The sequence below is a fragment of the Spermophilus citellus genome, assembly GCF_964194105.1.
Source record: "Spermophilus citellus genome assembly, chromosome: 18".
Classification (NCBI taxonomy): Eukaryota; Metazoa; Chordata; class Mammalia; order Rodentia; family Sciuridae; genus Spermophilus; species Spermophilus citellus.
This window is the reverse complement of record NC_138200.1, coordinates 51,117,105-51,187,856: the sequence shown is the minus strand read 5'-3', so window position 1 is coordinate 51,187,856 and position 70,752 is coordinate 51,117,105. Positions and strand designations below refer to the sequence as shown.

Below are 70,752 nucleotides of genomic sequence, written 5' to 3'. Positions count from 1 at the left end.
CTGTACCCTTTCCCCTTGGGTTGCATCTCAGCAGACTTTCTGCCAAGATGGTGGTCTTTATAGTCTGGAGAATCCCTCTGTGACGAGTGGTCTGGTGGGTGGAATCAGCAACGGGAGGGTCACAGTGCTTTTGGTGGCAAGCCAGAGAGGAGGATGCAGAGGTGCTCAGGGCTGGGACACCTGTCCACTGAATGGCTGTGGACCCTCTAACCCGGTGAGGCATGGCAGGGTGGCTGCTGATACTCTGACTGATGCTCAGGCCTGTGCACTCAGCACATGGCTGCGTTTATTGCTGCCCCCTGAGCCAGGTTGCCTGTTGCCGTGTTCCTTTGTCCAAGTCACTGCCTTGTGGTCACCGAGAGCTTTCACTTGCTGGGACTCTTGGTGGGGGGCCTTTGCTCCCTGCTCTTCTCCTGACAGCCTGCACCTTGTGTTTCCATGGCAGGAGTACCTGAGTGCTCTTCACCAGCTTTATGAGGAGTGGCTTATCACAGGACGCCTTTTCCCTGCGGCTGCCCCTGTTTTGGTAAGTCAGTCTCCCTCACAGGGCAGGAGGCTCTTCCACAAGGAATGACCCGGGGAATGTCAGCCACTTTGTAGATGGGGGAAGGGCTGGGTCCTTCAAGCTCAAGGATTTGGGAGGAGGAAGGTGGAAGGTTAGAAAAGGCTTTCTTTCTCAGTTTGCATTTTTCAATGTGAAGTGACAGACCTGAGAGACCATCTGTCCCAGTGCTCTTATAACTGGTGAATGCAGTAACATGTCACTTACCAGCACTCGCTGCAAAGAAACACCCCAGGTCCTGGGTTTGGACTTTTTGGGATGGTGGTCCCTCTGCTGTGACCTTCCTTCTTTAGTAGATGACATAGAGCTTCAGTTTATCATTGCTTGGCGACTTAAGTCATCAGAAGGAACATCAGTTGCTGTTTTGGGCTGTCACCTAGTGATGTCCTGAGGAGTCTGTGCGCCCAGACTACTACCGTTTCTGAGCTTCTGTGTTGGCTTTTCATAGTAACCCTCCTTTCTCTTGCTGACATGTGCTATTTCTAACTGACACTGACGTGTCTGCCCCTCAGTGTTTCTCACGGTTCATCCCCTGTGTTCTGATTTTCTGTTCCTGAATGTCTTCAGGCAGGCCAACAACTACGAAAGCTGCTCCACATACAGCAAGGAATCATGATCTTTCATGCGTGGCCTTAGACCACGCAGGCACTCACAGCTCTTGCAGGCATCTCCTTTGCTGCTGGCAAAGAAGAGATTATTTTGATGGATTTTTAAAGAAGTTTATGTCTTTCTCCTTTTAAAAAATTGGAATTTATAAAATGATGAGAAGAAAAAAAATTATTCTTGTTCTCACTGTACAGACAACTGTGGTAGAGTCTTAGGTGAAAGTCTAGTTCAAAGGGCAGACTGCCCCAGAGCTGGGAATGATTGACCCTCATCTTCCTTTCCTTCTCCCTGTGACCTTGGCTTCTCTACCTTTCCCTGCCACCTCCTTCTTCCTGTAAGGGAGGACAGTGTCCAGCTCAGTGCAGCCCCCTGACCTCTGTGTTTCATTTCCAGGTGATTGAGGCTGACCACAACATGGAGAAAATGCTAGAACTCTTCGAACAAAATCGGGCCCGGATATTAACTCCAGAGACTTGGAAGCATGGCCCATAGGTGGAAACGTCTGTAGGATCTCGTCAGGAAAAATTCTTACAGTAACCAAGTTAGCCATTAGGAGCAGTTTGGAAAAATCTACTCTCAGGAGGGCCTTTTATCTGGCCAGATTTATTTTCCTAATGGTCTTTTCTCCCTGGCCAGTGTCTTCATCATGGGTAAATGACAGTTGGACCAGTGGTTTGTTTTTGTCGCCTCACATCTCCCCTGAAGCCCTCAGGACAGCACTTGCTGTGTGCTGGGCTCTGTACATTCAGACCACCAGGAGAGTGAGGTAGCAGCCTTATATCCCAGCCAAGGAATCTGACGCTGAGAGGTTAAGGGGCTCCCCAGGATCACGCAGCCAACGTGCAGTAGAGTTGGCGCCATGCAGATTTTTAGCCTAGGCTGCTTTGTCCTAAGACTTATCCTCCAGAATTTACCTTTCCTTGCCACAGACCCTTGCGACTACTTTGTGGGGAGAGCTGGCAGTGAGTGGAGCTGACCTCGTCTTGTTTGACCGTCAGCAGTTCTTTACAACATTGCATTTTTTGACTTGAGCCCAGTGTTTGGTGGTTTCCCAGCATGAGGCTGTGGCCCCTCAATCCCCTTGTCATCTGGACTTCCATGACCACAGAAGAATCACCTGTCATCTCATGATCAGTGCTCAGTCTCCTCTCTGAACCGCTGCCAGTTCCATTTAGGGAAATAGCATTGGGGGCCTGGCCACTTTGCCCTGTTCCAAGCTGGGGCCAGCCCTGGCTTCAAGGCTCCGTCACTCCCTCTTGTCCTTGTTGCCCTGGGAATTACTGACCATTTGTGGTCCAGGGAGAGAGAGAGAAGTGGCCTTAAGTCTTTTTTCTTTCTTTCTTTTTTTTAAATTAGTTATACATGATAGTAGAATGCACTATATACTTTGATGTATCATACATAGATGGGATATAATTTCTCATTTTGGCCTTAAGTCTTTTTGAAGTGTTTTTCCACACAAGGGGACACCTTGGGCCATAGAGCATTAAACCATCTCCATTGGTTCAGAAAACAGCTTGGCCCAGCTGTGGCGATGCATTGAAGGCACAGCTGCCTCCTGAACTGAGTGGGAAGCAAGAGGAAGGAAGAACGTTCCCTTTGGGGCCAGTTTGGACTGGAAAATCAGGGTTAGTGGACAAAGGCTCCTGACATCTGGGAGGTGGTCAGAGAGCATTGAGGAGACTGAATGCAAACAGGGGAATGATTTTTGGGAACTCAGGAGAAGCACGGCAGCTGTTGGCCTGTGCCCCACCCCCATGATGGACACCTGAGCAAGCCTGTTCGCCTCTCAACAGGTGCCAGGTGCTCCTGGTGGTCCACGCACAGAGTGCCAAGGGGTCAAGGACACCAGTGTCTGGCCCTTCCTGTTTGGACCAATTCTTGGGTTTTATCAGCAGGATAAATGACAGCAGCCAAGGTGGGCAGTGTCCATCAGCTCCTGTAGTCTAAATGCTGGTGATTAACCAGAAAACTAGGAAAGGCAGGAACCTTAGCTACCAGGGATCCTGACAGGTTGGGGCTGTCTTTGGGAATTTGTAAATGAATAGTCCACTGTTTTCCCTTCAGCTCAATTTGAGCACCTGTTTTTGGAAGAAATGTGATTTTTCCTTTTGCTGTATGGTAACCAATAAATCCTTGACTTAGACCCTGATGTTAATTTTCAAGTGCTTCCTGTGCCAGCAACTTCACTTCCTTGTAGGATCCTTTTGCCAGCAGGATGTTTTTATTTTTTAAACACGGTGTTTCCTAATAAAGTGGTATGCATGGGTCCAGAAAGATCCTCTTGTGTCCCGTCCCCCCCCCCACGCCTTGGAGAGGAAGCTGTGTGATCTCTAGAGGGTGCAGCTGGTTGCAGAAACCTCCCAGCCTAGAGATCACACCTTAGATGAATGGAGCCAGTGTGCACAAGAGCCGCTGTCTCCTGTGGCAGGCAGGGGTCACAGAGTAGCTATAAATGCCACTACAAGCCAGGGTCGGAAAAGAGCAGATGGCTTATGGCGCAAGGGGGCCTATTTCTTAGTCCTGGGATCCCTGCCTAGACCCTTCTAGGAATAGCTCGAAGGAGCATGGCAAGGACTGTCATCCCTGAAGAGCCAGAGTGAATAGCCAGGACAGTGACATTCCAGACCTGTTGGGGTCACCCCATTCTCACTCAGGCTGGGGATCCCTGGGATGCTCCAACTCTTGTAAATATTTACTTAAATTCGTGAACAGCATATACATTTTCTTTTATTTTATTTAAAAGTATTTATTTTTTAGTTATAGGTGGACACAATGTCTTTATTTTACTTTATGTGGTGCTGAGGATCGAACCCAGTACCTCACACATGCTAGGCGCACACTCTACCTCTGAGCCACACCCCAGCCCGCTTATACATCTTCTTCCAGTTATGTTTTTAGTGAAGTAGTTCAATTTACATTTAAGCTTTTTGGTCTTAGTGTAAAAGATATAACTAGGACCATTAAATATATTTGGTTCATGTATCATGTGATTAAAAGACAATATATAAATGTTTTTCGCATACACACACACAAGTGTGTAGGCGAGTGATCCAGAGCCAGGTTGGTGGCTTTGTGGTCATCACGGTCCAGGCTCTTCCTTTCTGTTCCTGGTTCTGGGAGGTTCCACTTCCCAGTTCATGGCGTCCCTTCTCCAGGAGCGTAGCTGTTCAAGATGGCTGCTGGGCTCTTCTCTGGCCAGAGATGGCAACATAGCTGGCTTCTCCCCATTCACACAGATAATGACCCTTTGCAAGGGAGAACTAAGATGTCAGGACTTTGCTAGAGGTCTCGGTGTGGGTGGGGGGAAGGTAGAAGGGAAGTCAACACCCGCAGAGTGGGTCACATGATCTGGCTTTGTGCCTAGTGCCCTTGGGTCCCCAAGTCCCCTCATCCTCACTTCCCTCTTCTGTAATGCCCTTGTCTCTGCCAGCCTCCCATGTTAGATATAGCTCTGGGAGGAGTGAGACTGCCTTGTCCTTGTTCCTATGACACGAGTGAGTGTGCTCTGGGAAACGCTATCACCCAGCTTGTTTTCATCTTTCAGTTTATCTTCTGCTTCTTTATCTTACCTCTGAGCCCTTCTCCCTAGATGAGATGATCCCCCTGTCTGGGGACTATATCCAACAGAAAACTCTTCCTCAGAACTCATCCAGACTATTACCATCAGATCTGGGAAGGACAGTGATATTTGAAATGCAAAGCAGGTAAAAGATATTGCTAAGCCCTGTCTGCCCTTGAGCATTGGTAAGCCTGGGGCACCTCTGTTTTCCCTGAGCCCTGGGGTGGAGTGTGGGTCCTTACTTAAATGCCTGCGTGTCTGTGGAATGAGTAACATTCATCCCCATGGCCTGTCCACCCTGAAGAGTGGTCATTAAAACCACTCTTAGTAGTTATTAAAATAATTGATTGGCTCTTGAAAATGTTGCCTGGCTGTCTGCTGTGGCACAGGATTGCTCACTGGAGACCCCATGACTGCTGGCACAGCCCCCTGCCCCCCAGTAATCCCAACCCCACAGCTCCCCTGAGGCTGGGGTGAATTTTGTGTTCCTCTGGTTTCCATAGATGGGAGCTTGGCCAAAGCTGTCATTAAACAGAAGTGAAGATAAAGCCCATCTCATGGAATCCAGAAGGTGTAGGCATTTACTGCTCTTCACAGAAGCTCTCTTGAATTTCTATGTATCTCGACTCTACTTCTTCAAGACTAGTGCATACCAGACGGGGCTGTTGAGATCACTAGCTCAGTCGTTCTCAAACTTTGGAATATCCCAGTCAAATGAGGGCTCATTAAGATGCAGACTTCTGGGTCTCACCTTCACAGTTTCTCATTCAGCTCATCAGGGATGGGCCTGAGAATCTGTTCTCTAGCAACTTTACAGATGACACTGAGCCTGCTGGTCTAGGAACTTCTCCTTTGAGAACCACCTCTCTATCTTTACACTTTCTTGAATCGGACATCCAGGAATTCAAGGAAACCTTAGCATACCTGCCCTTCACTGAACCCTGGTTATCTTACCTGTCAAACAGGAGCATTGCTGCTCAGGGTTACTGTGAGGCCGTGGACTGGGGCCTGGTGTGCAGCAAGTGAGTTCAGCTCACATGCTGGAACAACTAGGCTGCAAGCCAGTTAATGGACTTGTTAACCACAGTAACTGACATTTCCCATCCTTGCAGCATAGATGCGTACCCTCCCACATCAATCAGGGAATATTTTGACTGACCTGTTTCTAATCTGGCCCGGCCTGACCAAGCCTGACCTTTGGGGCTGTACCTCTGAAAAGTGCTGCATGACCTTTCTGCAGTTACAGACCATGGGGCAAGAAACTGACCTTTCTTTTCTTTTGAAAAATATTCCCATTTTCACAGAGACTCTGATCCCAGTACCCAGCATTCTAGAGCATGAGAGGGAGGGCAGGCAGAACTGGCTTCTCAGGCCATGGTAGCTGACACCTTTTGTACTAAGGGGACTCTGAGGTTCCTTACACAATAAACTGTTGGTTTTCTAATCTGATGTCACATTTCTTGGCAGACCTTCCTCTCCATGGGTCTCAGTGACCTTACACCCTGCCTTTTCCCTAATTCACAGAGCAAATTTATCTGTATTCAAGGATGGGCAGAACTTGGCAGTTCCAGACTCATTTTAAGAAATGCTTAGAAAAATGAGCAGTGAACAATGAATCTTACCTTTGTGGCTGGTGCCTGGGCTTTGGGGTCAGAACAGGAGCTGGGATCCCAGTTTCCCTGGTTATTGGCTCTGAGACCTTGGGAAGATTACCTCGCCTCACTGGTCCTGTTTCCTCCCCTGGACACTGGAATTCTATTTCTTCTTTTGCAGGGAGTAGGGCTGCACAAACTAGGAAGGGGTGAGTTAAAAGAATAACAAATGGTCGCCTGACTCCTTCCAGCCCCTTCCCCTACTCTGTCGTTGGCTGCAGAGGCAACCAGCCTTTCTTACATCTTCACTGGAAAATTGGAGGGGGAAGTTTTTGGTGGAGTACTCCACAGCCAAGGCAATGGATGCTGCAGTTATGTTTTCAAAACATGCTTCTTGTCAGGGTGATGGGGGAAACATCTACAACCTTACCTGCTATTTACTGAATCCTGTGCCACAGGGTGAGCATCATAGCTACCTGCCTCCCTAAAAGCCTGCAGTTTAGCGCCCCCATCTGGTAATAGCTGAGAAAACCTTGTATGAAGGCAGGAGGGCACCAGCAGCCTCAGTGCCTCCTTCTGGTGAGGTACTGAATTAACTCTGCTATGATAGTATACCCCAGAGTTAATGATCACACTAACCACCCTCCCCCCTGCAATTTTTTTTTTTTTTTGGTGAAAAATTTTTTTTTCAGTGAAGTAGAAGTATATAAAATGGACACACAAAAGCAACAGAGAGGTTATAATGGTAGATAAACCTATATTTTCAATAGTAATAAAGATGATTAAGTACTTTGGAATAGCTTTATTAAGAAAGATGCAAAATCATACAAGAAGATTGCCAGAATACTCCTGAAAGACCTAAATAAGACTTAAACCTTATCCATTCTTGGATAGGATGATCTAATATAAATACATTAATTCTTCCTAAACTAATTTATAAATTCAATGCAATCTTAACAAAACCACCCCAGACTATTTTATAGAGTTAGACATTTTATACTAAAGTTCATATATAAAAAACAAAACCATGCAGAAATCATGAAACCAATGAAAAGTAAAAACCATAATGTAAAACCTCAGCAAGTAGGAACATGGTGCTGGCCTGTGAATAGACAAAAAGATGAGTAGGAGAACCCAGGAATAGAACCCAAGTACAGGCAGAAATTTAGTATATGAAAATGGTGGCATTTCAAGTCAATGGGGTTAAGGTGGACTGTAATAAAATGGTGTTGAGATAATGGTAACCATTTGAAAAAAGACAAAAATAGATGCGTACCTCACACCATACCCAGTGGTTAGGAATCCAAAGGTAAAAAATGAAATCCATAGAAGCACCTGATGAAAACAACTGATCAAAATACCAGGGTCCTGATAGACAAGGAAAATACTCAGGAACCCCTGGAGGAGACGAGGAAGATGAGCAAATGCAGTTCGAGATCTGGAGAGGCTCCTGGGGAGAGAAAGAATGTTGATGGAAAACTGGTGAAATCTGAATACGGTTTGTAGTTCAGTGGACAATACTGTTTCAATAATTGATCAATGTTCTTTACCATTCCACTATGAGATGAGAACTTCAGAGGAAGCAGGGTAGGGGGACATAAAGAATTTGTATGATTTTGCAGCTTGTCCTTAAATCTAAAATATGATAAAATAACTCCTTGAGAAATAAAAGCAGAGCACAACATTATAAATTGTGTGTGTGTGTGTGTGTGTGTGTGTGTATCTTTTCCTAAGACTAGAAGGGATTGTACCAATGCGGTAACATTGGGTATCTTGGGTGGAAAGTGGTAATAACTTTTGCTTTTGTTTTCTTATTCATCTTACCTACTTTCTAAAGTTTTCTTCTCAGTTGATAGTTTGTTGCCCCTTAGAAACAGTGGGAAGTGAGACAAGATGAAGTTTATCATTCATGAACTTATATTCCAGTGGAGGAAATGAAAATTGAATACATTAAAAATAAATCTTTGTTCAGAAAATTAAACTGAGGTGATGTCTCAGAGATATGATTGGTCAGAAGAGGCCTCTCAGAGAAGGGGATATTTCAGGTAAGATACAAATTACAAGAGAGAACACGGGGAGGGAGAGGGGGAGAGGGCACAGCCTATGCAGAGGCTTTGAGGCAGGGTCAGGCCTAGATGTTCCAGAACCTGGAAGAAGCCAGAGCGGCTTGGCTGCAGTGACAAGGGGAAAGGGGCAGGGGATGAGGTCAGAGGGCAAGCGAGGGATGAGCCCGCAGGGCTTGGTATGGCCTTGGGCGCCCCTGGAGCAATCTGAGCAGATGAGGCTTGTGATTGGACTTAGGTTTTAAAGGAGTCCTCTGGCAGCTGAGGGCGCATAGGCTGCAGGGAAATAAGGGCAGAACCAGGCAGGAGGCCAGGATCCTCCAGGGACTGGACTGAGAGGTGATGTTATCTTAAATGAATTATGGTCACTGTGGAAGGAGGAGGGTAGCGGTCATATTTGGATCATGTTATAAAAGAGAGCTAGGGTGAGGGACATGAGAGAAAGAGAAAGAAGAAAAGAAAAAAGTGAAACAAATTCTGCATGGAGCTTTAACGAGTGAGTAGATGGTGGATCACTTCCCCGGACAGGGAATGCCAGCGGGTGAGGAGCAGGCTTTCTGGGGAGAGCAAAAGTTCTGTTTAGGTTCAGGGAGAAATATGTTTTTTTTTTTTTGTTAATGGTCAGAAAATAATGAATAATGTTCAATGATTAAAGAAAAATAATTATCTTGCCTTTTTTGCCCCCAGAATCCTTGACCCAGGTTTCTCTCCTAGGCTTCAGGTCAGACCCAGGACAAGGTGCCCAGGGGGCGATGCCCTGGAGGGGTTGCCATGTTCTGCATAGGTTCAGCCTTTTTCTCCATTCCTTCTCCTGAGGTTGCTGACCTACTGTGCCTTCAGTCTTGCTCCTTCCTGATGTTTCCTTCCCTTGGATGGAAGCTCCCCTGGGGTCTGGCTCCCTTGCTTCCCCCTCCTTCAGTACCCCAGACACTGACAGTTCACCAGCTTCAGTGTGGATTGCTGGGTGCTATGCTGAGTGATTGGGATGGGATGCTGGATGCAAGGATGATGGCAGTGTTCCTCCTGCCCCCAGTGCATGCTGCTTCCTGATTGGGGTCTCAAGAAGCCCACCAGGGGTTAAAGGACAGTTCTCTCTGTCTAGGATGGAGGTGAGGCCAATGCTCCTTAAATCCTTCCTTCCTGAGGACCCCCTTGGTCATTTTTTTTTTTTAGTACCAAGGATTGAACCCAGGGTTGCTTAACCATTGAACCACATCCCCAGCCCCTTTTACTTTTTGTTTTGAGACAGGATCTCACTAAGTTGCTTAGGGCCTTACTGAGTTGCTAAGGCTGGCCTTGAACTTGCTATCCTCCTACCTCAGCCTCTTGAGTCACTGGTATTACAGGTGTGTGCCACTAGTGCTGGGTTCCACCTTGGTCTGAGGGAACTGAAAGTAATGTGGTCGTATGCTCAATTCCCTCCTTCCCTTCCTCACATCCAATAATTAATGAATCAATTCACTCATTTTCAGTGACTCTCTTCACCTCACCTGAGTCAGCATGCCTTACAGTGTGCTTCACAGAGGAGTACTTGTTTAGATTTCTTAATCTGTCTTTTTGCAAGTAAAAATTTCCTATCATCAAATAAGTGTGGGGACAGATGGCCTCTTGTCTCTAGGTCTTCTTGGGTCAAGTGTCAGGCTAGCTGGGATGAGAACTTCTAAGAGGTAGCAACACAACAGTATTTCCCAACATCTGAGATGCTGGCTTCCTTTTTTAATAGCTTCATCTAGTGTGTGGAGAAGTGCTGTCCTTGAGTAGCCAGTCTATGTCCTATCCAGCTGGCCTGGAGGCTTCAGGCTTCAGAAGACAATGAGCTAAAATCCCTGCTCTCAGTTGGCTCATAGCCAGGAGAACTAAGCTCCTAGTGAGAATTGGTTGTGACCTTTTTTTTTTTTTTCTCATTCTTCTTTCTCCTCCCCCTCCTCCCTCTCCTGGTTCCCCCAATGCTGGGGGTCAACCCAGGGCCTCATGCTTGCTAGGCAAGTGCAAGTGCTATATCCTTGGGCCCTGGACCAGGTCCTTGCACCTGTTTGCTTTTGTATGAGAGTCTGCTGGGCTCCTGTGCCTCTTGTCACCAAGAAGGGGCAGGACTATCTGGGCGCTTGGCCTTGGAGCTGCCTCAGACCTGGGCTCAACATGCCTGGGGTCTCTTTGTTCCCTGCCCTCAGCTCCCCTTGCCTACCTGCAAAGTTTTCTGAACTCAGGGGCCTGGGAAGTTCACCTCCCTTTGGGTGGACTTGAAAATGGATCCCCCATTGCGTTGTCTCAGGACACTCCCTGGGCAAACCTTTAACTCTCCCTCTTATAGACTGGTCTAGATGAGTCCGTCTGTGTCTAATACTGAGTGCTACTCTTTCACACACATTAGCTCATCTGATCCTGAACCTTAGAAAGGATAGGTAGCCGATCCAGGGTCACACTTGATCACCATTTGGCTTCCCCCTGAACCTCACCTTGAGTGGAAAACATAGTCAGGTCCAGGGTAAGCCAGTGTGAGAGGGTGGGGAGAGGGTTGGCATCACCATGGCTGGGGCTAAGGATTGCTGAAGAAGCCTCTGTCCACTGCTTATTCAAATCCTCCTTCCTCCCTTTTGCAAAGGAGATTGAGGCAGAGAGAGCAAGAGCCAGGATTGGGACCCAAGTGTGCTAGTTTCCAATTGCTGTTACAGCAGGTGTCTACAAATGTGGTGGCTTAAAAGTATAAAAATGTATGATTTTATGATTCTTGAGGTCAAAGTCCAAAATCAGTCTCACTGGGCTGCTTTCTTTTGGGGGCTGTCAGGCCGAAGCCATTTCTTGCCTTTTTCCGACTTCTAGTGGCTACCTGTATTCCTTGGCTTGTGCCCCCTCTGTGGTTTGAAGGTCCCCACTAAAACTCATGTTGAAGTTCAATCCCTATTGTGAAGCATTAAGAGGTGGGACTAGGTGACCTTTAAAAGGTGATTGGTCATGAGGGCTCTGCCTCTCTGAATGGACTCATCCATCTGTGGAATAATAATGGTTAATGAGTTCTAGGTTATCTTGTGAGTGGGTCTGTTATAAGAGTCAGTTTGGCTTTGACCTTGTATGTGCCCCTCTCATCATGTGATTCCCTGTACCACCCCCGAGATTCTATAGAGTCCCCACCCACCAGAAAATCCCTCACCTGATGTGGCCCCTCTTTGGGCCTTTCAGCCTCCAGAACTGTGAGCTAGTTCACTTTTATTCTTTATAAATTAGTCTGTGGTATCAGGCAATAGCAACATAAAATGGAGGCATCAGGGTCCTCCCTCCATCTTTAAAGCCAGCAGGGAGCCTCTGGAAGTCTTTCATCTCTCCTCATTCTGCTTCTGTTCTTCTCACACTTTCTCTTTGATCCTCTTGCTTCTTTCTTAGGATTTGTGACTGCATTGGGGCCAATCTTAAGTTGCTTCATCCAAAGGTCCTTAACTTAATCACACTTGCAAAGTCCTTTTTGCCACACGAGGTAACCTGTTCTTGGGATAAGGGTGTAGACATCTTTGGAAGTGGACCCAGGCTATCTGAAAAGCCATGCCGTGTCCACAATACCAAAAATTTTGAGCCAGGTGCTGTGGCGCATGCCTCTAACCCCAGCAATTCCGGAGGCTGAGACAGGAGGATCTCGAGTTCAAAGCCAGCCTCAGCAACAGAGAGACACTAAGCAACTCAGTGGGACCTCTAAATAAAACACAAAATAGGGCTGGGGATGTGGCTCAGTGGTCAAGTGCCCCTGAGTTCAATCCCTGATACAAAAAAAAAAAAAAAATTATAGATGAGAGTGGCTAGGTTCTGGACCCTACAGTTAGTTGTCTTGAAGGGTATGAAGTGTGAGGTCTGGGAGGGTCAGACTAAAATGAAAGTGTCTCAAATCTCTTTCTCTCTTTCATTCCTCGATCCCTGGCAGATTTGCTCCCTGCAGTGAGGACTGGAGTGGCCTTTATCTTTTCCTTGTTAATAGCCCAAATTTCATAAATTGGCACTCTCAAATTAATTCCTTTCCCTCTTGTGTGATTCTTGTATTGCTCTTGGTGACTTATTGGTTTAACCACACAGTTCTCAGCTATTGGGGACCAGTAGCTGTGAGCCACCTGCCACCCTATCTCTGACAGCACGGCCAAGACCAACTGTGAGAACACCAGGCACGGTGCCTAGATCCAGACTTCCCTGCCCTCTTGTGTCTGAGCCAGCCCACTTCTCTAGTGCCAGCTTCCCCGCTGGTCCATGGCAGCCTCCTCCAGCTGCTGGATTTGGTGTTAATTGCATTATTCACACTTTCTAAGCCGAGGCTTAGTGAGAACCTGTTTTTTCCGCCTACCAGTGTGACTAGTTTTGAGGGGAACAGTGGAGGTGGAGGTGGGGAGATGGGGCAAGGGATCTATCTGCAGGGCTGCTTTGGCCTGGAGTGATGGAGGGTGGTGGCTCTGTGGCCAGAGAAGGGAAGGGTCTGGCCCAAGGTCACAAGATGAGCTGATAACTGAAGGACTCTGGGGCTCACAGCCTGTACTCCCAACATCTCCAGGTGCCTGCAGAGCTAGGAACACAGAAGTCACAAAGAGAGCAGGTGTGTGTGTGTGTGTGTGTATGGGTGCTGCCTGGGCAGAGGGAGTCTGGGAGCCAGCACTGTGTCATCAACTCTGTTCGTGACACACAGGCAGGGACCTATTTCCTTAAGAATGGAAATGTACATTCCTGCTAGTTGTCCATTTCATAACCCCTCCTGGCTCCAGGTGGGTCCCACACTTGGAGAGGAACAAGCTTGGCCCTGACATTGGGACCTCAAATGGCGAAGGATTATTCCAATAGTTGGGAACAGTTTAGTAAGGGAGAGACTGGGAGGAGGAGAGGCAGGAGCCGATGGTGAGATGGCCCTGGGGAGAATACAATGTTTGGACTGGAGTTTTAGGTTCAATGTCATAGATCCATACCTTGTTTTTGTTTTCCCAGATTTATGTTGTTCTTCAGGAAAAAAAAAAAAAAGCTATGTAACAGCAAAACTGTGGGTGGGTATATTTCTTGCATGTTTACAAGTCACAAAGTATTCTTAGTGTGGAGTTTGGCCATTTTCTTCCAGTTGGCTAAAGGCCCGTCCTATTGGTTATTGGAGCTAGGTCCCTCTGGTCCCAGTGCCCTGTACCTCCACAATAAGGAAATATTGGGAGAGCGCCAGGATGGGTTCAAAATGGTGCCCTATGACTTTGGCACTCTCAAGCCCTGCTGGAGGCTGAGTCTGACTCCCCTTACTCTGCTATGGGTCCTGGTCAGCAGTGATCCTTGCCTTCCCCTGTCCCAACACCTGCTCTCATTACCCTATGGTCATTGTCTACCTCTGGCTGAAAATTGTCACTCAGGCTTGGAGCTGGTAGATAGAGTTTGGACCTGTTGACCACCATTCTCATCTATCTGTCCCCTTACAAAGGGAACATGGCAAAGCCTGCTGCTCTGTTCAGTCCTTCCAACCTCCTTCCATCTTTCCTATGGAAAACCCTTTCCAGGAGAGACTGATTTGGTTCTTCCTCTGCTACCCTCCCCAGAGTGGGCACCTGACCCAGGCCCAGCCAACCAGGGACTCTTCCCCAGCCCCAGCCATTCAGAGGTTCAGGGATGAGTATGTGTCCAGGCCAATCTATTTTCTTTGAGGGTTGATATTTGTTTTCTGGGAGAAAGTCTTTCTTCATTTTGGATCAGGAACCAACACATAAAGACTGGAAGCTTCCATAGCTATTGTCCTAATGGGAGAATGAAGGTAACATAGTGGAGAGCAGAGTCCAGGTAGACAACACATCTGCCCATGTTCTAGAACTTTCTGGATCCAGTCATGTCTGAAGTTAGAATGATCACTTGGACCCTTAAGTTACACCAAGTAAGTATCTTTTCTTGCTTAAGAAGTTTCAAATTGAAACTGAGCAATGGGGGAGGGTGATGGGGCTCACAGCTTGTCAAGGGATAATCCCCTACTCAACCCTGGTGGTGGACCCCATCGTCACTCTGGTGAGGATGGTCAGCTATAATATAGCTGAGGCTGTGAAAATATGCCTGGAGAGCTGCAGTCCTGGGAGACAAGCTGGGCAGGCCCAGTAACTTAGGGGGCAGAGGCACACCCACCCCCAAACACAGAGATAGTAATTCTAGGCTCCCGAGGATTTACTTGGGTTCAGGGGAGACCGATGTGAAGTCAAGCAGAGCAGAGCCCAGAACAGAAGATTCGCTGCCCTAATGAAACTGCCTGTCCTTGCACTGTTCATGCCCAGACTCTGGTCAACCATGCAGGTGGACATGAATGGGAACTCCTAAGTGTGAGGATGGTAGCATTGGAGTGTGCAATACCTGAGTGTGCATTGGAACCCCCGTGAAGGCAATAGGGTGGGCACCAAAACTATCTGAGCAGATGTGTACAAAACCCCAAGTAGTGGAGCTGTGACAGTTCCATGTAAGTTTGTATGCCTGAGCATGTCTTGGAACTTGGTTTGCATGTGCATGCAGGCGTGGCTGGTGACAGTAGGTGGTCCCGCTGTGGCTCTGGATAGCCATGCTTTATATCAACTCCTTCCTCCCTCTCTTGGTTGATGTCTGTTCCTCAGATGTGGCAGATGCAGTTGGTGTCCAGTCCAGAGACCCAGGAACTCACTGTGCCCATGCATGCTGACCCAGTGGCAGCTTATGCCGCCCAGCATGATGGCTTCTTTGGCCAGCAGTTGCAACTCCTCTGCCTGAAGAGTTTCTCTGACCAGAGGAACTCGCTTGGCCTACACAAGGGGCAGGAATCAACATCTCCCAAAGAGCAGCCACCAAACAATGCCTGCTGAGAGCTGGAGTATGAATAATTCATCTCCATCACCCCTTGGGAAGGCTGACTGGGAAGTGTGATTCATTCTGCCTCTCAGAGTTGCCATATTGGACAGAACTCAGGAGTTCCTCACTGACCTTCTTCTCCTTGTTTCCCTGTCCCATCTGTCTGGTTCTCCTGGGATCACCTCTCTAATCAGCCCTCGGATCCATATATTGATGAGGGTCTGGTGTTGCTACCTCCTGTTGATACAGCTTCACCTCCTGTTTCTTTGGGGCCCTGATGGAGTCATGCTAAGCCCAGGTACTTAGGGTGTTCTCCTTGGTCCCTATCCTTTAGGCCCCTGGCAAAGAGGTCAGCTTCCTTGTAAGAATGTGCAAAGGAACTTGAACATGCTGCCATTTATGGACATACCTGGATGGAGGAGATGGGAAGAACCAAGAGCCCAACAGTCACAAGAACCCATGGATCCCGTGTTCAGAATGGGTGTTGGTGTGTGGGGTTCAAGTTGATGTCAGCATGTGACTGGACACCATTACCATGAAGAGGAAACTCTGGAGGAATGGTATTAGCTAAATTGTGTGCATATATGAATATTTAACAACAAATCCCACTGTTATGTATGTACCATTATAATGCACCACTAAAAAATATGGGGGGTGGGAACGAGAGGCTAGCGGATAGGGCTTCGTCCTGAAAATGAAAGGCTTGAATGGGTTCGACCTCATGGCACATCCCAAGAGTGGAAGATAAGCCCAGGATCAAAATGACAAGTTTCATTTACAGCTACGTGTGTCTGTGGGCAATGGCTTTCAAAGTGGGAGACTGGAGTGTCCTTATTCTTGAAGGGCAGACTTGTTCACTTTAACAGTGGCAGCAGCCAGCCAGCAGGTGGCAGTGTGGGCTCAGAGTGTGGGCAGTGGGTGCTGGACAGCTGACCTCAGCCCCTCCAACTGGGACTGGAGACTGGACTGGGGAAATGGAAGGAGCCTGTGCTTCCTTATCTCAGAGTCACCTTCCTGACCAGTGGGTCCTGGTTGATAGCCAATCCTAGGGACATTTACACCAAGACAATGCCATGTTTCAGGGAGGTTAAACACATAAAAGGAATTCCTGGAAATCACTGACTACCCAAATACCTACCTCACAGCAAGTGACAAGGCTTCAATGACTCCTAATCCTGAGAAGGAACAGGACATGCCATCCAGGTGAAGGCGTATTTTCAGATTGTGGTTGTTTGAGGTTTCCTTTCCTTTCCAGTTTCAGCAGCAAGAGCCCCCCTCAACCCATGTATTCTTGGAAAATGTCATTTCTTGCTACATTTTTATTGATATGATGTATTTATTTGAACACAGAAAAGATACATTGTTGCTTGTTCAGCGCCTAGTCCACAAGAACAAGAAAAGCTGTTCAGCTCCATCCCTCAGACTCTGAGGAGCAGGCAGGGATTCTGATCTTCCCCCAGCACTCTCTAGGGATACAGATTCAGGATGCATTTCTTAAAAGGGTCTCATCCCTGGGTGCATTCTGAAGGCTATACAGTACAACAGACAGATATTTTTTGCCTAGAAAACAGAACACCACAAAGTTGGACAGAACTGTTTGTAAACAAGGTCCTTCCCCCAGGTGGAGTCTGGGGGCTCCAGGGTGCGGCAACAGGACGTGACAAAACCTCTGGGTGGACTCCTTTCAGCTCTGCACCAGAAGAAATGCTATTTCTACAGAAAATAAAATTCAAGATTGCCATCTTTGCCACCCCTCTCCTGAAGAAAGGGATTACTGAATTGTCTTAGCCCTTCATTGGAGGAATTGAAATGTGGGGAGAAGGAGGACTGGGGCGGGGTTTGCTGTTTAAGGATGGGCGGAAAAAGGAGGGAAGGAGGGAGGCAGGGTAACTTGTTCCCAGCCATTGGCGATGCTGGCAGGGATACTCCTCAAAGATGCTTGAAGACCTCTGTAGGCTGGGTCTTCAGAAATCATCTAGGTTATGGACATGTTCTTGCTGGGGTTCAAAGGCCAAGATCTGAGCCTTCCTACAATGAGGCTGACCCCATGTATCTCTTTCTATGGCAGGACCCTGGCAGCAAGGCTGGGCACTGGTCCTCTTATGATGGCATGGTGGTTTTTGAAGGGGCTCATACCCTCTTTATTCTGTATGTGCAAACACCCTGGAGAGGCAAGGCCAGGATATGTTGACACTCCCAGCTGTGAGCTGCCACCCCGGACGACAGCACCGGCTCCTGGGTGGGGTTCGGCTCCAGCCCATCTGGGCTCAGGCCACAGTGGCTGGCTGGGCACATGCAAAATGAGGGGCCCTTATCTGCCTCAGAGTGGTGCCCAGGCAACATTGTGGTGAGGCCACCTTTGAAGACCCTCAGCCCCAGGCAGTGGTCGGACTGACATGGTGACCCACCTGCACCACTGCACACTTACCAAGGGCACTGTCCACCCCTGTAGCTTGGGGTGGGCTTCTCAGAGAATTCCCCTAGCACCACCAGACTGAGGGTACTGGATTAAGGGAGGTGCCTAGTGGGCTGTGAGGGCCTCTAGGTTGTGCCTGAGCCCCCAGACCTGTGTCCCCACCCTGTAAGCGGCAGGATGGTGATGTGGCTCTTCTGCCCTGGAATTGAAAGATAGGCACAGCACACAGCAGAAACTCACTGGGGCCTGCCCCACCTCCCAGGAGAACAAGCCCTGGGGGAAGGGGAGGGGCAGGCAGCTGCCCTGGGGTGGTTGAGCAGTTTCTGGAGGCAGAACCAATTTGGGCACAGCCTGGGGAGAGGGAAGAGAAAGCCAGTTTCCTACTTCAACTCTCTCCCCCAGCACCATCCACAGCGGCATAACCACCAGGCTGGGGAAGAGGAGACAGGAGGTCAGAGAGCTTCATTCATTTTTAATGAAACCTCTGCCGGTAGGTTTTGTGTGGGTGTGGGGGTCCCCTGTGTGTGCACACATGTCCACACACGTGTGGGGCATGTCTATATGTGCACATGGGGGATGTCAGTGTGTATGTGTGTAGCCACGTATATATCTATGTGTTGTGTGTGCATATTGGGGTGTGTGTGTGTGTGTGAGTGCCTATGTATGCCACAAGGATGTGACTCAGCCTGGAGGGACCTGTTGGAGCTGGTGGGCTGTGTCACTTAAACAATCCTCTCGGGACCAGAGGCTGGGGCTCGGGTTGGGGTGGGTGAGCCCTGTGAGGTCCTTGGCCCTGGTTCCGGTCCAGGCAATGGCAGCAGGCCCGATGGGGAGCCGGGTCCACACACAGCCTCATAAGGGGGCAGCGTGTCCATGGAGATGGTGCGGAGGCCACTCTGGCCCCGGGTCCTCTGCTCCTGCTGGTGTCCATGGGGGCTGTGGCTGCTGCCTGAGTGGAGGGTGCCGTTCAGCATGGGACAGGAGTCTGTCAGCGAGTAGGGCGGTGGGGCGTCCGTGGGGACATACAGTTGAGTGGCCCCTGGCCCCACACATTCCTCGTAGCTACAAAAGAAGAGGCTCCCTCAGGCTCTGCTAAACCTGGGGTCTTGGGAGTGGGTGTGGGGGTCTCTTTCTTTTCTTATGATGGCTGTGGACCAGGTGGGGCCTCGTCCATGCTGGCTCCAGTGAGACCCTACTAAGAAAGGGGACCCCTGCACCCCTGAGTCCTGGGCTTTGAACTTGAATCAGGCTTCCTGTTCTTTGTGAACTCACTTCTCTGGGGCTCAGATTCCTTAGAACAAGAGCTGCCTGGGAGACTTCCCAGGGTGGGCCACCTCTGTGGGTAGAAACAGCTCAAGTCACTCCTCAGCTGTCTTCTAGCTTTAGGAAGGAGTCCCGGGCCCCTCTGAGCTCGGGAGTGCAAGGAAAACAGCACCGTTTGCCCCTCCCAGTGCCCAGGGGAGCAGAAGGTGGGGGATCACGAGGCTGTCCAGGGCCTGAGGGTCCCCAGGTAGGGAACTGAGGGAGGCTGTGACTCCTCTCCCCTCTTCATGTGCTAACTGCTGGGGGGTCTGCCTATGGGTGGCTGGGAGAAGAGGACCCAAATGCCCCTAGAGAAGAACTCCTCTGGACAGGCCTGATGGCCCTGAGTGCAGGCTGGACACAATGACTCTTGTCCTGATAGATGTGATTCAGGCTTTGGTGGATCATACTAAGGAGTTAGAGCCTGGAGCCCCCATGTTAAGAGCAGAGACCCAATGTCCAGCAAACCCCTGTCCAGCCACCTCTCTTCTCACTGCTACTTTCTCTGGGGTCCTCAGGAGCAGTGGACATAACATTCTCCCCCAGGCTCCAGGGCCCATTTCCTTGTCTGTAGAAAGGGGGTGAATAAACCCTACTTACTGGGTTTTCCTGGTGGGAAGAAGGTATGGTGGATACCTGGGGGTGTGACCCAGGGTTAGGAGTCCTACTGATCCAGAGGCTATGCCCAAGGATGTGCATACCTCCTTCCCCAGGGAGCTCAGTGGCTCTGGTCCATGTGGGGAAGGGCCAGCTGGGCCCCAGAGACCAGGAACTGGGCCCCAAGGACACCACCTCTGTCCAGCGTGGCTTGTCTGAAGGACAGGCCAAGTGGAGCTGCTTCTGATTGATGTGGCGCGGCACAGGGAACTTCTCTGGGGTCCGGGAAAGGTGGAGTGCTCCCTGCACATTGGGTTTATCTCAGGCAAAAGGGGCACCAGGCTGAGTGCCTCCGCCTTGCCAGGCTGGTTGGGTTAATGCCTGGACAGAGCTGGGCAGGAGTGGGGGTAGGGTGGGAAAGAGGAGGGACATGACTGGGAAGACAGGACTGACCACACACACATTCCAAGACCTGCCAGGCCAGGGGCTGGCCGAGCCTGCAGCCCCTGAGGTAGGCTGGCCTTGGGATGGGATGAGTTCTTGGTGTTAGATATTGAAGCTGAATAGATTTTTCTCCCTAACGGAAATTGATCCCGCAGCCCCTGGAATAACTTAATACTCTACTGATCTAACTCCCCAGGGAGACACTTGGAGGAGCAGACCCCCAGTGGGCTCAGGATAGCTGTTGTTCCCCAAACCACAAGGGCACCCCTTCCTTATCCCTGCTCATCAGTCCGAAGAAGCTCCGCTTGTCTTTTTCTTGGTGTGTCCTGGTGACATCTGCTGAGTCACACCCTGCCTCAAGGGGACTGCTTGGTCAGGAGGGGTAGGGAGATGGCCATGCTCACTGAGATGTTTGCTGCATTTGGGAAACATGCAGAGAGGCGTTGCTGTTTCCCTTGGTGTCCAGAGCCCTACCCTTTCACGGGCCCCTCCCCCATGTGGCCTCCTTACCCTGGCGGAGAATCTGGGTACAGCTCCCTGAGCACCGTGGCATCCACGTCCCCATCAGAGCTGATGTCCAAGGGTGGGGGCCAGTCCTCTGCAGGGCTGCAGGTGGACCGCATCCTGCGGCTTGAACGGCTGTACGTGTGTCCGTCGGATGCTGCAGGGAACAGACCAGCAGCCTGAGCCTTGGGCCAGTGCCAAGGACTGGCCTCTTGAGTCTACCTGAGGCCAATGAGGCTCTGCTGTCTCCATCTGACCATCCTCTCACCAGTGCAGCTACCTCCAACCACTCAGCAACAGCACAGGCATGTGAGTGCCATCTCTGAGCTGGACATGGGGTCATAGGGAGGAGGAAGCAGAGCCCACCCTGTCCTGGCCCTGTCCTGGAGACAGCTGAGAACTGGGCAGTGTGTCATGAGCTTTGGCAGTCCAGGGGCTGTGGGAGAAGAGACAGGCCTGACCAACTGGGAGGCTGGGGTGGGCTTCCTGGAGGGGGGGCTGCCAGAGCCGAGTCTTGTCTAGGATTAGCCAAGGAAGAGGGCAGGCCGAAAGCCGGAAGCCTGAACAGCTGAGGCAAGAGGCAGATGAGAAAGGGAGTGGTGTGAGCAGGGGCTGTGGGTAGTGGGGTCAGGCTGGGGCATGAAAAATGGGGAGGAGAAGGTCCAGGATGGAGGGCTGCAGAGGCCTCTGGGATCAGGCCTCCTTAGCCTTTCCTGCCCCAACCATGCGTCACTCCCTTAGGTGCCCGGGGAAGGGAGTGTAATGGATCAGGTGACTTCACAAACTTTGTTTTCCTTTGTTTTGTTTTTTTCGAAATCACACATTAGCCCTGAAAAGTCCTGCAGCTAAGACGCACAGTTAACTGCGCCAGTCCAGCATTTGACCACAGAATGTCATTTTCTGGGACCTATCATGCTGCTTAATGAACACAGCTGGAGCATCAGTCTCTCATTCTGCAACTGAGATTCAGAGAGGCCAGGTGACTTGCTTGAGGTCACACAGAGAAGGGTAGGGTCAGAGGGCAGCTGGATGTCTTAGCTTCTCATCATAGAAGTTTCTGGCAGGTCTAGTCATGGAAGCTGCCAAGATGGCTGAGACATGCAGTCTACCCACCCCCAAGGGTTCCTGGAGGCTCCCTCAAGGGGTGGGACTTGGCATTGTGCCCACTGTACAGACCAGGAGGCTGAGGCTCAGGGTCACATACCAATAGAGTAGGGAGTTGGAATCCATACGACCCAGAGACTTCTTCCCATTCCCCTCATCTCCTTTCCCCACTCCCGATTCAACAGGAGTGGAAAGCCCTTGACGTGAAACCACATCTGCAGGTCTAATTCCAGGACTATTTACGGGTGTGGAGAAAGCTCTCCGAGGCCAACATTCTGAACGTGTTCATTATCTGTGGCTCTGTCCGGATGGTAGGATCATGACCCTTAGTCTCTTCTTTATATCGTCTGTATTTTTTAGGCTTTCTATTATGAACACTTATGACTTTTGTGCTAGGAAAAATGAGCCCAATATCATACGCTGTTAAAAAAAAAAAAAAGGGAGCTAAAATGAGATGAGTTTCCCTTCAGGGGAGCAGCTGAAAGACGGAAGTTTTGGAAGGAGTTCAGGAAGAAATCCAGGAAAGATCAAAGCACAAGACAACTGGGTGAGGACAGACCCTGAACCAGGATGGCTGGGCTCCAGAGGCCCTGTGTCCACCAGCGTCACGTGGCTGGGAAAGGTCTTGGGCTCAGGGGAGGTTCCACCCACAGGGGACGAGGCTGCAGCCGTCCCTAGAGAGCCGGGACTGTTTCCTAGACAAGGTGGGCAGCCCTGACAGCCAGTCAGGCCCATGAAAACTGCTGCTGATCCCCTCTTCCCGGCCTGCTTTCTCTTGGTCCTCTCAGAAGCTGAGCATCTTGGGGAAACCGAGGCTGCCCTGAGCTCCTCTCCCAGCTCAGACCTCAGTCCCGAGGCGACCAAGTCCAATCCTAGACATTCGGGTGGGTAGAGCTCCCGAGGAAGAGCTGGGGAGAAACCAGCCCACTGTTTCCCCACCATAAAGGAATGGCCTCAGGCCTTCCTTATCCTCTGCCTCTCCTGATTCCAGGTTAGGGTACAGATGGGTCAGGCCTCAGGAGCCCCACTTTCTGCCTCACGGAAGGTGAAATCTTTCTATGCCTCCTCTTTACCAAAATTAAGAAATACCTCAGTTCATTATTTAACCCAATCCAGGGTTACCCTCCCTCGACAGGCTCCAGGAGGGGGAAGGAGGAGAACTTGCACCCACAAACTCCCACACTTTCTATCAGAGGCAGAGACTGAGAGGTGAAGCCAGAGGAGACAGAGGCAGCCACCACTAATGCTTTAGATCTTTCCATCTTATGAAACACAATCTCTTCTTCTCCCTCCCCCTCATTGGTTGGCTCCTCTCTGTCTGGCCAGACGACAGAAAGGGCCTGTGGGCAGCAGAAGGCAGACACTGTCCTGAGGACCATGGGGAGCCACTGAGTGGTGCTGAGCAGAGGATGGGGGTGGTCATGTCCAATCCCTTTGGGTGCCTGGGAGGCCAGGCTGGTGGGTGGGCGGGTGAGGGCAGGAGGTCTGTGAACAGATTTTCTTGGAAGGAGAAATAATGAAACTAGTTAACTGTATGGAGCATGGAATTATTAGCCGGTGCTCTTCTTATATAGTCTTTACAATCACTTTTTGAGCTGGGTCTCTGTGTAAGCATTTTATAGACACAGAGAGGTGAGACAACTTTTACCAGGGTGCACAGTAAATGCAAAAAAAGCAGAAGGTGATTTGGATACTGAATCTGGTGCTTGTGAGTCCCCATGGAGGGGTGTCTAGGGACCTTGGGGGAGGGGTGAAGGCAGCTGCAGGGAAGAAGATGGGTAGATGAGATGAAGCAGCTGGAGGGTGTAGGGAGAGGACAGGGGGAAGTGTTGAGCTCTGACATGTAAGGGGCAGGAGAAAGAAATCCACAAAGAAGTCCCAGAAATAGCGGCCAAAGGGGCAGGGGACTGACCCGGAGGGCTTTGGTCCCCGGAGTAGCGGGGAAGTGTCTGAAAGATGGGAGGCCTCCACTGTGGAAGGTGGGGGCTGTCTGATGCTCACAGAGCGTGTTCCCTCATCCCTGGTGTCCTCTGGAGGCCCCCAGCAGCCCCTGCGTATTCTCCAGAAGGCTGGAGGAAGGTGTGGGACAGCAGTGCCCCTGGACTCCCTGCCCAGGCCCCAGGGAGGTGCCAGAGCCAGAGAACAGAAGTGAGGCAGGGAGGCAGGAGCTCCACAGGGGCTGCTGTAGGTCAGCGAGGGCTAGCAAGGCCTGGCCCTGGAACTGGTGTGCCTGTGGCCTCCATTCACTCTGCCTGCTCTGGGGGTCAGAGCCGGGACCTTGCTCAGGAGGGTCTGACCTGCCTTCAGGTCCTCAAGGGCCAGGCTGACCGTTCAGCCCTCTCTGTTGGAATCTCAGGGAGACCCCTGGCCTGCGCTCCAAGTCTTGCTGTGAGGATGAAGCGAGGTGGCTTCTTCCCTTGCCCATGGCGAACTTCTGGGCTGGACCCTGGGTGGGGGGAAGCCACATGCAGGCCCTGCTGTCATGAATGCCACATAGTCACCCTATGACCAAGGCACTGATGGAGGTGTGGGTACAATGCCAAGGAAGCACAGAGAAGAGGGATTTCCATTTGATTCTGGTATGGGCCAGGGGGGCTGGAGATGCTTCCACAGGGAGGTGGCATTTGAACTGGGCCTAAAGGGCTTTGGCCAGTTGGAGAGGCTGGGGAATGGCAGTCAGCAGAGGGCAGAGTCTGGAAGGAGTGGGTCTGTGCTTGGAGAGGAGCAGCGGGTACTGAAGGGGAGAGGCAGGTGGGCTGCCCTGTGTCTGCCAGGCTCCATCCTAGGGTGTGGGGTGATTGAGGGTGGTACCTGGGTTTGAGGGAGGAGCCCTGGCCTCCTCCCCAGGGTTAGTGCCAGGCTGTTGATGCCAGAGTGGGACAGGCCCATCCTCATCTAGGCAATGCTCTGACTTGTCTTCTTGGGGGCATCCTTGGCTACTAGGGACTTGGGGGTGCTGGGCTGGCAGAGTCTCACACATGCGTGCACGCTGGCTTCTTCTGTCCTCATTCCTGGTTACGGAGGGCAGTCCGCTAATCAGCTGTCTTTCTTCCCTTGTGGCCACTTTTGCCCCTGACACATGATAGCCCTGTGGGTCTTGCCTGAGGTCTGGTCCCTTGCTCTTCTCCTCCCAGAAGAGCAACATCCAGGTCTGCAGGTCTCCTGGCTGCGGGAATGTCTGCTGGACCCGCATGTGTTCCCAGGGTGGCTCCACTGACATCTCCCCCAGTGTCACCTCCCCTCAGGGCTGAGACTGCCTGGCCTCCCAGGCTGTCTGCGCAGTGGTCAGCCCAAGGACTTTCAGGTCAGAGTGCCTGGGCTCAAGTTCTGGATCCATCCCTTGCAGCCTGGGTGATTCCAGGCCCATTACTTAACTGCTCCTAATCTGTAAATTGGGGTGACAATTAAAAGCCACCCCAGGACCACTGTGAGAAATTTGCACAATGAGATTATGCATAAGAAGTGCCAGGCACACAGGGAGGGCTCCTGGCCCATCGGCCAGCGCTCCCAGGCCTCCCTCTGCTTGCTGGCTTCCGGCATCTCTTATTGCTAAAGGAGGCTCTTTCTACAGCCAATTAACTCAGTGGAAAGAAAACAGAAATATCTCATTCCTACCAGAACAGCAGGGTGTGCTGGGGAAGGCCGCAAAGGCCCAGGTTCATCAGATTCAATCTGTTTAAAAAACTTTTCTAGCGAGGTATGGTGGAGCAGGCCTCTAACCCCAGCTACCCAGGAGGCTGAGGCAGGAGGATCACAAGTTCAAGGTCAGCCTGGGCAACTTAGAAAGACCCTATAAAAATATAAAGGGCTGGAGATGTAGCTCTGTGGTAGAGCACTTGCCTAGCATGTGTAAGGCTCTGGGTTCAATCCCCAGGACTGCAAAAAATAAAAAAAAACCCAAAACATTTCCCTTTGTTCTTTCTGCAGGCCCTGGAAGGGGAAAGCCCCTTAGGTTCTGCTATGGCTCTGGGATCCCAGGAGGCTCACATCAGTTCTGCATTTCAGGGGTTGGGCCTGCTTTGCTTTTCCCCACCTGGTGGGTGGCCTCAGACAGCAGATAGACCCCCATGCAGCTCCTGTAGGGGGAGGTCTGGCTTTTTCCTACCAATGGAAATTGTCTGAGAATTTATCTATTGACTCATCCACTCATTCCCATACCTACTCCCCCCTCCCCTCCACCATCCCCAGCTTTCCATCCTCCACCTGCCCATCCCATCTAACCCACCCAAGCATCCCATTCATCGACCCATCCATCCACTCACTTGTCCATCCATCCCCTCACCCTAAGGCTGAACCATTCACTCAATCCATCACCCATTCATGCTCCTGCCAATCTGTTCCCCCAAGCAGCCCCCATCTCTCTCTCCATTAGAGGGATCCATTCGGCCTCCCTCTAGGTTTCCCACGCTAAGGGGAACACAATAGTGGGCACGCTATCTTGGTCCTGATGGACCAAGACCTCCAGGAAGCCTTCCCTGACCACTCCGCACCACGCCTGGCAGAGCCATGGCCTCCTGGACACCTCCTGGGGGTTCAATCACAATATGCTGGTGGCTGCAGGGCCCAGGGTGGGCAGTAGCTCACCGTAGCCAGGCTCGTACTCTCGGTGACGGTGGCGGTGTCGGCGGCGATGGTGGTGATGGTGGCGGTGGTGACGGTGGCGGTGACGCTGGAGCCGGTTCTGTCGGTCCCTACGGATGCTGCCCACGATGATGGTGATGCAGGAGAGGATGATGACCACCCCGATGACCGCGCTTGCCACCAGCACAGGAGACACGAGCAGGTGGCTGTGCTCCGAGCTCTCCGAGAACGTGGGGTAGAAGTAGCTGGTGCGGTTGTATCGTGCTACTGTGGACAGAGAGAAAGGACACTGAACACAGCCCCACCACACCTTCCTCCTTCACCCCTGCAGCCCTGGGAGCTATGGATTCCTAAATCAATGGAAGATAGTCTGGGGTCCATCCCATGGGTTCTATCCTGGCGGCTCCTGCTAGGGAGCAGGGAAACTGTGCCTGACCCCACTGTCTGCAGGGGCCTCTGGTAGTAAGTGGGGGGCTGATTGCCCTTCCTCTCCTCTGAAGCCTCTGTCCCCAGCATTCAACTTTTCAGACAGGAAAAGGGAAACACAGAGAGGGCAATGGGACTTGTCCAAGGGCACACAGAAACTTAGTGGCAGAGCTAAGGCTCGAACCCATGAGTCTCAACAATGGGAAAGGTCTGTACTTCACCAAGATATGAGATGGAAGGTTCAACAAAACTTTATCCAGGTCTTGGGAAGGGGCAGTAGATACACAAGGTGGCCTTATTATCAGGATGGACTTGGCTGGCCTCAGGAGGCCTGGGACTGTGGGCTGCAATGACTCAGGTATGTCAGGGGATGGCTCAGATCAGGAAGGCTTCCCAGAGGAGGTGATCTTGGAGTCAGAGCAGGTGAGTTCAGGGAAGGCAGGGGGTGGTGCAACTGGCATCCTGGGTCCCTGAGAGCACTGCAGAAGGAAGCTCCTGAGAATGGTGGTGACTGTCCTCCCACAGGGATTAGATCATGGGATCTTAAGGGCTGGAGTGCTGGAAGGGGTCAGAATCAGCAGGAGTAGCCACAGCACCAGCTGCACTGCTCAGAGACAGCTACATCTTGTTAGTGAGTATCATGGGATTCCCTTCAACTCGCTTCTCCTGTTTGGCAGATGGGTGGACTGAAGCTCGGTGTGGGTTAACAGACCAGCTCAAAGCCACCCAGTTACTGCATGGCACAGCCAAGCCAGAAGCCAGGAGTGGCTTCAAAGTCCAATGCTTATTCCTCTTCACCATCCCCTGCCCTGAGTGGAACCCTATCTAAGGCTTCGGATACTGATTGAACCTCAGGGGCAGGAGCAAGCTTGGGGGAGGACAGATCATTCCTGGGCCTTGCTCTCAAAGGTCCCCTTGCCTGCCCTCCCAGAGCCCAAGTCTGAGCCCCTGTTGCATCGGATCACGTGCATGTGCTACACAGAATCATGCGTGGTTTCCAGACCTCACATTGGATCCCTCTATATCCTCAAGCTCAGCACCTGGCTGGGCACAGCAGAAGTGCTCAATGCATGCATGAGTGGCTCTAGACGAGCCTGGAGGGGGAGGAGGGTGATGGCAGGCCTCTGTCTTGGATGGTAATCAAGTAGAGTTTGGTGGTGACTTGCCTTGGTAGCTGTAGAAGGGCTTTTAATCTCAGGTGAGGGTTTGTGCATCTGCCGAGCAGAGATTGGACATTCAGCTGTGATTGCTCCTCCATTTCCATCCCTTCCCAGCACTTTCCTCAAAGCCTTGTCCGCAGCAGGTACAACATCTTTGCTGGGACTAGGAATGTGCCTTGGGGGCAGTTATGGACCATTCTGGTGGCTTCTGCAGCCTACTGACCTGAATTGGGAGGGGCTGAGCCAGCAGGTTATCCCTGTGTGAGACCCAAGCTTGGGGCACGTGCCCCAGGGTCTGGCTGGATGCCGGTTGCATCATGCTCTGTCAGGAGAATGCCAGTGTAAGTAGATCCCTGGGGTTCTTTGAGGGCCAAGCAAAGGCCAGCTTTCAGAGCCCTTACCATGTATAGGCTCAGTGCTCAGACCTCAATCCATCTTTGGAGCTATTTATCCAATTCTTCCCATTTACAGGTGAGGACACTGAGGCGCAAAGATGTTGAATGACTTACTCACCCTCAGTCACTGAGCCAGCCACCCTCAGTCACCTCAGCCTGACTGAGCCAGGCCTCTCGGGTCTCCCCACTAACTGTAAGGAGGTAGGTAGGAAGCTCTTTAGTGCATAATAATAGCACAAGATGGGGGAAGAAAGAATAGAGTAACTTCATTCTCTTGGAATTATTTGTTTAAACATGAAGTAGACTATAAATTAAGAAGTACATGGAAACCACTAAGAACACAAGCCAGGCCTGGGGCTTGGGTGCCAGCAGGTTTACCACCCAAGAGCCTCTGTCTGGGGACTCCAGCTGGGACCTGCAGGTCCAGTGTCGAGGTTTCTGCAGGTTTGGAGGAGCCTGGGGTATTCCTGCTGAAGGTGCTGGTGGCCCTTGTCTTGCTGCTACATCTTGGGGTTACTCCTTTGCATGAGTGTATCCCTGGTGGTCTCTCTGCAAGTAGGAGCAGCATTGAGATCTTGGACTGCAGCATTGCTGAGCCTGAGGTATCTGAAGTCCAGATCCGTGGGATAGAGACTGGGTTTGGTGATCCCGAGAGACATCAGAGACAGGGCTGAGAAACTGTTGAACACTGACAGAGACAGTTCGACTTTCCAGCAAGATTTATTTTATTTTATTTTTTGATTCATAATCTCTCTACCATATTTGGAATAGGATGGTTTTTATGCATCAGTCTGTAGAGGACAATGATCTATGAATGGTGTTTTGCATTTTTGTTGTATTCTTATGTCTTTATTTTTTTCTCTTTGTTCATATTCTTCCTCTTGTCTATTTTCTTTCCATATTTTCTCCAACCAACAGCCAGTCTCTGTCAGCTCCTTTTCCACTCTTCTTGTGAATTTTTACTTCTAGCTTCTCTCTTCCTCCCTTGCAAATATCGCATACTACACTACCTCTGTTTTCTCATCCACCATTTGAAATTGTAAGTCATTTTAATAAATATTCTGTTTATATTATAGACAGTTATTGAACTCATCATTCTGGTTTAATGTGAGAAAGCAGTAGACACCTTAGTGGGAGCTATTAGGTTTAAGTCTCTATATTGTGTACCCTGGGTGCTATTGATATTGGTCTCACCAGTAAAGGCGAAGCGCTGGAAACCTTCAGGGACACTATAGGTATATAGGGTAGAATTTATGCTGCCTTAGATCCATACTTTTAGATGGGAAAACACACTAACAACATGAAAAAACAAGGAATAGGGCTGGGGTTGTGGCTCATCGGTAGATCGCTTGCCTAGCACACACGAGGCCCTGGGTTCGATCCTCAGCACCACATAAAAATAAATAAATAAAATAAAAGGTATTCTGTCTAACTACAACTAAAAAAATAAATATTAAAAAAATCAAGGGATTAAAGTGCACCAAACAAACCAAGATGCTTCAACAACAGAAGCCACTGATAACACAGTAGATGAAATGTCCAAGAAGGAGTTTAGATTGTATATAGTTAAATTGATATGTGAAGTAAAGGATAGTATAAGAAGTGAAATCAAAGAAAAAATACAAGAAGTTAAAGAACACTTCAATAAAGAGTTAGAGGTCATGAAAAAAACAAAACAAACAGAAATCCTCAAAATGAAGGAATCAGTAAATCAAGTTATAAATTCAATAGAAAGCATCACCAACAGACTAGACCACTTGGAAGACAGAACCTCAGACAATGAAGAGGAAATATATAATCTTGAAAGTAGAGTTGAACATGTGGAGAAGATGGTAAGAAACCATGAACAGAACATCCAAGAATTATGGGATAACATGAAAAAACCAAATTTAAGAGTTATCAGAATAGGTGAAGGAGCAGAGTTACAAACCAAAGGAATGCACAATCTTTTCAATGATATAATAGCAGAAAATTCCCCAAACTTAAAGAATGGAATGGAAAATCAAATACAAGAGGCTTACAGGACCCCAAATGTACAAAATTACAGCAGACCCATACCAAGACACATTATAATGAGAATGACTCACACAGACAATAAAGATAAAATCTTAAAGGCTGTGAGAGAAAAAAATCAAAATTAAGTATAGGGGGAAACCAATTCAGATCTCAGCTGATTTCTTAACCCAGATCCTCAAAGCTAGGAGGTCCTGGGATAATATAGTTCAAGCTCTGAAAGAAAATGAATGCCAACCAGGAATTTTATTTTAATTAATTAATTAATTAATTTGCTTTTATGTGGTGCTGAGGATCAAACCCAGGGCCTCACACCTGTGAGGCAAGTGCTCTACCACTGAGCTACAGCCCCAGCCCAATCAACCAGGATTTTTATATCCAGCAAAATTAAGTTTCAGATTTGAAGATGAAATTAAAACATTCCATGATAAACAAAAATTAAAAGAATTCACAACTAGAAAGCCTCACAAAATGATCCATGAGGATGAAGTGAAAAAAAAAAGTAAAAACCAGCAAAGGGAGGATTTACACTAAAGGTACATTCAACCAAATGAGAAATTAAGACAAATCAAAAATCAGAAATAAATCAAAATGACAGGGAATACAAATCATATCTCAATAATAATGAATGTTAAGAGTCTAAATTCATCAATCAAAAGACATAGACTGGCAGATTGGATTAAAAAGCAAGACCCAACAATATGCTGACTTCAAGAGACTCACCTCATGGGCAAAGACATCCACAGGCTGAAGGTGAAAGGATGGGAAGAAACTTATCACTCATATGGATTGTGTGAACAAGCAGGGGTTTCCATTCTCATTTCAGATAAAGTAGATTTCAAACCAAAATTAATCAGAAGAGACAAATAAGGACATTTCATAGTTACTTCTTAAGGGAAGTATATATAAACAGGACATAACAACTATAAATATTTATGTCCCAAACAATGGAGCATCTATGTACATCAAACAAACCCTTCTCAATTTCAAGAGTCAAATGGACCACAATACAGTAATACTGGGTGACTTTAACACATGTCTCTTACTACTGGACAGATCTTCCAAACAAAAACTAAATAAGAAAACCTATAGAACTATATAATACAATCAATAATTTAGTGTGGGAGACCAATCTCACACATGACTGAGTTAACTCCCCTGCTGGGCCATGTGGTGTCAGGCACCTATGCTGCTAGACTTCCCTGCTCTTCTGGGGATCCAGTGACTGTCTTTGCGCCTGAGCATGTCTTTCTACATCCCCATGGGTGGAGCTATGCTAACCTGTTCCTTTGTAATATTATCCCTTGCCCTGTTTAGGATAGAATCTTCCATGGAAGTGCCTTGTGTGTGTCCCATTCTCTTACTGTGCCCTTGGGTGTGGCCTACCTAGATGTCAGTCACCTGCTGACAATGGACTTCATGAAGATAGACTCAGCCCCTTGAAACCTGACCCCTTACCTCATTTGAATAGCTTCTCCTCGATAAAAGGGGTCAGCGGGTGTTCTCGCTCTCTCTCTTTCTGCAGACCCTTAAGGTCAGAGGAGCCGTCACAGTGACCCCAAAGAAAAGGGTATTTGTGTCTCTTGTGTGGTTATTTTGTGCAGCCCAGTTAGCCCAGTTACCCTGGAGTGACCCCTGAGCCTTTTAGTCATGAACAGAAACCCGGCAATTTAGACTTAACAGACATATAGAATATTTCATCCATCAGTGAGCAAATATACTTTCTTATCAGCAGCACATGACTTCTTCTCTAAAATAGAGAATTATCTTATGCCACAAAGCAACTTTTAGTAAATACAAAAAACAGAGATAATACCCTGCATTCTATCAGACTACAATGGAATGAAATTAGAACTCAATGATAAAATAAAAAATAGAAGCTACTGTAACAAATGGAGACTAATTAATACACAGTTGAATGATGAATGGATAGTAGAAGAAATGAAAGATGAAATAAAAAAATTCTTAGAGGTAAATGAGAACACTGACACAACATATCAAATTCTCTGGGCACTATGAAGGTAGTACTAAGAGTAAAGTTTATTGCATTGAGTGCATTCATTAAAAGAATAAAAAGTCAACAAATAAATCACTTAATACTATATCTCAAAGCCCTAGAAAAAGAACAAATCAACACCAAAAGCAACAGAAGACAGGAAATAATTAAAATCAGAGCTAAAATTAATAAAATTGAAACAAAAGAAACAATTGAAAAAAATTGACAAAACAAAAAATTGGTTCTTTGAAAATATAAATAAAATAGATAAGTCCCTGGCCATGCTAATGAAGAGAAAAAGAACACTCAAATTACTAAAATACAAGATGGAGAAGGAAATATCACAATGGACACATCTAAAAATACAGAAGATAATTAGAAACCATTTTGAAACTTCATACCAAAAAAAAAAAAAAATAGAAAATGTTGAAGACATTGACAAATTTCTAGAGACATATGACCTACCCAAACTGAATGAGGAGGTCAGACATTATTGAAACAGATCAATTTCAAGTAATGAAATAGAAAATGCCATCAAAAGCCTAGCAAACAAGAAAGGCCTAGGACCAGATGGATTCTCAGCCGAGTTCTACAAGACTTCAAAGAAGAATTAACACCACAATCCTCAAAGTATTCTGTGAAATAGAAAAGGAGGAAACCCCTCCAAACTCATTCTATGAGGCTAATATCACCCTGATACCAAAACCAGACAAAGACACATCAAGAAAAGAAAACTTCAGACCAATATCCTTGATGAACATAGATGCAAAAATTCTCAATAAAATTCTGGCAAATTGCATACAAAAACATATTAAAAAGATAGTGCATCTGATCAAGTGGGGTTCATCCTAGGGATGCAGGATTGGTTAATATATGGAAATCAATAAATGTAATTCATCATATTAATAGACTTAAAAACAAGAATCAGATGATCATCTCAATAGATGCAGAAAAAGCATTTGACAAAATACAGCACACCTTCATGTACAAAACACTAGAAAAATTAGGCATAGTAGAAACATATCTCAACATTGTAAAAGCTATATACGCTAAACCCAAGGCCAGCATCTTTCTAAATGGAGGTAAATTGAAAGCATTCCTGGTAAAAACTGGAACAAGACAAGGATGTCCTCTTTCACCACTTCTATTCAACATCATCCTTGAAACTCTAGGCAGAGCAATTAGACAAAAGGAAGAAATTAAAGGGATACAAATAGGTAAAGAAGAACTCAAACTATCACTATTTGCTGATGACATGATTCTGTATCTAGAAGATGCAAAAAATTCCACCAAACAAATATAGTGAAAAAAATCACTAAAGGAATTAAAATATTACTTGAGAAAAACATTCATTTAAAGCAAAAAGGAGAAACAGAGGAACAAAAGAAAACATAGACAATTGGTAAAATGGCAGGTGTAAACCAACTGTATCAATAATAATGTTAAATGTGAAGCAATTAAACAATCCAATCAAAAGGCAGAGATTGCCAGGCTGAGCAGAAAACAAGATCCAACTATATATGTACCATCTATAGGAGTCTCACTTGGGAACAAAAGTTGAAAATAAAAAAAAAAATAGAAAATACGTATAGTATACAAATATATTATCAGGAAAAAATAGGCAGGAGATCAAAAAGAAAATATAAGACTTGAATGGCACTATATGCAGTTATCCCTAGCAGACATCTGTGGAACACTCCACCACCTCCAGCAGAATATATATTCTTCTCAAGCACAGGTGGAGTACTTTCTAGAATTAACCATATGCTAGGCCATAAAATGAGTCCCAATAGATTCAAAATGATTGAAATTACACAGAGTATGTTCTCTAGTTACAATGAAGTGAAATTAGTAACAGAAAGAAGTATGTGAAATTCACAAATATGTAGCAGTTAAACAATATTAAATAACAAATGAGTCAAAGAGAAAAATCATAAGAGAAATTTAAAATTCTTTGAGATGAGTTAAAAATAAAGATATATAACCTGAGGATACTGGGAAAAAAAGAAGAACAAAATAAATCCTAAGCAAGAAGAAGGAAAAAAATTAAAGATTTGAATAGAAATTAGAGAACAGAGAATGAAAAAAAAAACAGAGAAAACCAATGAAGCCAGAAGTTGTTGCTTTGAAAAGATTATCAAAATAGACTAGGCTTCAGCTGGGATGATGAAGTGGACAGAGAGGAGAGAAGACTCAATTACTAAAACCAGAAACGAAAGAGGGAACATTACTACAGACCTTACAGAAATTAGAATTATCAAGGAACACTGTGAACAATTAAATGCCAACAAATTGGGTAACTTTGCATGAAATTAAAAATTTCCTAGAAATACACAAAACAACGCAAATGGACTCAAGAAGAGACAGGAACTCTGAATAGACTTAAAATCATTGTTAGGTTTTGGATCTTAAGTGTTCCCCCAAAGCTTGCATGTTGAGAGCTTGGTTCCCAGTTGATGGTACCACTGTGTGTGTGTGTGTGGGGGGGGCAATAGAGCCTTGGGGAGGTGGGACCGTATGGTAGTTCCCTGAGTCATTGGCGGTATGCTCTGCAAAGGGTCGTGGGATCCTGGCCACATCTCTCTCTTCCTGCTGTGACTGGAGATCTATGAGTTTTGTTCCAACACTCATTCTTCATCATTGCCATCTATACTATGAGGTGATGCTCTCAAGGGGCAGAACTTGCCAATCTGACCCATGCCATTTGGACTTTGAACCTTCCAATCTATGAGCTAAATAAACCTTTCCTCTTCATAAAAGGCTCAGGTATTTTATAGTAACATGTAGTAACATGTTTGTCCTGATGGACACCTGGACCACTGTATGTCATGTCACCCCATGCTTTCACCAAACAACACTCATTACAATCTCTGGACATCCCGTTCATTTATTTTTTACTTGTTTATTATGTCCTTGGGCTCCCAGCCCCCCTTACTAGACTGTTAGCTCCTTGAAGGCAGATGTTCCAACTGTCCTGACTTACTCACTGAATCAGCAGCGCCTAGTCAAGTGCCAGACACACAGTAGGTGCTCTTTAAGTATTTGTTGCATGTCAGAGCTTCGTTGGCTCTGTGTCTGTTTTACCATTAGGCTAGAATTCAGTTTCTCCTCTATTTTTTGACCGATTGTGACAGCTTGAGTTTTGGATAAAGTGCCAACTTTCCTTTTTCAGTCCGTTGGTTGTCAGTTACTGTAAGCTAAGATTTCCCATTTTTCAAGATTCACAGATGAAAGGTGAGGCTTCCCTCCGTCTCTTTCTTCCAGACAAAACTGCCTTGTCTGACCTCCACTTAGGAGCAGTCTAGTCCTTGGCTAGTTAATCTATAGCATGCTGGCTACCGTTCCCTACCGATGCCAATGGCAGACATTACTAATCAACCGTGGCTATCTTCTGGGATGAACCAGAAGACAGCCTCCGCATCCCCTTCTTCATAACACTCCATGCTGTGACTTCAACTGCCTAAAGCTGGTCATGAAGTGAAGCTTTTGGCCACCACTCATCCAGTGTGATGCAGTCCACCATGCTAGCACTCCTGACCCAATGGCTACACTTTTCTATCATGTAGCCCCTCATCTTCAGAACCAAGGACAGGAATCTTGCTCACAGTGGGGCTCCTGCCTGTTCTGTTTTGACCCCAGGTGCTGTGGCTGTCTGGAATACACCGGTCACGCCATGATCCAAAGTGGACAAGCTAGTAGGGAGCAGCAGGTACAGCAGGACTGTGGGTGCCCAGATTGCAAACCTAGGTGTGTGTGTGTCCCACCAGCATGAAGAACCTGTCCCTACCAGGTGCCAGCCCCATGGGGTCACCTTGAAGATGCCCCTCCCTCACGTCCCTCTGCAACAGATGAGAGCATTACCCTCATCTGGCAGCTCCAGGTTCATGACCAGTCAGGTGGAGATGGCTTCATCCCTGCCCGTGGGAAGAAGCCAGTTGGTGCAGGAACCGCCTGTGTGACCAGCTGGGACATTAATCTCCCAGTCACTGCGACCTGCAGAGGAAGGCGCTACTTTAAATTATGAGGGAAACTCCTCCAATTTCCAATGTGGGGCCCATTTTATCAACAAGATAAATATGACTATAGAGAAATAACGTGAAGACCACCTCCCTTCCCACCCCCTCCCTCCCTGAACCCCTGCACCAGCTGCAGCAAGGACAGAAGACGAAGCTTTGTCTCCTTCCTGGACTTTCTTCCTAAGCAGCCTGTAGAGAGGTGCCATAACCAGCTGGAAACCCTACCTCAAGAGTATCTTCTCTCTGAGATGCTGCCTCCCCCACATTCCTGCAGCAGTTACCGTCTCCTAAGTACCTACTGTGTGTCCTGCACCGTATTTGGTCCTTTTCATGCACTATATTATCTCATTTAATCCTTGTGATGGTCTTTGAGGGGCCCCCACTTAGTAGGTAAGGAAACAGCCTCAGAGAGGCAAAGTAGCCTCCTTAAAGTCATCCTCACCTGTAAGTGGCAGTGACAAGGGCATCCACACAGAGGGGAAGCTAGCCACACTGGCTCCCCACAGCCCAAGCGGGGTCATTTAGGACCTTCTGAATAGATATGATTCCTCATCCCAGCCCTGGACCAGAAGTCCAGTGCTACCAGAGCTGACTTCTGCCTGGCACAGCTGAGACCCACGAACCCTGTGGGGGAGCCTTGGATCCCCATCTACAGAATAAGAATACTGCTAGGGCTGTCTCTGGGGACCACAAACTGGAGCTAAGGATCTCTCTGCAGTGTCCTTCTGTGGCATGGAGTGCACTCTTCCGAGCCTTCCTCTGTCCTGTGCCCTGCATGGTGTGGGGGCTGGGCCCGGTCTCCTGGACCCCCAGCTCTGTGCTCATGAACACTTGACCAGGGAGAGGTACCTATTATCATCATGGCAGGATGTGAGGAGGCAGGGGCGGAGAAGCCACGTTCTATTCCTGGTCTTATCACCCACTCACTGTGTGACCTTGGTCATGTTCCGGGCCCTCTCCGGACCTGCTGACCTCATCTGAAGAGGCACTTGGTCTGGGTCAGTTCTCCTTTCACAGTGGGTGGGGGGTCTGAGGAGGACGGGGAGGGAGATGGGGAACCACGAAGGGAAGCCTGTGTCGGGGGCCGCCGTCCAGGGAAAGCAGGGAAGGCGCAGGGGAGGGAAACCGAGGCAGACTCTCACTGCCAAGTCCTCGCCAAGAAGAGCATGTGGGCGGCTCTCCAGTCACTCTGGGTACAGAGAAGTGCTTTTAGCAGCCCCAAGTTACCTGAGTGGCAGTGGCAAAGGAGACACTATGGTGCTGAGTCAACATCTTTAAACTGCCACTTTAAAGAGAGGCTGGTGAGAGGGAAAGGGCAGCCAAGGACTCAGATCTGACTGATGGCTCCTGTCACAATGATTCTGAGGACATTTGTCACAGGTCCACTCCTCTGGCAAATCTGGCCTTGACAGGGCACTGCTTCCCACAGCTAAAGTCTTCACAGGGGGGTCATGCGGTCAGGGGGGGAATGGAGAGGAACATCTCGTGGGCGCCATCTTCCCTCTGCTCACCATTGATGGGCTCCAGGCTCCATGGGCTTGCAGAGGGGCTGAGACAGGGGACATGCCAGGGCAGGGTTGGTTGGCTTGAACACTTCTAAGTCTTTTCCCTTGCTCACTTGCTGATATCCACCCTCTAGTCACCAAAAGGCAGAAGGAAGGAGAGGGCTGGGGGTGGGTCAGGGAATTCTCAGAAAGGGGATACAAAAGGGCTGGGTCTTGAAGGATGGACAGGCAGAACAAGATCAGGGGAAGGAGGAAGGAGCATGGGAAGAAACAGAGAGAGAGGTGATGTCCCTGTAGAGCTGGAAGAGGGGGCATGCACCCAGGGTGAGACTGTGATGTCACCTTGAAGGCAGTTGAATGCTTCATCATTGGGGTGAGGAAGAGGGTACTTGATGTTTGGGATTCTTCCTACAGTGGGGATGCATCTTTACAAGGAGTCAACTAATGTCATGATGAGGTTCATTTGTGGCACTAGGGGTGGGTGGATTACATTGGAAAGGAAGAACACAAAGTCCTGCACTTATTCACTGATCCTCCATCAATTTATTCAGCTAACAAGTTATCCACCCCCACTTGCATTTATCTACCTAGGAATCACTCAACATCTACTTAATCACCCTCTCATCCATTCATCCACCCACAACGCTTTATCCATCCATCCATCCATCCATCCACCCACCTACCCATTCTTCCACCCATCCATCCATCCACCCACCCACCTACCCATTCTTCCACCCATCCATCCATCCATCTATCCACTAGCAACATTCACCAAATGCTTACTCCTTGCTAGTTACTGGCTATTACTGACTACTTGCTAGTTATCTATAAATATAAGATGAAAGTGACTTATTCCGTTATTAAGATATATCCTACCACTGAAATAAACTCATTAAATGACCCCCTGCCTTCCTCTGCATATTCAAATTCCATAACTTTACTGTCTGAAAAGACTCAGAAGTGTTCAAGCCAACCAACCCTGCCTTGGCATGTCCCCTGTCTCAGCCCCTCTGCAAGCCCATGGAGACTGGAGCCCACCAATGGTGAGCAGAGGGAAGATGGCGCCCACGAGATGTTCCTCTCTATCCCCCACCCCACCGACCGCATGGCCCCACTGTGAAGACTTTAGCTGTGGGGAAGAAGTGCCCTGTCATGGCCAGATTTGCCAGGGGAGTGGATCTGTGACAAATGTCTAAGACATCCACTAAGGGTTTTTTTTTTCTTTTTTTTTTTTTAAATCTCTGCCATGAGGAACAACTGATTTATTGGTTGGAAAACTCACTGAATCATTTTCAGAAAACATTTTCCTTTATTTCTGCAGAGAAAATGGTGAACTGGCTGACATTACAGGACATTGCAGAGTGGACACTCCTCAGTTTCCTGCTAGAGGCTAGAGTCATGAGGGGTCTCAGCCCCTTGTTTTTTTTTCTTTTTTCTCTCATTACCATCTAGAGTTGGTTGTTGGGCCTCTTCCATACAGAACCCAGGTTTTTATAACACCGATAGTCGCTGAGCATGCCCACCAAGAAGGAGAGGGTGGACTTGTTGAGAGGCAGCTGCTGGAGGCTGGCTGAGACCACCCGTAAGGCATTGGTTCCCACACCCCAGCTTACAACCTAAGGCTCAAAATCATGGCTTAGAAAAATGACCATTGACTCTAACGTGGACTTTCCAAGAAGCTCATGAGTAACTGATAGAGAAAATGTTAAATTCATGCACACTGCAAACGACCCTCAGCTGCCCACCCACAGGAGGGAGAGCATGTATGCAGGATTGTGCAGAGGCCACATCATCTGCATTCTGTTCTGTATAGGCAAGGTTTTAAGTCCCTGAACATGGTGGACCAGCTTAGAGTTGTGTTCCTGGGCCACTGTGGCTGAGAACCTTTCCCAGGAACTGTCTTTCTGGAGTTTTGCTTTGGTCTTATGCCTCAGAGCCCACTCTGAGGGGACTAGTTTAAGAAACAACTTTATCAAAAGTGCCTTGCTGGGGGCTGGGGATGTGGCTCAGTGGTAGACCCCTCATCTAGCACGTGCAAGACCATGGGTTCAATCCTCAGCACCACCTAAAAATAAATAAAATAAAGATATTATGTGCAACTACAACTAAAAAATAAAGTATTTTTAAAAAGTGGCTTGTTGCAGGTATTGTCCACTAAACCTGTCAGTATCCCATAACTGGGGCGCCATGTAGGAAATTCTGTCAAGATATGTAGACTGTGAAAACCTTTGCTTTTTCCAAAGAACTATTTGTGCCCTAAGGACCACAAGCATCATGCAACTGATTATCTTTGCCTTTTTGCTTTGGCTCCCAGGATGCTCAGAGATTCTTCTGAGGCTCAAACTCAACAAGAAAGGAAACCAATCTTTCCTTGGCTTTCTGGTGCTATTTGGCATCATTCAACCAAGAACATACACAGATGACCTCTGTGAGCTAGATTTGGGGGAATAAATCTGACTTAGGGTCTGTGTGGATCACCATTACAGTATTTGCTGTTGTAGCTGTGACAAATCATTCTGATCTGGGGGTGTTTCTTGTGTTGTTCCAGAAAGAAGAGGATGCCCCAGTGTTGTAAGAGCCTGGCTCAGTGACATGGGCCAGCGTATTTTAGCATTGTGTATCTTAGTTTCGGTAATTAGTCTCTCATGGTGTTTCTGTGGATAAAGGAAGATAATTTGTATAAGTTACATAAACACTCCAAAACTGCAACTATAAAGCTGGACAAAACTGTCAAACTATCATTTCAGTTCCACTTCAGAGAAGAGGGAGATTCTGTGTGTTTTGCCTGCTACTGCCCCGTACTGCTCCCTAGCAACCCTGGCAGCTGGCATAGGATCGGCTGTGAAAGCCAACAGCTTCCCTGCCACTGGCAGAGAGCACCGTTGACTTAGAGCGCTATTAGTTAAAGTGGCAATTTCAGGGGTAAGTAAATAAGGAGGGCCAGCTGCTGCAGAAGCCTGAAGTTGTGGCCCTGTGTGTGGCAGGAGAACTCAGAGGCTAACTAGAGATCCAATAGAGAGCTCAGAGGTGAGCTGATGGCAGGGGGCCCCGGGAAGTTCTCCATGTACCCTGGTGGACGAGTCGGTGTGCATGTGCCGAAAAACTATCGCTTCTCTGGCTGATGGAGCTTCACTTATGTGCACAGGAGACATGACAGAGCTTAGCGGGAAGCTAAATTGGGGCAGATGTGAAAACAGAAGTTTCCATGTTCTTCCCAGCCTGCAGCCAGACTCCACCAGCAGAGAGCAGGAGCCTTGCTATCCTGAGATGTTGCAGTGTAAGCTCTCACCCCTGCTCTTTGGCTGAACATTGAGCTATACAGACATATGTCAATGATTAGGGAGAAAATCTTTAAAAATAAGAAAAAAAGAAGTGGGCAGAGGCATTAGCAGCTGCATGTTGTAAGGCAAATCTACTTTAATAGATTTAGTTTAGACCAGTGATTAAACAAATAGAAAAATGACAAATACCTGGAGAGGTTAAGAAGTTCAAATCTATATACATATATATTACATATCTACGATACATCATCTAAAATATCCAATACTCAACAAAAATTATAAGTCAGAGAAATAAGGAAGTGTGATTCATATTCATATTCAGAAAAAAAAAAATCAAACAAAAACCAAAAAGCCACTCAGTAGAAGCTGTCCCTGAATGTTTCCAGATGTTAGATGGAATAGACAACGACTTTAAAGCAGCTGTTATAAATACATCCAAGTAACGAAAGAAAGTCATGTTTGAAGAACTGGAGGAAACCATAGCAATGTCCTACAGGATAGAGATGCTTGATCAAGAAATAGAACAATAACAAGGAACGAAACAGAAATACTGAGTTGAAAAATGATGACTGGAATAAAAAAATCATTAGAGGAATTTATCTGCAGAGTCAAACTTTAAAAAATAAATCAATAGAAAGCAATCTAATGTGGCAAAACAGAGACAAAAAAAGATCCAAGAGGAAAAAAAAATTAACAGAGTCTCAGAAACTTCTGGAATAACACTGAGCATAGCAAAATAAGGATAGTAGATGTCCCAGAATGAGAGAAAGAAATGCTTAGAAAAAAATATTTGGAAAAAATAATGGATACATTTCCTAAATGTGACAAAAACCCCTGCCTCAGTAACCAAGGAACTCAACCAATCCCAAGTCAAATAAATAGAGATTGTGACATGTCAATCAAATGAGGGAAAGACAAAAACAAAGGAAAAGAGAAAAACAACCTGTTGCCAAGAGGGGAAGAAGAGTACTCATTAATTAACTCGTCAGAAGTTAATGGCTAACTTCTAATGAGGAGAGCAGGAGGCAGCAGGTGGAGACCCTGTGAACCTCAATCTAGAACACTGCATGAGCAAAATGAGCCTTCTAAAGTTGAAGGTGAAGACATTTCCAGATTAAAAAGAAAATTTAAAAAGGCTGGGGCCAAAAAAAAAGGGTCACCCCATGTTAAGAGGGTGTCAAGTTCTGGATGTGACAATTATGTAGGTAACAGAAAAGATTCTACCAATATGTTCCTTCTCACGTCTTAACTTCTTTAAAAGACATAGGATCAGATGAGCAGTAATTATAATGCCACTTGGTTGGGTTCATGTCATATTCAGAAATCATAAATGTGATAATAAAATTACCAAAATGGATAAGGAGGAAAAGGAGATGTATCTGGAGCAAAGTTTCTATAGTTTATTAGATTTGACTTAGTATTATTCTGAACTGGATTGTGGTAAGGTAAGATATAAAACTCATCCCTAGAGCAACCATTAATACATTTCTTTAAAACAATAGGAAAAAAAAGACCAGAAGAATCAAAATAGTAGGTTAAATGTGCTTATGTAACACAAAATAAGCAAAGGAGGAACAAGAGAAACAGAAAAACAGAGGACATGAAACAAAAAGTAAACAAACAGCGAAAAATGGTGATGTGTCTCTAACTGTATCCATCATTTATATTTTAATTACACAAATTCATGTCTTGGAAAAAAGATGTGACTTTTGCTTAATAACCCTGAGAAAATAGCAGGGATAGTCAGAGTGAATAAAAAAAAGCAAGAATCCAGCTATGAGCTAGCTACAGACACACACTCTAGGTTCAGAGACACAAATGGGTTGAAATAAAAGATGGAAGGAGCTATACTGTGCAAACAGCTGGCGTGATTCTGCTGACATCAGACAAAACATAACCTCGGACCAGAAATATTACTGGTGACAAAGACATTTCATATTGACAAAAGGGTCAATATATCAGGAAGATATAACATCTCTATATGTGTGTGTGTGTGTGTGTGTGTGTGTGTATAAATGAGCCCTAAACCCATGAAGTGAAAATTGCCAGAGTTCAAAAAAGAAAAAGACAATTCAACTATACTCTGATTTCAGTGTCCCAGTCTCAGGAGGAGACAGGACAACTAGACAGAAATTCTTAAGGATTCAGGAGACTTGAACTCCACCACCAATCAACCTAATTGGCGCTTCCAGAACACTCCACCAACTGAAGATTCCACATTCTTTTCAAGAGCGCCTAGGACACTCTCCAGGATGTATAATCATAGATTATATGTCCTCTGATCACAATTGAGATTAGATTGGAGAGTCACAATAGAAAGGTGCCACACTGTCTGCCCACTACTGCCAGTTCCTTCATACCTTTATGGCAGGGGGAGGAATTACATCTTTTACCCCTGTCGACCGAGTCTCCCTAACATGGAGATTGGGGCCTACAAGAAGAGGCAGGGTCCTGTGGGTTCTGATTCTGGATCACGTTAGAGTTGATGGGATTTTGCTGGGCCTGGTGGCACACACCCAGCGGCTCGGGAGGCTGAGGCAGGAGGATTGCAAGTTCAAAGCCTGCCTCAGGAACTTAGTAAGTCCCTAAGAAATTTAGTGAGCTCCTGTCTCAAAATGGAAAAATAAAAAGGGCTGAGGATGTGGCTCAGTGGCAAAGCCCCTCTGGGTCCAATCTCAAATAAATAAATAAATACTTTATATTCTTAGAGATATTCCCTAAATATAGATTCAAATGTGAACGGCAAAAACAAAGTTTAAAGAAGAAAAGTTCAAAGAACATTTTCATGATCTTAAATTCCTTAAAAAGATTATAACAAGTACTAACCATGTGTTGAGGGGATGAATAAATTGGGCCATACGGAAGTAGAGAACTTTGGTGAGAGTCTGGGTTGCAAGATGGCCAGGGAAGGGGGATGGGTGTTGGAAGAAGACTTTGTGAATCCATTCAGCCTTTGTCTCCTGCTCCAGGATCCTGGAGAATGCTTCTCAAGGAGGCATTTCTCTGCCTAGGGGCCTGGAACGAGTTAATAGATCCCGAGACACCAAAAGGTCCTTCTTTGCATCTTCATGGAGTCCTGCCATTTTTTACCATTAGCTTTTCACTCTAATAGGTTTATTCTTTGCTGGGTACACAAGAGAGTAGTTGCACCATCAATTATAGCAGCTCAATGTCAAACAGCATTAGCAGAGTATAAACACGTCCGTGATGATACAGGGAAACCAATTTTGAAACCTAGGCCTTATGTTCAATGAGAGGACCTAAAACAGACTTTCTTCAAATAAATGATTAGTAAAAAGCCCCTCAGGATTCCTTTTCAGTTTGAAATATGCAAATGTCAGCAGCAGCTCACTGGAAAGGTGTGCTATTTACCCAGACTGTCTTTAAAGATGACTCACGATCAGTGCTTTTGGTTCCTCTGATTACCTGTGTTTCCGTATCACTGTCACTTGAATATGTTCTCTCCCACAAAGATTTTTTTGCAGTTCAAGTATATAGCTCTTGGTTACTGAATTAAACTTCGAAACAGACCTTCATTCAGTTCTTATGATGTTTTTGCCTTCTGGACTCTGTCAAAGGCAGTCAAGGTCAATGTCGCGGGGGAAAATGCTGAGTGCATCTTTGTTCTCCTGTATGTGTTTCATTAGCTTGCCGTCCCCTGGTTGTGTGTGTGTGTGTGTGTGTGTGTGTGTGTGTGTACTGGGGATGGAACCAGGGCTACTTAACCACTGAGCCACATCCCCAACCCTTTTTATTTTTTTATTTTGAGATAAGGTCTCACTAAATTGCTTAGGGCCCTTGTTAAGTTGCTGAGGCTGGCTTTGAACTTTCGAGCCTCCTACTTCAGCATCCAGTGTCACTGGGGTTACAGGTGTGTGCCATTGCTCCTGGCAGCATCCCCTGGTTCTTGGAATAAGGCAATTGTGTAGAGTTGGGCCTTCTCCTTCTGCTTCTCCCCCTCTAATCAAACCCACAGCCTCTTGCATGCTAGGCAAGCTCTCTATACATTGAGCCACATCCCTGGCCCTGGGCCTTTCATTCTTGTATGCTGAAAAGTAAATCCCACAGCAGGAGATTGAGCAAAAGCTGATATTGAAATGAGAGTCAAACATTCAACTGAATTTCAACCCATCTTGTGCTTACAGTGCTTAGTCTAGGGTTTTTACTTAAAGCTCAGTGTAATTTATATTTTTTTAAAAAATTTAAAGAACATGCCACAGGTTTCTAATATACAAATTCAGTTATAAATTACATAGCGTCTGGGAATTTGATAGTCATGTTGTTTTAGATAATTGAATTTTATGCTTGGTAGACAAGATGGCACATCAGTACTGCAGGTGTAATTGATCATCCCATTCCCTCAAGAGAATAAAATGGGATCGATGCCACTATTGTCACTGTGCACAGCGCTGGGGACTTCCTGTGTGTGTATAATATGTATGACCACATGTATTATTAAGTCCTTAAACTATTCAGATGGCTGTTGGTATTTTCAAGTATTGGCACTAACTTTTTATCTTTAAGAAAAATGTGAGTTTTTTTGAAAGGTTCAATGATTTCATGTGGTTCTTTAAATTGTATTTGACATAAACTCTGAAGTTTCAGTAACAGTATATAAAAACTCTTTAACAAGGCTGTTGTCCAACTCCACATGAGCCAAACATGGCTTATATTGTGTAAAATTTTATTCTTTGAACTGTAGCAATAAGATCCTCTGCTCCTGAAGAGTACAAGAGGGTATTCCATAATATTATGTTCTGTATGATTTTATTTTTGTAAATCTTGAAGTTATACACCAAAATTAATAAATTCTTTTTTAAAATATTTTTTTTAGTTATACATGAGTACAATATCCTTATTTTGTTTATTTATTTTTATGGGGTGCTGAGGAGCGAACCCAGGGTCTCACATGTGCGAGGCAAATGCTCTACCACTGAGCCACAACCCCCATTAGTAAATTCTTTATATATGAAAAATTAAGAATGCCCATGCATCCAAAGATACCATGATGAGAATCAAAGGGTAATCCACAGAGAGGGAGAAGATTTTCACAGTAACATAGCCAACAGAGGATTCATAATATACAAATTGAGGATTGATAATATACAAAGAGTCCCTAGAAATTAATAAGAAAAGGCTCATTAGAAAAATGGATTAAATATTGAGCAATTCCTTAACAAAAGAGGATGTTCTAGCTGCTATATTAAGTCAAGTTAAAATTAAAACCACAGTGTGATAGCTTGACTTCCTACTAGAATGGTTATAATGAAAAAACAAATCCAAATACAAAACCAAAACAAAACTCAGATAATACCAAGTGTTAGTGAGCATATAGAGCAACTAGAACTTTCACACATTGTTGGTGAGAAGGTGAACTGGTATAGCCACTTTGGAACACTGTTTAGCTCTATCAAAGTTAAACATATCTACACCCTCTAACCCAGAAATTCCACTCCCTGGTGTAAGGCATTTTCCAACTGAAATACATTCATGTGTTTACCATGTACTAGAATTGAGCTACCTAATAAGATAACTGTGAGCCATACATACCTAATTAAATTCAAATTAATTTAACTTGATGGAAAATTAACTTCTTCATTGGCACTAGCCACATTTTAAGCTCTCAATAGCTACATGTGGCTAGTGACTATTACATTGAACAATGAAAACAGAGAATATTTTCATTATCACAGAAAGTTCTGTTGGACAGTGCTAGACCAGAATGTTCATGGTGCTGTTATTCATTCATTGCCCCAAACTGAAGACTACTCAAATGCCCATTAAAGTAGAATGGATGAGCTCTTGGGAGTGTATTCACACAAAGGAACACAAGATAGTGGCGAGAACACATACATTCACGATTCCACATAAAGTTAACATAATAGGCCAACTAATTTATGATGACAGAAATCAAGATAACAGTTGCCCTTGGCATGGGTCGTAGCTGGGAAAATCTCTGGGGAGTTCTGGGGGGCAGGGAACCATGTGTTTCTTGATGTGAGTGTGTTCAGTGTGTGAGAATTCACTGAGCCGCACACTGCTGATTTGTATACCTCTATGTGTGTGTGTGTGTGTGTGTGTGTGTGTGTGTGTGTGTGTTATAGTTAGCGATGTGCTGGCAAAGCAGCCTTCAAAGAAGGGGAGAGAGGGAAAGGAAGGAAGAAGAGAAGGAAGTGGGGAGGAAAGAGGAAGGAAGGAAGAGTAGAAGGAAGGATGAAAGAAAAAAAGGAGGCAGGAAGTCAGGGTCTCTGATTTGTGCCGTTTGCCAATTTCCATGGTGTAAATATCCCCACTGTGGAAGGTTTCAAGGTAACAAAGGTTTAACCGCTGACTCATGAAGCTCTTATGCATGTAACAGCTGGCTTTCGTGAGCTGGTATCTGACTTAAAACCAACCAACCAACAAACAAATCCCCTGGAGAATCTCCCTCTGGGTGTTGGAGGTTGACTGGGGGCAAAACCTGAAGGCAGGTCCTGCAGGGCAGTTGGTGGGGGAGAGGTGTGCTGGTCTGACAGTCCTGGCCTCATACATGAGGCAGGTGGGCAGAGGGAGTAGCCCCTAAGAAGCTCTTGGTTTGGGGATTCCCAGGGGACTTGCTATTTCAGATGCAAAGACAAGCCAACAGAGAGAAGCCTGGAGGCAGAAATGTGCTCAAAACTCCTGCGGTTCCAGCATGGGGTGTGCCCAGGGCTTGCACCCAGTAGTCCTGCTTTTAGATCCTGTCTGCTCCTGGTGGTGGGTCCCTAGGCATGTGACTTCTCTCTCCTGGTCCCCTTCTCTTGTCTCTGAGGCATGCAGACTGCACACTTCTGTGGTGACATCACAGAGGACAACTAGCCTCCCCCAACCACCCGGGCACAGTTCCAGGTGCAGGCGGGGCTGGGGAGAGCCAGGGGAGCCCCTGGGAAAAGGAACTGCAATGTCCTTACTCATTTCTGTTTGGAGAAAGATCCCCTGTGGTGCACAGCGCACTGGGCTTTGGGATGCCGTGGATGAAAACTCTGGGGGCCACTTGCTTTCCTTGGCAAGACTTCTAGATACAGAAACCATTGTGCCCTCCACAACTCCAGGCCCTCTGCAGCCTTATTCCCACACTTTCTCCTGGGTGACCTCATGGAGCTTCACAGCATGGAAAAGCATCCATGTACCCACAGTCCCCCCCGCCCCCCCAATTGACATCTCCAGTTCCAGACTTGTCCTTGAACTCTAGGCTCATGTCTCTAATTGTCTGCCTGTATCTTCACTCCAGTATCCACAAAGCATCTTAGAGGTAGTGTGTCAACATCTTCAATCCCGACTCAGTCGCCCGCCACACCTGCCCATAACCTTCCCCAGCTCACAAATGGAGGCTCATTCCTTCCGTGTGCTCAGGTTGCAGACACTGCCATTGGGGACGCCTCTCCTTCTTGGATTCCACTCCAAATCCAATTGATTTGCAAAGCCAAACAGCTTCACCTTCAAATCTCCCCACCTTCCCACCTCCATCATCAATCCCCTGGCCCCAGGCACCACCATCACCAGCTAGGCTGCTTCCCGCCTCCAGCTTGGGCCTTCCCCTTGGCTCCCCTCCAGCCTCTTCTGCCACAATCATGGTGATAGACACTTCTCAGCTCAAAACCTGCCCGTGATTACCTAGAAGCAAAAGCCGAAGCCCTACCATGGCCTCCAGGGCCCTCTGTCTTCTGACCCTTGTTGGTCTCTGGAACTTTCCCTGCCCTCCTCTCCAGGTGCCTGACCTCCTGTTATTGCTAGAACAAGCCAAGGGGTACCTCTGCCTGGAATCCCCTTCCTCTAGACCCCTGCATGGCTTCCCTCCAGTCACTTCTGTTCCAGGGTCCCCTTCGTAGGGCCCATGCCCCTTCCTGTCACAGCACCCTGCTTTGTCTTCACATCTCTGCTCACCTTTGACACACACATATTCATTTGTTTGTCTATGTCAGTTCCGTGAGAGATGCGATGCTCTTTGCTCATGGCTGTCACCCCAGCCTGTGGTAAGTGCTCAAAAACTATTTGTTTTTGATGAATAAATAAATGGTGGAAGGAGCCTGATACCAGGAGTGACCATCCGCCATTTATGACCGCAGTCATGATGAAGTTGCACAGAGAACCAAGCAAGAGACCCTGGCTCAGGCTTTGTGGTACCCATGGCTGCTCTTCCCTGGGGGCTGCAATGCTCCCACCAGGTGCTGTGCATTAGGCCCACAGTCTCTGAGCCCCCACTTCCTGCTGCAAGACACTTTATACAGAAAACCTCAAAAAAGTCAGGCTACTCCTAGTTCACATCTGGGGAAACCAAGTGCAGGGAGGTCAGGCAGTGGGTAAAGATGGACGGGCTTCAAACTCAAGTCTGCATGCTCCAGAGCCCATGCTGTCACAGTCTGCCGGGCTGTTTAAAAAACAAACAAACAAACAAACAAACAAACAAAAAAAAAAAAAACAAAACAATGCACAGATAATCAGTGTCCTCAGGCTCACATTCCAGACAGAGCCAAGACCACAACTCCACCAATAGTCAGCTTGCCTTCCACTGTTGACCTTCTCTGCGCCAATCTCCCCCTGCATGGTGACCAGCAGGGACTGCCGAGGGGCTCTGCCTCCAGTCACAAGGTCTTCTGTGACAGGCTGCCCCACCTGCATCCTCAAAGTCCCTCCACAAGCCATGGAGACTGATATTTGCTGACCTGCAGGCAGGACTCACTTTTGTCCTGGAAGGAGAGGTGGAAGGTCCTAGGACTCAAAGGGAAGGGAGGACCCGGCTGGAGGGCAATCTAAACCCAGAGAGTTCAGGAAGCCCTTCCTCAGGAATGGTGGACAGAGGGGGAAAGCGGCCAGCAGGGACCAGGGCTGCTTCCAGGGGACAGTAAAATGCCAGACTTTGCCAGCGGGGAGTTGTCTGCCAGAGCTGGGGGCGACCACAACCATAGTTATACTTTATTAGGCACTTGGCGGGGGGGGGGGGTGGGTGGAATGGCTTTCGCCAGGAACGCTAAAATGACATGATTGTGCAATTAAAACTAAATATCCTTCAGACGTTGAGCCCTCGTTACAGTCAGACTTTGTGCTAGACCGGAGAACACGAAGGAGGACTGTCCATCAGGGCACGTGGCTGGAGGCGCAGGCTGGACTCTACTCTTGTGCTTTTTGGCTTAGCTAAATTCAAGCCCTAGACAAGCCCTGCCACTTACTAGCATTGTCAAATTTCTTTGTCTTCCCAAGCCTCAGTTTCCTCACGAGAGGAATGGGCACGCTGACCCTTCACTTGTACAGCTTCTTCGAGGAAGCAAGGAGGTCACAAGACCTATAAGCCCTTGGCCTGCAAGAGCTCACAGCCACCCCCCCCCCCCCGAGGTAGGTACTCTTATCAACTTCCATTTTACAGATGAGAAAATTGAGACTGTCTGTTCCCTTGTTTACTTCAAAGTTGGACCACAGCAAGGGATACACAAGGGTTTCATTGCACGGGCTGATGACCTTTGGGTAGTGCCTGCATGTGTTTAGAGAGAATCTGAAGTCCCTCCCAGGCTCAGTAGGAAAGAATGCAGCAGTTGATTAGTGATGTCTGTCCTGGGTGCAGCAGTGGTGAATTTTGGAGTCCCATCACTTTTCCTCCTGGCCCTCAAATCCTTCTTCTATTGACAGCTGAGTCTCTGCAGAGGTAACTGTTACCATGAGCAGAGCAGAAAACAGTAGCATCTGGTCTGCTATAGTTTGGATCCTGAATGTCCCCCCAAAGGCCCTTCTATTGAAGGCTTGGTCTCCAACCCAGGACACTCTTGGGATGTAGTGGAACCTTTAAGAGACAGGGCCTAGTGGGAGGAAGTTAGGTCACTGAGGATGTGCCCTTGAAAAGGATACTGAGATCCCAGTTGCCTCCTCTATCCTTTCCTGGTTTCCATGAGGAGGACAGGCCTCCCTTGCCACATATTCTCTGCCATATGTTCTGCCTCACCATACGCCCAAAGCAAAGGAGTCAAGTGACTGTGGACTGAAACCTCTGAAACCATGAAACAAGATAAACCTTTCCTCCTGGTAAGTTGATTACATCAGGTATTTTATCACAGTGACAGAAAGCGAACACATGGTCCAAGCCCCAAGTTCATCTCCAGAGTTTCCACTCCTCTCTATTTTCCCCTCTCAGTCACTAAAGACCTATGTAATACTAGGGCATGCAGAGAGAAGCTAGCCCAAAGGACAAGACTTTTAAGTTTCTTGGGTATCTTTTCAGAGCCTGACACCAGTCTAGAATCTCCTTGTGACACACCAAATGTGAGCATCAAACCACATTACTGTATCCATTTTACAGATAAGCAAATTGAGGTTTCTAGAAGTGAAATAGATTGCCCCAGATTGCACAGTGGGTAAGGGTTAGTGCCAGGCTGTGCCGGATCCAGGCATTGTCCACTCCATCGGCAATAACTGAGGGAGACCCAAGGTGCCCAGGGGCCCAGCCAGGCAACTCCTACCAGCCTGTGGGAGGCCATCATGAGCTCAGCAGAATCAAGCCTGCTTGACTGCTCCATGGGCCATGGGATGCCACCTTCCCCTTCTTCAATTTGCTGGGCTCCAGGCCCAGTCTCCCCTGGAGCCCCAAAGTCCCTCCTTCCCCAGATCTGTCCCCGGAGACCAGCAGGAGGCATGCTGCCCCACCTCATGGGGAGTCCCACAGAGCTGCCATCTGCTGGGTGATGAAGAGGCTGTGAAGCACTTGTTCTTGGAGCCTGGGTCCCCAGGGGTCCTGGGCTGCCCTACCCAGTGGGGCCAGATGGAGAAGGTTCCCCGACCTCCAGTCTCCTGAGGAACGAGGCTGATGCTTCTCTTTACTCAGGGCTCAAGACAGGTCTCTGAAGCTTGGAAAGTGGCTCAGAAAGCTGGAACTTGACGGCAGGGGACCCGACTGCCCTCTCACAGCCACAGCCCCAAAGCCTGGGGGCTTCCCTGCCCAGGGCTCCCTGCCTCCCCCTGTCTTGTCCTTGTCTCCTTTCTCTCTCAGTCTTCTCATCTTCCCAGTGTTGGGACAAGGAGGGCTGTTGTTCCCCTCTCTCAGAGGGCCAAGGGGAACTGAAAGCCTGGAGGCGAGGTGGAAAGGGGCTGGTGTGCAGGCCCAGCCTGGATTGCCTGCTGCCTGCCCAACTCCCCAGGGCAATGGTGATCCCACCTCCCCAGCAGGATCAGCACCTGCAGGATCAGTGCCATAGGTGGGACGGCACTCCTCATTCTGCCACCCTCCCCCATGCACCTGGCAGGGAACTTTTGGTCTTATTTTTTCTTCTGGGGACTTGTCTGGTTGCCCTTCTAAACTCTGCAGGGATTAGGGGTGGAGGAACAAAACAGGAACAAACCAGCTCCTACCCTAAGTTTTCCAGACCTGGCAAGGTCAGTGAGCTAGGAGGGTTACGCAGTTCTCTGTTTTCAAATGCACAGAGCAGCCCTGGAGGTGTTATAAAGAAGGAATGGGGACTGGGGTTGTGGCTCAGTAGTAATGCTTGCCTAGCAAGAACGAGGCACTAGTTCGATTCTCAGCACCACATACAAATAAATAAAATAAAGGTCCATCAACAACTAAAAAATATTAAAAATAAAAAAAGAAGGAATGTGTGGCCCTCTCAGGGTCCCTCCTGGGACCTCTGGGTTTCTTCCTGAGTGTTTCTGAGCCTGGTGTTTTTAGAGGTGGGAGACACTTGTGGTCCTGTATCCCTTCCAGGACCCAAGTGAAGACCGTGCTCAGTTGTTCAATTGACATTTGCTGAGCCCCCACTACCTGCCAGGCACTGAGCACAGCGCTACGGTTGAGCCAGGGAACACAGCAGGCATGGTCTCTGCTTTCTGGAAGCTTCTCTTCTACTGGCAGCATGGACAAGCCAGCAAGCACCCAGGCTGGTTAATAAGTGAGAATTTCTAGATGGATCTGAAGAGGGGGCCAAAGTGGGGATGACGTCAGATAATGTTGACCCCACGAGGAGTTTATAGGGTCCCCTTGAAGAGCTGGCACTAGTGGTTGTCTGCACAGGAGGGAGACTGAGGGTCACCCAGATTTCTGGCCTTTGAGGGCCTGGGTGGGTGGTGATGTCCAGATCCAAACAGCAAAATCAAGCAAAGCTGGCTTGAAGGGGAAGACCAAGGGTTCCATTGGGGACAGGCTGGATCTGAGGGGACAGTGGGGACTGACCAGGGGAGATAGGCAGGAGAAGGCAGAGGAAGACATTGAGGTGGGACAGAATTTGGAAAGTGACCAGTCCACTGACTGCAGCTGGAAGCAGAGTGAGGTCTTCAAGCAGAACGAGGAGGGCAGGGGCTGGGTGGGAGCCGGTGGGCCCAGCACCCTGGGGGAGTGGCAGGAAGAATCCCCCTCCCCCACTGCCAAAGGAGACCACAGACGGTGGCCAGATGATCAGAACAGCTGGAAGAAACCAGAAGGCCCCCGAGACAGGGAACCCAAGGAAGAAATCACCAGGAAAGCCGAGCAGCCAACAGGGTCTGGTGCAACCGAGACCAGAAACCACGGGTCAGACTTGGCAAAGCCGAGGTTGGTGGGGGATTGCTCCGGGTGTAGACTCCAAGCGGAAGCAGATTGGGGGTGCTGAGAAGGATGGGGGAGGAGGGGCTTCTTAGATGAGTTTGGAGAAAAGGGAAGGAATAGGACTGGACATTGTGAGATGAGGAGGCTCCCCGGAGCCCCATGGCAGACCCGGCTCCTGGAACCCAGAGGGTTGGGGGACTCCTCCATCTCAGAGATGAGCCCGAATAGCCTGGGGGTAGATTCAGGAGCTACAGCTCCCCACCTGCAGCAACTCATCTAGATGTTTGGTTATACATTTATTCATCCAACACACAAATATTGAGTGCCTACTGCATGCCAGGCCATTAGACCTGCCAGAGTGGGGGCTGAGAGAGGAGAGATTCAGAGATATGCAGGTACCACTTCTGAATGGCCCAGAGTAGTGGTGACCACACCCTGGAGTCCTGAGGAGGCGAATGGGCAGAGGTGTCCTGCATGGGTGGCTTCTATTATATAGATGGACCAGGCTCCCCAGGGCCTGGGATCAACCCCAGAAGGTCCTGGGTGTCCTCAGCATTCTCTATGCCCGGCCGCTGTCTCACCAGCAGGAAGAGGCGAGACGCTGCAGGGCAGGTGTCTCTGGTCTCTGCGGTGCTGCTGAACAGCAGCTTTGTCACCTGGCCTGGGATTTGGGCTTTCATTTCCTGATTGTGCCACAGCAGTAGTGATAACAATGGACTGAGCCTGTACTGCCCCCCAGAAATCATCTCAGCAGCTCTTGACCCGCAACCTCCTTGGGTACCCACAGCGGCCAGCGGCCAGGCTGAGCTCCCCCACCAGCAGGACACACTCTGGACCATGAACAGCCGGCTGACTCCTCCCGCACACGAGATGAGGGTCCCACTGAGATGGGATCTGCAGCTTCCCCTGCCTCCCGGTGCAGCAGGCCCCTGATGTTCCGAGATTTAACAACTGGACTTAGACTAGAAGAGATGCCACCACCCCACGACTCAGGACAGGTGACAAGTGTTAGAAATCTAAACAGACGTTAGCAAGGGGGCACGGTGTCCACCAGACACCTTGGACCAGTAGTGGGGACATGACAGCTGAGGCTGGGGTGGGGTTCCCTGATCTCACCCAGACTCACAGTCCTGACTTATCCAGGAGAAGAGATGGGGCCATTATGAATGTCCCCCCAAATTATGAGGGGGCACAGGGGACATAATGGGAGAAAGCAGGTGACTGCCATGGGAGGAGCAGGTGGCACGAGTCTTTAAAGCAGAGTTGTTGGGGACTAGGGCAGGGCTGTGCTGCTTTCTCAGACCCTGTGGAGTCACCTGGCTGAGTTTGTCACCTGGACTTGTGGGCACCAGGAAGCCATGAGAAGATGATTCTGGGACAAACGTATCTAATGACTTCAGTATGGAGAGGCTCCCTGGTGGGGCCTGGGATAGAGTTCTTTAGGACAGTCTGTCCCGGGGAGTGTGATCTGTGGGACCCCAATCCTACAGAACAGTCTTGTGGCACTTAAGTTTGGGGAGCGCAGGGGGCTGTTTCCCGTGGGAGTCTCCACATTAAAGGCTCTGAAAAGTCCTGCAGCAACAAAACGTCCTTAGCGTGTCTCCCGTAAGACTTCCTGCACATATTTGGTGTGTGTGTGTGTGTGTGTGTGTGTGTGTGATCCCATGAACATGCCTCCAATCCACATTTTGGGATGGGCTGACCCAGAAGAATGGGATTTTTCAGTTTTGAAGGAGGATCCAGCAGAAGTCAGGGGTCTTCGGTTCCCCTCGCCCGACCCGTCTGCCACACTAGCCCCTGGTCAGACCCCTGCAGTTCTTTGGCCAAATGTCCTAGGGCCATTCTCTGTAACCCCAACTCCGAGCTCTGCGCCCCCAGTGGGGTGGTGGAGGATGCCGGGGAGGAGACTTACAGGGGCAGGGGCGTTTGAAGGACATGTAATCCTTGGAGCAGAACAGCGGAGCCAGCCTGCCCACGGGCACAGCTCTGACTTCTGGCAGGGAAGGCCCCTCCACTCACCTGCGGAGACACAAACAGGCAGGTGATAGGGACGCCCACACGGCACACACTGCCCCTGCAGGCCAGGCGCTCAAGTCCCCTGAGCTGCCCGCCTCTGGGGGAGAGGAGGGTGACCTTGGGGACAGGTGCTCAGTCTGGGACCCCTGAGCTACAAAGTATAGGATGCAGTGGGCAGGTGTGGGGGAGGGGATATTTCTCTCGGATGGATCCTGGAGAGGGAATTGGAGATGCTGCGGGGTTCCTGTCTCACAGACATAGGGGGTCCCACCGCTCTGGACACCTTCAGTGTGCCATGATAGCACAAGTGGCTTATAACCGTTGGGGCAGAAGATCCCACAAAGACCAGCCTAATGTCCTCATTTCATAGCGGGAAAGAGACCTGTAGAGGGTGAGGGGCGACTGCAAGGTCACAGATGGTTTTGGAAGGGTGTTCCCTGATACTCCTGTCAAACCATGTTATTATCACCGCCCTCACAACTTTAAGAGAAGGATGCTTTTTTTCCTTTTCATTTTATAAAAAAGGAAGTTGAGGCTCAGAGAGACCATGTAATTTGCCCAAGATTACACAGCCTCCAACCACATGCCAAGACTAGAGTGCTAGGAGCCACAAGCAAATAATATGATGCATGGCACTTTCGGTTGTAAGGTGACATGCCAGCTAGCCATTGAGATGATATGATTATGTTAAGATTTACATTCATATGGAAATTGGACTCCTGCTGTTCACCTTGGCCTGCTACGGGACTCATGTTATGGGACTCCTGGAGAGTTCCCATTGGTTGGGGAAGGATAGTAGGAGGGAATTCGGGGGAGGTGGGGGGGGGCGTTCTGGTAGACGCCTGCGGGGGGTGGACCGGTTTTGGCTTGCAGCTGGTACTGAGTATTGGCGGTTTTTTCAAAAATAAAGTTTTGTTCCTGCTTGAGTGGCTCGTGATTCTGTGCCCAGCCAGACTGAGGCACTAGAGTCCAGATTTCTTTGATTCCAAAGGCCAGAGTCAGTCAGACTCCCTTGCAAACTCCTTTAGAAGGTGCCTAATATATTAAAAACTACTGATTCAGAAAGAAAGGCCTCTGGAAGGTAAAGGCCTTTTCCCTGCCCCTCCCCCGTATGGACTCAGTATGATGCCCAGACGCTTGGGACAGCCAGGCTGTGCCACGTCTCTGTAAACCCTATTTGCAATAGAGGAAACATTTTCCAATATTGAGTGCCTACTGCGCTCCATTCCAAAAATAACCCATCCTCACAGGCTGCTAAAAATCCCAACGGGTTCACTCTCTTGGTGGGTGCCCAAGACACACAGGGACCAGGAGGAGACAGGGTTCTGGTTTCTTAGGCTTTCCTCGTTTCCTGGGGCTCTCCCTTGGCTCGCAGAAACCAAACTGCACCTTTGGGATGCTGAGCCCAGCGGGTTCCTGAAAGGGAGACAGCTGTCCCCTCCAGGTCTCCCGAGGCCACCACCTTCCCTGAACCTGGGGATGACATCATTGCATACAATGCTTTTCTGCAAGAAGCAGGTCCAGAATTTCCCACCCTGTCTCCCTTAGGGACCCCTTTATTATATACATGTTTCCCTCCAAGGAGTCCCATGTTTTGATGGAGCCCATTAACCAAGCATTGCTGAATGGGTTTTTCTATTTAATAAAGGAACTGGGGAGCTCTCTTTGGGGAATCTTTCTCAGAAGTCAGATCCAACTCGGCCACTACTTGGCAGCGTGGCTTTGGGCAAAATGCTTCACCTCTCTGAGCTTCGCATCCTCATAGGTAGAGCAGGAACAACTGCTGGTGACTCGCTTCTGTAGGTCGGTGTGGAAAGCCCTGATGTTCTTACTGCTCTTGGGGGGCTTGGGGGCTGGGAGGCAGCTGACCTGGGAACCCCACGCTCCAGCTCCAGGTGGCTCCTTGCAGCCTCTCCTGACTCTAATCAGGTTCCCTAGTGTGAACCATGGGCTGACCTGACACCCCCCCACCCCCTGCCCTCAGTCTCCATAGAAACCCAGGGGCGTCTGACCTGGGGAAGGGAGGGTAGGAGGGGATCTCCCCAGGCCTGCTAGGGATGACTGATTGGGGGGACTGTGATTTCACACCAGAAGGTTCAAGAAGAATCTTGGGGCCTGTGAGCCTCACTTTCTAAAAATACACGCAGACTCTTGTGTCTGCATTCACGATTGTGGGTGTGCTTGTGTGAACTGTGGCTGCGTGTGCATGTGCACATGTGTGTGTCCAGGGAGGGAGACGTAAGTGGGCTGACAGTTCATTTCCCCTGCTGCTTGCAGAGTTTTCTCTCTTAAAGGCAGAGTGGGTCACTCCCTTGCTAAAAACCCTCCATCATTTGCCAGAGCCTTCAGGAAAATATCCTGAACTTTTTATCAGAACCCTGGGTGCTCCCTACCTCTCTAGTGAACTGGTATAGTATAGGTGCTTAATAAATGTAGGCTGAATGTATTTCTTCCAGAGCTGCTCATGGTGGCACCTGGTGCTATGCGTATAATTTTCCTTGGTCAGTTTGGGTATTTGGAAGACAACTGGGCATTTGGAGGACAATATCTGTATTCTTAAGAGGCTCGAGAGACTGGCAAGGGGCCAGCTGGTTTGCCACTATTCAAGTAGACATCCTCTTTTGATGGGCCTTCAAGTATGGCTCACATGAACCAAACACACGTGCCAGGTAATGTCATCAATGTCATTGCAACTGACCCTTTGGGGGAGGGGGAATATCATGTCCATTTCACAGATGAGAAAACCGAGGCTTAGAATGGTAACCTGCACAAGGTCACAGTAAAGAGTTGGAGGAAGAGCTGGGTGGGGAGAAACTCTGTCACCCCCAGTGCCACTTTCTTAATACCAGGGACACCCCACAGAGATCTGTTGCCCCTGGTGCTCTGGCTGGCCCGCTTCCTGGACACAATAGGCTTCTCCTATTTTCAGGGCCTTCCCTGTCCCCAGCACACCATCCCTTCCCTCCACCTGGCAAACTCCTACAGAGCGGTCAACACCCAGATGGAGAACTCTCTCCCTGAGGTCCTCCTAGCCTGCTGGAGACAGAACTGCCATACAGAACTGGCTGTGCTTCCGCAGCTCCTGGACATCTTTCCAGGCCAACTCGAGTCCTAAATTATTCTAGACAAGCAGCTCCTCAGGGACACGGAGGGGTCAGGGTCACCTCTGGGGCTGGGCATTGAGGAGACTTTGACAAGCACTTGGAATTGCTGGAATAAGACAACCCTGGCCCGATGCTAAGGCGTGGTGGTGTGTGGAGACTGCCTTCCAGCGGTGCTCAGCCCCTGTAAAGAGCTGAGATTCTCCCCAGACACCTTGCCACCCCTGGTGACAGCAATGCCCCCAACAGTCAGGGCCACCATTCCTTGAACCATCGCGTGGCACAGTCCACACCTCACACACTGCCTCTGCTTGCAGTTTCCCTGCACCCCTCTGGCTCGTGTCACTGAATTATTTACCAAGTGCCTGAACTGCGGCCACGGACCCTGGGCAACAGAGGGGCTTGTGGATCCTCAAGCAGAGGCTGGATCTTCAACCTCCATACTCCCCCGCCCCTGCCCCGCTGGAGGATTTCAGCTTGACCCAAAAGAAAGCCATTTCCCCGTGGCCACAGACCCTGGGCTCAGGGGGAGCTTAGTTGGAGTCCTCCAGACAAAGGAGCTGAATATGGAGTATCCACACAAGCAAGTGCCCACCCTAGACCCCGGCATGTGACCAGGGCTGCTGTGAGGACACATTGATGAGCCCAGAGGACAGGTCTGGCACAGACAGGCTGAGGCTGAAGTTACTGGGGGTGTGGAGGAGTGGGGTCCCCCCCAGCTGCCGGGACAGAGCATGGGCCCCCATACGAGGTCACTTCTCCCCTGTCAGCCTCTCTCTGAGCATAGGCTCAGGCTCATTCCTGCTGGTGGTGACTCATCTCAGACTGGATTGTCTGGCTGGGAACATGGGGGTGGGCGGGAGGCACTCCAGGCTTTGAAGTGGCTGAATGGTGTGTGGCAAGTCCATGTCATTTGAGCTCTCCTTCATGTCCCCACTCCTGGAATACTTCTACTCTAGGCCCTGTGGGGACACTCTGACTTGGGCAGGGGAATATGTGGTTAAGGGAACAGACCCTGGGTCTGCAGAGGACCTGTGAGGACCTGCAGAGGACCTCATGCCAGGGGCAATGGAGGACCACAAAGGGCTGAGGGAGTGGCTGGCCTGGTGAACAAGGCCGAGTGATGTCCTCCCTGTGGACACAGCATCTCCGACTGCTGTCACATGCCGTCAGCTCACTGGAGCTTCAAAACAAATCCCCATTTTATAGAGGACAACACTGAGATGCAGAAGAATAAAGGGGCCAGGTGGGGTGGTGAACTCTGCCCCGCAAGGGCTCCTGGGGGATTTTACGCAGGCTGCATCAGGGTCTGCTTTCACCCTTCCAGGAAAGCCTCCCTGTGTGCCTGGGGGGGGGGTGGCACCAGGTGTGGGCAGCAGGCGGCAGGGAAGCCTGGCGGCTGGGCAGTGATAATAGGAGGGGGAGGGCCGAGGTCGCTGGATCCAATGTCCTTAAAGGTCCCTGGGTACCAGGTTTGGGGTGCTGGGGATAGAGTAGTGGGCTAAACTTTGGTGGTCCCTGTCCTCACAGAGTCTTCCTGCTATAAGTGGAGACACCATGACAGGTGGAGCTTGTTAGATGGCAGCAGGGGAAGGAAGTGCTGTCGGAAATGCACTTAGATATAGTAGCCCTAGAGGCTAGGGTGGCGGGGGGGAGGGGCGACAGGTCAGCAGAAATCAGAGGAAGTCAGCCATCTGGGCAGATACCTGGGACAGAGATTCCAGGTGGAGTGCCAAGGCCCTGTGCAGGCGAGTGCTGGGTGGGCTGGAAGGACAGATGGATTCCAGGGAGAGGGGGAGACGGGGAGGAGGTGAGGGTGATTCTGTGACTGTGGATGGTAGAGATGGTAGAGATGGAGACCGAAGGTCTAGATGGCCCACACCACCACTGCATCCCTGGCACCTCGCTTGGCACACAGGAAGTGCTCGGTGACTCTTTGCTGAGGGAATGAATGAATGATGTGATCTCACAGGCGTTCCATGGGTCTGTGGGTGGGCATGTGATTGTCCAGGGCCAGTAGGAAGTCATAAATTCCAGGGACTTTGACCAGACGCACTAATTTTGAAAGAACTGCATTCATTGCACCTGGGCAGGGGCTAACTCCTGGGGCTACAGGTCAGGCCCCCGAGCAGTGGGATCCTTTCTCCTGTCCTAGGAAGCTCTTTACGTTCTTTTATAATATTAGAAGAGCATTCCCTGGCAAGTGTGGGTGAATCCTGCAATGTGTGTCCTGTGACTGAACGCAGGAGGGAGTGAATTCAGGAGGAGGGTACAAAAAGAGGATACAAAAAGGATGCCCTGAAGTTTGTCAATAGGTAACTTGGTCCTGATGTTAGAAAAGGGATCCAGGTGTGTGAGAGTCTCTGCAGCAAGGAGACCTTCTGTTTCCATGCACCATCTGGCCACAAATGTGCACCACTGGATGGTTGAGAAGTTACTGGGTCTCCATGTTGCTTTCATTTAGCTTGAGTAGCCAGAAGAGTGCGGGGTGGGCTTGCGGGGCAGATGGATTCTAGGGAGAGTGGGAGAAGGGGAAGAGGTGAGAGTGATTCTGTGACTGGTGGATGGTGGAGATGGTAGAGATGGAGACTGCAGGTCTAAATGGCCCACAGCATCACTGCATCCCTGCCACCCAATTTCCTACCATCACTATGGCCCAAACCGAAGGCTTGGTTGCCTATCTATACCCATCAACCTGCCCGACTGCAAGCTGGAAGTAGGTCCTGTCATCAAGGGTTTAGAGAAACCTGATTCAGGGCTCAGACACACCCAAAGAGACACACATAAGAGTTCATAGCATTGAAATATGAGAGGGAACCCAATGTGTGCCCACCAATAAGAGAGGGCAGACGGAGCAAATGATGGCACCCATTTATAATGGAATATTATATAGCCATGAAATCATGTTTTTCAAGATTTTTAATAACATAAAGACTTTAAGTATAATTCTAAAAGGAAAAAAAAAGCCCAGGATATTTAAAAAACAGATTATAGAACTGTGCACACAGCATGATCCTTACTTTGTGAAAGAAAAATCCCTAGAGAATATATTCATACATTGCAAAAGATTAGAAAGGAAATAGAACATACTATTCACAGTTACTGTGCTCTCTGTGTGGTGGTGAGATTAAGGAGGATTTTTATGTTCTTTATATTTTTATAATATTCCCAGTTTTCTATAGTGAACACGTATTACTTTTATAGTCTAAAAGATCATTAAAATGAAGATTTGGGATAAAATCTTTTGTGCTAACAAAGTAAAAGGTAATGAAGTGATTAAGTCGGTGTTAGTTAACTCACTGAAAAATTTAAATGCCTTGGAACTTATCATTTGTTACTGAAGAGATTTTTAAAGTGAACTTGACTTCAAATTTAATGATAAGCAGTTTTGTTAAAATATTAGAAAAAAACAGTCTGCATCATTTTTAAACTTAAGCTACCCCCAGTCCTTGAACAAGTCATATTTGCCAAAGATTTGAGAGAATGGTTTCTTCCATAAACTGAAATGTTTTGTTTCCAACAGATCTATATGCTTGGCAAAAATAATAACAATAACAGACTTTGTGTTTATAAGATACTTTATAATTTGCAAAGCACATCAAATGCTAACTATCATTCATTCTAGGCTCTGGGGACATCATAGTGAACAAGATGATCATAGGTCCCTGCTTATGTGTTATTAGCAAAACAAGACAACAAATATATGAATAGATCTATACATATTAGGGATGTTGAGGGCTATGCAGAGAAGAGGTAGAATAAATGGAGATTGTTCTTTAATTTGATCAAATCAATTTGATTGTTGTTTGAATAAAAAAAATTATGTCTCTACAAATTCTATAGCCCAGTGGACAAGGAATATATTCTTCTTCAGTTTCCAGACATAAAACTGCTGACGATCTCCACTGAGGCATCATCTCAGTAACTAATTACATGTCCTCAAAGTTACGTGTGTTAATTTTCAATTTTAAGAACTCGTATAAAATTATGATGAGTCACAGTGAAGTGTGAGTATTCTGCATTTAGCTAGAGCTAGATGGCCCTTAACCTTTCCAACTTCAGGGTTCTCTCTGACAGAATGGGGACAGCTAGAGGACCCCGGGATTCCTGTGGACTCCCTTCCCTATCCCCACCACATCAAAGAACTGTTGTCAGAATTCAATGAGTAAATGTTTATGTTTAGGAAACAGTGTGTGCCCGGTGCGTGTTCACAATGGAGACGGGGCAGGGCCACTGGCAGAGGGCCACTGGACATTTTGACAAGCTTCCAATGCATTATTTCTTCAGTCCTCACAGTTATCCTGGGAGACTGTGTAAGACTTAGCCTCCATTTCAAGATGGCACTGAGGCTCTGAAAAGTTAAGTCACCATCCAGAATCACATGCTGTAAACCCGGACAGTCCAGCTCCAAATAGCTGGGCTCTGGGCCACAACTCTGCCTTGTGATCATTGGCCGAGGGGCTCCTGAAGCCCTCCTGGCCTCAGTTTCTCCTTTAGGAGGCTGAGCAGATTTTTTGCTGTCTGCCCCTCACTCTGTGCTCTGGGTACTTCCACGGTAAGAGCTTCAGGTAACAGTCCTCTAAGGGTGTCCTGCTAACTATTCTAGACAGATGATCACACCCCTAGCCTTTATCATGTTCCCTATCAGCTGTGTTCCAAATACTGTGTGAACCAGGAGACACAAACCTAATTAGCTTCTAATTAACTCCTTTGGAAAGATGGGGAGTGAGGATTATGGAAGATGCAGAGATGTGACACCCTAATGGGGAAGGGGGTGGGCCACAGAGGAAGAACAGGAGAGGGGAGTCTGTGCAGAAGGAGTGCTGAGAAGGCAGCCATTCTGTGGGTCTCACTAGGTCCCTTCCTGGCAGCAAGTGAGCATGTTTCCTAACCTGAAATCACTCTCCACCCCTGTTCTGGGCAGCCAGGCCATAGGTGGCCAGGGACCAATATGAGTGTCCACACACTGGACTTCTACTTTCTTTACATCAATGCTCCTGATAACCTACACCCTCCATGTCACCCCAAGGACCCTAGAATCTTCCTGGACATCTGTCTACTCTACTTTGGGTCAGAGGTACCAGTTGCAAGACTGGGGCAGATCCCTTCCTGGGGACCATCCTCCTCTGAATCTTAACCTCTCCTTCAGTCCCTGGGTCCATTTCTTTCCTCATCATTTCTGGGAGCCTCAGGATCTAGTCAACTGGAGGAAGACATCATAGTCAAAAAGAGTAAAGGCCGGCACCCCTTAGCCCTCCTGGGTGGGTCTCCCTACCTGGGTGGCTCCCCCTGTTACTTCCTGCTGTCTGTCTGAATCATCATCAATGGCAAATTCAAAAGCCATCTGACAGCCAGACCGCTATCCAGGGAAAGCAATCTCCCCTGTGCCCCTAATTCTGGAGTGGAGGGAGGTGTGTAAATTCCCTTATACAGAATATGAGCAATATGTGGGGCCCCTTTGCCTGGAACAGCAGACATCAGCCTAAGACAAAGAGGGAAAAGTACCTCTAATGGTCAGGTGAGCCTTTTCCAACCTGGAGGGGGATGGTAGGCAGGAAGGGGAGAGCTGGTCTGGGCAGAGAGCCCTAAGGGAGTGCCTGAGAAAGTGTGAGTCTAAGGAAAAAGTTTTGCTTTGCAATAACATGCTAACAGACCTTAGGGGATTCAAAATTGGAGAGGTAGGGGTTAAAGTGCTCATCATTTCAGGGATATTCACTTTGTCTCAGCATCTACTGGTGCTGGGCATCTCATAAAATGACACCTGTAGCCAAATGCAATTGGGTATTAGCTGTGTGGCATACACCCCTGGGAATTATCTTATTTAATCCTCCCAATTCACTGTCCCCCAATTTCAGGTGGGGAAACTGAGGCTCAGAGAGGTTAAGTGTCTTGCTTAAGGTCATACAGCTAGTAAGTCACCTAGACCTCCCTCTGGTTCCAAAGCCTTTAAATACCTCGCTCATAATAGAATCCTGCCTACTTTTCAGAGGAGGAAATTGAGGCACAGGGTGGTGAATTCACTGATTCCAGTTGGGATGTTTGAGGAGAGAGTCCAGAGGGGTATTCTCTTGGCAGGTGCCCTGGGACTACATGGATCAAGACCCAGACTCTGCTATTCAGGCCAAGCCCTTGGAGCCATTGCTTCTCGCACCTGTCACTTGGGACCTCCTCTTCCCATTCTGGACCTGGCCACCTATGTCGGCATCTTAGAAGACCAGGAGGGCAGCCTGGGTCCCCACTGCGCAGCCAGCCACCAGACCACAGAGCCCCAAGGAGAGAAAGAAGGCCGCGCGACTCAGCCGGGGGTGGGGGTGGGATGGGCACTACAAGGTTTTGGAAGGCGACAGGAGAGGTGGCTGTGCCGTTCAGCAGCACGCGGCCAGCGGATCTGCCTCCTGGGTCTCAGACTCCGGTCCCTCTTGCGGCGCACAGTAAAGTCTGCCCTAAAAGGGGAGAAGGTGCGGCGGAGGAAGCTCCCTCTCCCACCATGGGTGCTGAGATAGGCCAGAGCAACCGGCACCGAAGCAGGGGCATGGCTCGGGTGACTCGCCCGTCGGAGGGTCAAACTTCCCGGCCCAAGGGAGTGGGAGAAGGGTTCAAGCTCAAACTCCACAAAACCCTACTTCCTTTCCTACTCCCGCCAAGAGTGTGCCCTAGTTTTCCTTCTTAGGTGGGTTGCTCATGGATCCCCCAAACCCAGGACTTGGGGTCCGAGAGACCGCTTTAGGTTCCCCCCACACTATCTCCCCCGGGGAGATGTTGGTCCCGGGCTTCGGTCAGGTAGGGAAAGCTCGCCTTCCCCGCCGCCCGAGGGCGTGCTCAGCCTCCGCGCCGGTCTCCGGTCGGCCTGTCTGGGGGCGCGGGAGCCGGGGCGGGGGTCCGCAGGAGTCCCGGGATCCCGCTCCGTTCCGAGCGCGCTGCGGTTCCGCTCCGGACCGCGCATCCACCCGCCTGGCGAGCAGAGGCTCCGAGCGGTGCGCCCCCGGGTGTGTGCGTTCGCCGGCGCCGCGGCGGAGCGCGGGGGAAGCGGGCCGGGACCCCTCCCCGCCCCCCAGCGCCGCCCCCGGCCCCACGCCCCTTACTCGGCTTGGCTGCTGCGCTGCGCTCGGTGCGCCGCAGTGCTGGCTCCAGCTTCGGCTCCAGCTCGGGTTCCCGCTCTGGCTTCGGCTCCCGCTCCGGCTCCCACTCGGATGCCGCCGCTCTCGGGCTCGGGCTCCGGCTCCGGCGTCGCGGGGGGCGCGCCGCTCCTCCTCGGCCTGCTCGGTGCGCAGGGGCGGGGCGGGCCAGGCGGCGCGGGGTCGGGCCGAGCAGAGCTGACCCGCCGCCCGCGATCCCAGCCCAGGAGGCGGCGGCGGCCGCCCAGGACCCGGTCCCGGCCCTGCCCTGCCGCAGCCCCGCCCGGACGCCCGTCGTCCCCGCGCCGCCGCCCACGCCACCGTCACCCGCTCGAGTCCCCCTCGGCGGTGGCGCGGCTCGCGGGCCTCAGCACCGATGCGCCGCGGCCCGGGTCATTCCTGAGATGGGGGACGCGGGGGAGGGGGGAGGGCCGAGCCGCGCCCCTCTGCGCACAGCCAGCCCGACACCCACACAGCGGCAGGCGGGGCAGGGCGGCTGGGAGGCCTGGAGATGCAGGGAGGCCGGCGCGCCAGCCAGACGTGAGAAGGGAAGAACAGACATAGAGACGGGGACAGAGGACAGATATACAGACACGTGCAGGAAAGTGTGGACCGACCATACCCCAGTGAAGAATGTAGCCAGGCACAGGCTGGGCACTTGGGCAGGGAAACCTTGTCACAGGCGAAGAGCAAAGGGCAGAATGGAGGGGTGAGGGGGCAGGAGGGACACAGCCTGGCCTGTCCATTGGGGGGGGCCCTAGGAAGGAATCCTGTTCCCAGATGCCTGCAGGGGAGTTCTGGGATGCCAGGGCGTCACCTAGGCCAGGCCGAGGCCTCCACTCAGAGTGATGAGCTGGCCTATTTCCTGCGCAGCCCACCCACTCTATGCCCTCTGCCCTGGAAGGTCAGCCCTGGCAGATGCAAGCCTGTCCCCCGAGCCTCCAGCAACTGTTCTGCCGGTGCCCTACTTTGGGGCCTTGGACAAATCCCAGCCCATCCCCCAGGACTCCTTTTCTTCATTAACCCCATTTATTGCATCCTTGCTATGTTGGGGTGCTTCATAGTTACTTATGGAATCCTTTTAAAGCCTCCTAAGGGCAGCATCTGGGTGGAGCTGCAGGGGTCTGAACACAGGGTGCCCTCCTAAATTTGATGAATGAATTGATGAGATGCATTGTTGCCAGCCCTGTCCTAACCCCGCATTTTACTGATAAAGGAACTGGAGCTTGAAGAGGCCCGGGGATTGGAAGCCAGGTTTGTTTCACAACCCAAAGGTCAGCCACTGCTGGGAAGTGTTTTTCAAAAATAAAACAGGCCAAAGAGTTGAGCCTGTCGATGCTAAACCCTGGGGAGGCAGAGGAGCCCTGGGGATGCTGTGGAAGGAAGTGAGCCATCCACAGGCTCTGCAGGGAGGGTGGGGGCAGAGCAGGCTTCCAGAAGAAACAAACCTCATTCTGCCCCAGCTCTGCCAGGCATCCCGGCTTGGGCTTCCCAGGGGAGGCACGAGCAATGGGGTGGTCTGGGGCCTCAGTGGTGAAGACCCTCTGGGCCTCCTTTGGCAAGCTCTTCATTCTGGCCTCTGCCTCTAGCACTGCTTCCCTCACCCCTCCCAGGACCCAGACTGGAGCATCCCAGCTCATCTGGGGCTGCCATGGGGGGAATCTCCAGGTGTAGGGGATGGGGCCAGAATGGAGGGAAGCTTCTCTCAGAGTCCCCAGAAAAGGGGCCTGGAGAAGCTTTTTGTCCAACCTATGCATTTATTTTGAGTATTTACAAATAAAAACATCAGAGAAAAAAGAGCACAGGTCAAGGCCACAGAGGTAGGGTTAGAGGCTATAGATCTCCTAGGCCAAGGCTCTGCTCGATCTGCAAAGGTGACCTTGATCTCCCTGAGCAGAGACTAACTAATCCTCACAGGATGAGTACTCTAGTTATTCCTTTGGATTGGTGTGTGTGTGTGTGTGTGTGTGTGTGTGTGTGTGTGTGTTGTGGGGGGTGGTATGGAGTGGTTCACTTAGAGTGAGTCCTTACATCAGCCCTAAAAAGTTCATTCTCCTCCACTGGGTGCTTTAGTATCACTGATCTGCCAAGGCCAGCCTATTCCTCAGTCCTAGAACTGTTTTCCCTGGGTCTAGCCTTGGAAGTCGGATTATGGTTGTTTGCCTGCCTACCTACCTAGATTAATCTTTTTCTTTCTTTTATCTACTATCCATCCATCACAAATATATATTGTATAGGCCACTTGGAAAACTCCAAAGGAGAAAGAAGAAAATAGAATCCAGCCATCATTGAGCCCCTTCCTTCCTTCCTTTCTTTCCAACTCTACAAGTATCCTTAAATGGAGCGGCCTTGTTAACTATGACATTCCCTCTCTTACCTTACATTACATTTTGAGGCTATTTAGCTCTGTACCAGATGGTTCTACTATGTTTTATTTAACTAATCCCCTATTGCTGGGTATCTATTTTGTTTCTGTTTTCGATGCTTCTAGACACACTGCAGTGGACATCCTCATGGGTAAGTTTCTGCATGTCCCTGATTATCCTTTATGTCAGTGTTTATGTTCATATATTATTGAGGAGTTCTTCTGTATGGGTTTCCATTTGAAGGAAAGGCATCCTCTGGATACCAGACAAGCTCAGTGATTTCCAGTATCTTCGTGTTCAAGGGTCAATTAGGGAGGCTAGAGAGGGGACCCTTTAGGGAATCATCTGGCAGTGCTGTGGTTTGAATATGTACCCCAAAGTTCATGTGTTGGAAACTTAATTACAACTGTAATCATGTTGAAAGGTAAGACCTTTAAGAGATGAGTAGCCCATAAGGGCTCTGCCTCAGAGATCCATCAGTGCCATTATCAAGGGAGTGCTTGTTGCCAGAGTGGGTTCCTTGTAAAAGGATGAGTTCAGTATCTCACTCTGTCACCCATGGGTGTCTTCTTCTACCATGTTATGATATAACAGGAAGGCCCTCGCCAGGCACTGCCCTTGATCTTGGTTTCCCAGCCTCCAAAACTATAAGCCACATACATTTTCTATTTATTATAAATCACTAAATCTGTTGCATTCTCTTATAGTAGCATAAAATAAACTAAGATAGGTGACAAGTCGGGACTTTGAGATGCCCTGAGAGGCCCCAAGTGCTAGGCTGTGGGGACTCGGCCTAGAGTGTGCTTTGTATTATTCCAGTTGCTCACAGGGAATCCCCAAGAATGTCCTTTCTGTTTGTAAATAAATGAGGGGTCCATGATGTCATTCATCCCAAACAGAATCCATGGGGTGGAGTTGTCGAGGGGCCTCCTGGGCCTGTCCATTTTACCTCCCACCATCCTTCCTCCCTTCAGACATCTTTGTTTCACCTCCTTGCCCCTTGGCCCAGTGATGACCAACTTAACAGTATTTTCGTTGGGGCTAGGGATTGTTCCATACTAAGGGTGGGTGAGGGGAAGGAGGGAGGACTTCAGGGTGGCCTGGCCTGTGGATGGGATATCTGTCTAAAGAATCCATAAGGCATTTTGGGAAGATGTATCCCCCTTGCTGGTGTGTCCTTTTTACAGGAGGATGGTGACTGTCTTCCTAGTCTTGATTTACATTACAAAAGACTTGGTCTTCTTGGTTGCCTTGACCTTGGGGGTGGGGAACAGGAAGGCAGGAAAGTCTACCCCACCAGCTTTGTGACGATTTTTCCTCTTTCCACCTGATTTTTACCAAAGGTGCCCTGGAGCATGTCCTGGTGGTGCTAAGTGGAAGAGACCTTGCTTGGAGGGAGGTGGTGAGGATGGGGAACAGGCACAAGCTAAAGTGCACGAGCTGAAGCAGAATGAGGAAACTTGGGACAGAGAAAGATGCATAGTCCTAAAGCCCTCCTGTCTGCTGAGAGCTTGGAGGGATTTGTGCTTTCGCTTCCATGTTACAGATGATGAGAAATCCCTCAGGATTTAAGCGACTCTCTAGAGATGTAGTGGCTAAGTAGTGCCAGGTATAAGATTAGGATTCTTTTAAAAATAGGCCAAAGAGATTACCAGGTGTCCTTTTAACTGCATATTAGGTATCATTTTTTTTTTTCATGGGGGTTTGTTCCTGTCATGATCTCTGAGCTATGTTATGATTCTGTACATTCTAGAAAACCGATCATAACACTAACAAAATAGTTAGTCCATTGAAATGCAAATGCAGTTTTTCAGGTATATGCCAGTAGATAGCTTGTGGGGCTTCCAGTGTCCACATGTGCACGCTCTTTGGAGTCCCCTTTGAATAGTGTACATCTTACTGGTTCCCTCATTAGTGAGTTAATTCAAATCCTGGACATGAATGTATTGTATGACATTCATGATTGTGTCCTGTAAAAAGTTTATCCCTTGACAGTAGAAAGCTTGAAATTTCATCTTGGGCCTGTCTTCCATCACAGATTGGTCCTTTGTCGGAGGTCTGAGGGCTTTGGGATCTCAGGAGAGAGGGAGGGAAATGAGTGGGATGGGTCAATTCTAAATGCCTTACTGGAATAGGGGAGGCAGAGAGTACAGAACATTTTCAGGGTGAAACCTGATGAGGAACTGGGCAGCACAGACAACTGTTGGAAAATGAGAGTAATAAAAATCAAAGTGTCCCCCAGGATCACCGAGAGGGAGGAGTGAAATACTGCACACCAGGGTTTAGAACAACAGTTCTTGACACCCAGTAAAGTCTCAATGAACATTGCCTACAAATGTTGAATGTGTACTTGTGAAGGAGCAAAGAGAAACATTTTTTTTTCTTATGGCTTTTCTATTTGTTTTTTGCTCTTCTCGCCACACGGCTAAGAGCTCTTTAGTCACAAAAATAGATTCCAGTGTTCAAAATACTGTCAGCTGCCAGAGGCTACATTTGAGTCTAATTTAAAAGTTTAGGAAATAATACTGGCATCTCCTGAACTCAAGCACTTAAACAAATTTTTTTTTCAGAGTTAACTCAGATAAAAATACCATGTGCAATCTATGATACTATTTATTTTCCCATCCAAGAATGGATGGACCTGCCCAACTGCAGCAGAGTAAAGTGTGGACGAGTTGGATGATGGGATACTCAACACAGTGAGAACAAACCTATTACAG

At 48.7% G+C, this 70,752-nt stretch overlaps 2 protein-coding genes across 5 annotated transcripts in view; one reads left to right on the top strand and one right to left on the bottom strand.

The window, feature by feature from the left end:
- The window catches only part of TK2 (thymidine kinase 2), a 24,579-nt gene extending 21,265 nt beyond the window's left edge, over positions 1-3,314 (top strand). For all 3 annotated transcript variants that reach the window (XM_081274806.1, XM_081274808.1, XM_081274807.1), the window contains 2 exons: positions 446-526; positions 1,562-3,314. In XM_081274806.1, coding sequence (XP_081130932.1) covers positions 446-526; positions 1,562-1,660 — 180 coding nt within the window. In that variant the 3' untranslated portion in view covers positions 1,661-3,314. The remainder of the gene's footprint in view (positions 1-445; positions 527-1,561) is intronic.
- Positions 3,315-16,484: 13,170 nt separating this feature from the next.
- On the bottom strand, positions 16,485-65,768 carry BEAN1 (brain expressed associated with NEDD4 1). Of its 2 annotated transcripts, none has more exons than XM_081274028.1 (5): positions 65,634-65,768; positions 55,347-55,453; positions 26,129-26,389; positions 20,447-20,597; positions 16,485-18,655 (listed from the first exon to the last, which is right to left on the bottom strand). In XM_081274028.1, exons 2-5 carry the CDS (start codon positions 55,369-55,371, stop codon positions 18,316-18,318), a joined length of 777 nt encoding a protein of 258 aa, XP_081130154.1. In that variant the 5' UTR covers positions 55,372-55,453; positions 65,634-65,768; the 3' UTR covers positions 16,485-18,315. The 2 variants fall into 2 exon arrangements, with proteins under 2 accessions (XP_081130154.1, XP_081130153.1); XM_081274027.1 differs by having other exon boundaries at positions 16,486-18,655; positions 26,129-26,392.
- Positions 65,769-70,752: the final 4,984 nt, after the last annotated feature.

What these genes read in the sequence shown, in the direction of transcription:
- BEAN1 (XM_081274027.1), bottom strand. Translation starts at nt 55,371, where the DNA reads ATGTCCTTCAAACGCCCCTGCCCCT. An exon ending in AGAGTACGAGCCTGGCTACG is followed by an intron (nt 20,598 to 26,128) that starts GTGAGCTACTGC and finishes TGTTCCCTGCAG; the next exon opens with CATCCGACGGACACACGTAC. An exon ending in TACCCAGATTCTCCGCCAGG is followed by an intron (nt 18,656 to 20,446) that starts GTAAGGAGGCCA and finishes CTTCTTTTGTAG; the next exon opens with CTACGAGGAATGTGTGGGGC.